Source organism: Culex pipiens, unplaced genomic scaffold (genome assembly GCF_016801865.2).
Source record: "Culex pipiens pallens isolate TS unplaced genomic scaffold, TS_CPP_V2 Cpp_Un0042, whole genome shotgun sequence".
Lineage (NCBI taxonomy): Eukaryota > Metazoa > Arthropoda > Insecta > Diptera > Culicidae > Culex > Culex pipiens.
Window position 1 is genome coordinate 1 of NW_026292859.1, and position 57,567 is coordinate 57,567.

Genomic DNA, 57,567 nt, shown 5'->3' on the forward strand with positions numbered 1-57,567 from the left:
GGGAGTTAATTTGACCAACAATGCCACATCAAGTTGAGTTTATAGTAGCAAACAACTGAAATCTTCCAAAAATCATATCAAGTTCATAAAGTAGATTTTGATCCCAAAAATAATTTTATTGGTTTTTAATGCACCCCGCCACTATTCCAACCCCCCCCCCCCCCCCCTTCTTTCTCTTCACAAATATGAGTAATATTGCAGGAATATACGCACTTACATCAAAACAAGATTTTTCAAAGTTGAAAAATTATTTTACTTTAAAAACTCATTAAAATATTGTGGAGAAAGCGTTGAATTGCCAAAATGTCACAATAATTTTCCAAATCACGAAAAATCCAAAGTCTCTATATATCATTTTTAAATTAAAAATAAAAGTCTATGAAAATATTCCTAAAATTGAGCAAAAATTTCGCAAAGTCCTGAAAATCTAATAAATTCTACCAACAATCTTGTCGTGATACTGATCCCGTAAATTTTCTAAGTGCCGGAACGATTTTTGTAGGGGGTATACCCAAGCAACACACTTTGTCAGATAAACGTATTTCCTAACTGGTTGTATAACCAATCCGCCTCGTTACCACAACTTGTTCTACAACTCCTATGAACTGGAAAAAGCGCACTTTTTTCTGTTGTATAACTTGCAAGAAAAAGATGCAAGTTATCACAGTAAGTTGTACAATTGTATTTGACAACACTGTGCTAGCTAACAAGAGATTCAACGAAAAAAAAGGGCGTGGTTAACGGCTGTGCTGTCAAATCAAAGCGCACACTGAAAAGGAAAGATAGATTGAAAACAGTTGTCTAACCGATTTTTGTAGGGGGTATATCAATAATTATTAAAAACCAACTTTCGAATTTCAAAATTTCAATGAAGACGTTTTGTTAGGGACATTATTTTAGGAAGAAACTGATGTTTTTGTAAAAATCGGACGAAAATTTCCTGTAATTTCGACGATTTTTCCGAAATTTTGGTTCAAAGCAAAAATAAACATCAACATAATTTATCATGTTTCTAAACTCCCAAAAATTTTCTAAGTCCCATTTTTTTTTCAGTTTCCTGTTCTCGAAAAATTTTAAGTGTTGAAAATATTTTACTGGTCGAAAGCCAATATTTTGCTAAGTCCAAAAAATCAAATAAATTCTACCAAAAATTTTGTCGTGATACGGATCCCGTAAATTTTCTAAGTGCCGGAACGATTTTTCTAGGGGGTATATCAATAATTATTATAAACCGACTTTCGAATTTCAAAATTTCAATGAAGACGTTTTGTTAGGGACATTATTTTAGGAACAAACTGATGTTTTTGTAAAAATCGGACAAAAATTTCCTGTAATTTCGTCGATTTTTCCGAAATTTTGGTTCAAAGCAAAAATAAACATCAAAATAATTTATCATGTTTCCAAACTCCCAAAAATTTTCTAAGTCCCAAAAAAATGCTTTTTCTGTAAAAGTAAAGAATTGAAAAATATACGCAAAAATTTCAAAGTCCAGCATAAATAAAATCAAACTTTAAAATATCAGCTCATGAAAATTATTCTAAGTGTCGGAAATTGAAAATTATGTCAGTGACTGCAATTTTTTCTAAGTCCAGCATAAATTTGAAATAAAGTCAAAATAATCATTTCATGATGTTCGGGTAAAATTTTGGAAAAAATAAAATTTTCGAAATTTTTGCTAAGTCCAAAAAAACCACCACTAGCACCTCAATATCAACTGTAGATAATGCAGTATGATCATGGAATATACTTTCCATGATACGCAGTCGGTTTCAAAAGTCGTCATAACTCGAGGAGTTTACAGCAAGATGCGAATAAACAAGCCAAGATAGTTCGAAGTTATATCCACCAACTCACTTTCCGCCCGGGGTGTAAGTGTATTACTCATATTTGTGAAGAGGAAGAGGGGGGGGGGGGGTCTGAATAGTGGCGGGGTGCATTAAAAACCAATAAAATTATTTTTGGGATCAAAATCTGCTTTATGAACTTGATATGATTTTTGGAAGATTTCAGTTGTTTGCTACTATAAACTCAACTTGATGTGGCATTGTTGGTCAAATAAACTTAACAAGATTTTTCGCAGATACGCCTCGAACAATTTATGTTCGTGGCCATGTTCGGTTATCTCTTAACCATACCCTGGGGTGAACTTGACTTGTTCGTGTTTTTACGAACATGGGTAGATTTTTCCAAGATGCAACTTTCTGCCCGGGGGGTAGATTTTTCCAAGATGCAACTTTCTGCCCGGGATATTTCCAAAAAATATCAAACCAATAACAGTTTCTGTTATTATACAATTATGTGGAAAAACATAACTGAAACTGTTATTATCATCTTATTTCATATTTCTAATGGAATATCAAACCAATAACAGTTCCTGTTATTATGGAATTAAATGGAAAAACATAACTTAAACTGTTATTATTACCTTATTCCACATTTCCAATTGAATATCATCCCAATAACATTGTTTGTTAAAATAACAGAAACTGTTATTATTTTTTCTTCCAAAATTTATTTACAAGAATATTCAATAACAGTTTCTGTTATTTTAACAAAATCTGTTATTGAAATGACATGAATTTTGTTATTACCGTCTGCCCGGGTGGCCACCAGCGGAGGTTACGTGAAAAACATCAAGCTTCTGCTGAGTCATGGCGCTGAAATCAACTCTCAAACGGGCAGCAAGCTGGGAATTTCACCTCTCAAGCTCGCGGCGGCCGTTGAGGTCAAGAACAAAAAGGGCAAATCTCCACTTTGGCTCGCTGCCAACGGAGGCCACCTGGCGGTCGTGGAGGTTCTGTGCAACGCAGGAGCCCACATCGATTCCCAGGACAATCGTAAAGTGTCCAGCCTTATGGCAACGTTCCGTAAGGGCCACACCAAGGTCGTCAAGTGGATGGTGAACTACAAACGGAAGAAGCGCAGAAAGGCTGAAAAGCGCGAACAGCAGCGCAAACTAGTCGAAGGCGAAGCCGAAGTAAGTTGAGGAAGAACAACCATTAAATGAAATAATCTCAATCTTTTCCCCCGTTTAGATCCAGTGCAAAAAAAGTACCAGAGCGTGCTTAATCGCCAGCCTGCGCGTATACGCTTTCACCTGAGCAAAGTCCCCGAAGAATCGTTCGACAAACAAGGCCCTGCCAACGAAACTCCGGCCATTCGGTCCGCGTGGTTCGAGGTCGTGTTGGCGTTACTTCAGCACACGCCGTTCCTGGTGGCCGGGCGCTCGTGAGCAGTGTGTGGCAATTTTTCCGAAGTTGTGAAAGGTGCTTAAAATCAGAGCGAGAGGGACATGTTCCACACGCTGAGAGCATCAACGAAGTTTGTAGGACTCGAGCCGGACGACCTTCCACGTGGAGCTGATCCGGAACGCAACTCGCACAAACGTCAAGTTCAACAGCGGCTCGGCCGAGCGACGCGACGAACCCGACGCCAACTCGCACCCCGCTTCGAAGATCAACTCCACACGCTTATCCACAAAATCGTACGTCGATCGCATCACCTTCACCCGTGACCAGGAACGTGTTACCGTTCTAGCACTTCGCCCTATAAGCCTAAGCAGAACTAGCTTTGCGTTTGATTTGTCCGTTAGTGAATTTAGTCTTTATTTGTTATATTTGTATAAATTGTTAGGTTAGGCATGCGCTTTGTTTCTTATTAAGATTTGTCATATTATGTTTCTTGTTTTATATAATTATTTAGTAACTCAAATTAGTTAACTAAACCCCACTACCGAGTGACAAAACGGACACTTTAAACTACACAATACACTTTACACAATATGCTGCAAGGGCACAGGCGAAATTGAGGTTCCATCTTACCGCCTGGTGGGTTGAGAACTTTGAGGCAACCAACGTTCAGTGGATCAAGATCCAGCGAGAGAAGGTCGAGAGAACGCTGAGAGGATCGGGGCTGAGTCAAGGTCTAGGTTAAAACGATCTTTCCCAATTGGACCGCGGACGCACACAGAAGCCAACAAAAGTGAGATCGCGAGTTGTCGTTTAAGTACGAGAATTGTGTTAAACTCCGTGTCGATGCAACACGGAAAGGGGATCGATCGCCAAACCAGCGACCGAATTTTGCTGGGTTGGTTTTGCTGATATCAGCGAAATTTTTCTCTAAACCAGCGAAATTTTTCGCTGAAAAAGGTGGCTGCGCGAAATCAAATCCAGCAACTTGGTTTCGCTGGTTTGTTATTTCCGAAACGGTTTCTTTTCCAGCGAAAGTTTTCGCTGGTTTGATACACATCCTTCCGACAGCCGTCATAAATGTTTGTTATTGTTCACGTTTGGAAGCGATTTGTGGCAATCGAATTGCTTTAGGGGTTTTTTCAAAACAAAAAAGCATGAAAAAGTTCTGCATCAAGTGTTCAGCATTAAAATACATACTCAACAGGTGATGGTTCTTTTCAATGAAAAGAAGCACGTTTCCATAAAGTTCTCGCAGCAGAAAAATACGGTGCAGTGAAGCTGGAGATGTATTTGTACTGCTGCATAGATGAGTGCACAAATTGTCGCAGGTGGCAGCAAGAATCGTAGGCGAGGAACTTGACCATGGCCGCGGAACAGTTTTTGCTGTGGCAAGTAAGTACAACGAGGAACTTGACCAATTAATCTCTGGTTCTCAAATTCTCTGGTTTATTTTGGCATAGGCTTCTGCCGCCAAAACAAAAAAACATACGTCGGTGATAAAAAACGCTGATCCAGTGCAAAAAAACACTGGTCCAGTGGAAACATTCGCTGAACCAGCGGATTTTTCGCCGAAACCAGTAGAATAATCTACTGCTTGATTTTGGTACGAGCTGCTGCCGCCGGAAAAAACCCGGACGTCAGCGATAGAAAACGCTGATCCAGCGTAAAAGAACACTGGTCCAGTGAAGAAATCCGCTGGACCAGCGAATTGTTTCCCAAATCCAGTACAATAATCTCCTGGTTGATTTTGGTGCCCTGCCGCTTTTCCAAACCAGCTAGAAAATTTTCTGATTCTAGCAAAACTGATCCCCCAAACAGCGACATTTTTCACCAAACCAGTGTTTTTTTTCACTGGTTTGGTAGAATTTCATCGGTTTCCAAACCAGCGAAAAAAATTAGCGATTCTAGGTAATTTTTTTGCAGACTGAGAAATTAGCGACATTTTTCGCTAATTTTAGCGAACTTTATCGCGATTTGGCGATGGATCCCCTTTCCGTGCGGCTGTCGGAAGGATGTGTATCAAACCAGCGAAAACTTTCGCTGGAAAAGAAACCGTTTCGGAAATAACAAACCAGCGAAACCAAGTTGCTGGATTTGATTTCGCGCAGCCACCTTTTTCAGCGAAAAATTTCGCTGGTTTAGAGAAAAATTTCGCTGATATCAGCAAAACCAACCCAGCAAAATTCGGTCGCTGGTTTGGCGATCGATCCCCTTTCCGTGCACGGAAAGGGGATCCATCGCCAAATCGCGATAAAGTTCGCTAAAACTAGCGAAAAATGTCGCTAATTTCTGAGCCTGCACAAAAATTACCTACAATCGCTAATTTTTTTCGCTGGTGTGGAAACCGATGAAATTCTACCAAACCAGTGAAAAAAACACTGGTTTGGTGAAAAATGTCGCTGTTTGGGGGATCAGTTTTGCTAGAATCAGAAAATTTTCTCGCTGGTTTGGAAAAAGCGGCGGGGCACCAAAATCAACCAGGAGATTATTGTACTGGTTTTGGGAAACAATTCGCTGGTCCAGCGGATTTCTTCACTGGACCAGTGTTCTTTTACGCTGGATCAGCGTTTTCTATCGCTGACGTCCGGGTTTTTTTTCCGGCGGCAGCAGGTCGTACCAAAATCAACCAGGAGATTATTCTACTGGTTTCGGCGAAAAATCCGCTGGTTCAGCGAATGTTTCCACTGGACCAGTGTTTTTTTGCACTGGATCAGCGTTTTTTATCACCGACGTTTGTTTTTTTGTTTTGGCGGCAGAAGCCTATGCCAAAATAAACCAGAGGATTTGAGAACCAGAGATTAATTGGGAATCGTGTAAAAGCATGTGGCAAAGTGGTTGTTTAAAACCGTCTTGCGGCCATGGTCAAGTTCCTCGTTGTACTTACTTGCCACAGCACAAACTGTTCCGCGGCCATGGTCAAGTTCCTCGCCTACGATTCTTGCTGCCACCTGCGACAATTTGTGCACTCATCTATGCAGCAGTACAAATACATCTCCAGCTTCACTGCACCGTATTTTTCTGCTGCGAGAACTTTATGGAAACGTGCTTCTTTTCATTGAAAAGAACCATCACCTGTTGAGTATGTATTTTAATGCTGAACACTTGATGCAGAACTTTTTCATGCTTTTTTGTTTTGAAAAAACCCCTAAAGCAATTCGATTGCCACAAATCGCTTCCAAACGTGAACAATAACAAACATTTATGACGGCTGTCGGAAGGATGTGTATCAAACCAGCGAAAACTTTCGCTGGAAAAGAAACCGTTTTGGAAATAACAAACCATCGAAACCAAGTTGCTGGATTTAATTTCGCGCAGCCACCTATTTCAGCGAAAAATGTCGCTGGTTTAGAGAAAAATTTCGCTGATATCAGCAAAACCAACCCAGCAAAATTCGGTCGCTGGTTTGCGATCGATCCCCTTTCCGTGTGTAAACACGTCAGCGATCTGCAGTTCTCACCAACACATAGAATGCTGGCGCGTCCCCGAGCAACAATCTAGACAATCTAGAACATTATGTTCGCGCTCTGTCCCTCACCATTCATCAAGCGTCCATGGCGCGGTGGTAGCGTGTCGGATCAGCAACCTAGAAGTTGATGGTTCAATCCTCGTTCTGTTAAGGTTTTTTTTCTGCAATACAATCAATCTGCCGTCGGTAATGTCGATAATTGTCGGTAACGGGCAAAAATGTCATACCCCTATATCGCAAAAAATGCATGAGGACAGTTTTCATGCAGATTCTGATATACTTTCATGCTGCCATGCATCAAAATCATGCGACCGCCGATTGGGTGTGGAGATTCGGATTGCACCAGTACAAGACCAGAGCAAGTTTTCTCTAAGACATGTACAGTTTTCGATTATACACAATAGAAACCGAGCAAAACAAGCGAGTTGGGGATCAAGTTTCGATTTCGAGATTGTCCAGGGAAAAGCAGTAGATGTATTGTTAACAGTCCCATAAAATCGTATCATTTTCGTGTGAGTGTAATGTTGTTCCTTATCTTGATTGTATACAAAACGCTATTTCGTAGTAAATGTTAGAATAATTTGTAGAATTGATTTCACAAACACAAAGTTATTAAAAACCCAAAGTTACACGACCACCATCGTAGTAAATTAAACCAAAACGACGCAAGTCGATCACATCCATCTTACCACCTGGTGGGTTGAGAACTTTGAGGCAACCAACGAAAAAGGTGATTGTTTTGTCGCAGCGGATTTCAAATTGTTCAAATTTTGAGATTCGATAATCTGTGCCAATTGGGTCCTAAAATGAAGCTTAGATTGCTGATATTATTGTTTACAGCGATAAAGCTTATTTTTCTGAGTACAATGACCCTTTGTACGACCACAAAGAGTTTAAGATGGATTTTTAAATCAATTTCGAAAAATTAAACTCGCGGTCCGTCTTGACAGAAAAGCTCCTACTTGACAGCTCGTTCCTGTTGGCCGTACGGTGCGAAGCCCACTGGGCAGACGCGCTGTCAAGCGTTGGCAGCAGTTGCTGTCACCTGCAGCTAGAGGGTGACGAGCGGGAATTCCCGGGAAAAAATTCCCGGGAAATCGATCATTTTTGGACCTCTCGATTCCCGGGAAATTTGGTCGAGACTCCCGGGAAATTTTATTGATATAAATATGAAAGCCAAATTATATAAACTAATCAGAAAAAAAATTGAAAAAATCGACATTGAGTGTTCAATTATCGATATTCAAGTTCGAATAAACCAATGCTTCTATAATCTTCTTATCCAGAGAGTGTAAATTTTAAATCGTCAAAACTTCCAATTACTATAATTGAGTGTAGTCAAAAGTTACTTTAAAGCTTATTTCGCAGGTACACCCCAGAAATAAAAAAATTCAAGTTTTTTTTAAACATTATTTCTATTGATTATTTCTAAGAGGGAAAAGCCTTTTCAAGATAAGTTCAATTTCCATATCATCTCTCGAGCATAGAAAACCTTATAATTTTGTTTTGTTTTTAATTCTAAGTATGTTAATTTCGCTGTATCAAGGTAATTTCCTTTTTGATGTCACTAAGTAGTTTTGGGTTTGGATCAACCTCAATATTAAATAACATTTTGGAAAAATAACTCTGCAACTCTTTGTAAAGTATAGGTCCGCCAATTGCTAAAATTCTGGTTTTCCGGATAACTGTTAATATTTCTTCATTTAATATTTTCCAGGTAAATATTTCTTAATTCAATATTTACAGTTGACCAAAAAAAGAAAAACAATTTTAAATTGTTGTTTTGAGTCGTTATTTATCATATTGCAAAAATAAAGATACTGGGAAATTACATATTAGCTAATTTGAAATTTTTAAAAATCTAATAGCAAGTTCATGCAAAAAGCTTCAGAATTCAGAAAAAATACCGTCATCAGGGGTGACATTGGGTCTGGGGGTGAGATTGGGTCATTCTTTGAACTATAAAACGAGGCTACCTAAATTAACGTTTCATTGAATAAGTTTTAATCAATTGTAACTGAATTGGGTGAAAAGAAACAAATTTATTACATTTCTGTTAAATTATTGGCACTATTGCATAGTTTAAAAAAAACTCCCGGGTCCCGGGAATTCCCGAGAAATAGCAAAATACAACTCTCGATTCCCGGGAAATTGAAAATCTCGAGAATCGTCACCCTCTACCTGCAGCGTTGCCACATGTACAGATTTATCTGTCATGGTACAGATTTTCAGCAAAGATCTGAGTACAGAATCTGTACGTACAGATGACAGATATTTGGGTCACCGTACTGATTTGTACAGATTTTCAGATAAAACAGATTCTTATTAAAAATGATATTATTGAATAGTTAAGTTATTGCAATTATCTCAATATTTTAGAACTTTTCATTGATTAAATCTAGTTTAACTTTTGAAACATTTAGAAATGGATCATGCTTATATTTTTTAACGATCTTAGATCCATTTATGCTAGAATATTTTGAACTAGGAGTCTCTCTTAATACTAACCCCCAGTACGCCGTGGGTAATTGTTTCCCTCCCACTAACATTTACACACAAGATCCTCTGTAGTTTTAGGTTTTTCTTAGGTTTAAGAAAACTGCATTTACAAAAGCAGACTCATTGCTAACCAGGTTTCAGTACCGACAAGGACCTAATAAAAATAATTAATAGCATTTCGTTCTAATAAAGTTATAACATAATTTCCAATATTTCCCATTCTTCTCAAAAATGATTTTGAAACGAAGGAGAACACAGGTAAAATAAAATCTAAAATACTTCAAAAATTTGATAAAAGTTGTACTGAATCATACAGAAAATAATGAGTCATAAAGTTTATTGTATTTTTTTTATTAATTTGAATATATTTCTTAATTATATGAAAACAACATGATATTTTTTATATCCATAATCTTGCTTATTGCGTTTAACGCATTTTTGCAAAAAAAAAAGTTTGATAATAAAAATTTCCTCTTTAGCATTCCATACTTTACATGCACTAAATTTGAAACATATTTACAACCGCCTTGTAGTTGCCTGAATATTTAAAAATTCAATCCTCGTTTTTCAAAACATTATTATTTGTTTCTTGAAAGGTAACGCCATTATGTCACATTGAACTATTTAATAAATGGAATCTGGTCAAAGTAATTTTTTTTAATTCCTTAATTCTTAAATTCTTAAATTATTAAATTCTTAAATTCTTAAATTCTTAGGAGATGAGTGTAATAAGTCTTGGAAATTTTGTTTGGTTAATTGGACGACGGTGTATACAAAACGGGTTGAAAAGCGTGAAAAATAGTGAAATTAGCGTGATCGAAGGGTGTAGCTGTTGCGCTGATTTTCCGGTGACGCAAGATAGCACTGCAAACGTCGCTTCATCTCATATTTGAGTCCAGAGAGGAACGACTCAAATAGGAAAAGCAGCAACATCAAGGAACTTGGTGAGGACTTTCCAATTACATTATATTCTATTTTATATTATATTTGTATTATATATTATTGTATAACCGCACACTAGACACACCATACACAACATGCAATCATAAATCGGAGCGTTTGGTACGGTATGTCCACGCATCCTTCCTCCCCTGTAGATTCTCTGAAATGTGATCCGTTCTCAGAATCCTCTCTGCGGTAAACACAACGTAGTAGGGCTGGCCGCTTTAATTTTTGTAATACATTTTCGGGTGTTCTCGGATGTACTGCAATTATTAATATTGACAAGAAAAGTGCTTGCGGCGTAATCTAATCACAAGACTTTCCAGCATGCTTTCATCGGACTGGCTACGTTTGTGTTAGATTAGATTAGATTAGATAAATTCTTAAATTCTTAAATTCTTAAGTTCTTAAATTCTTAAATTCTTAAATTCTTAAATTCTTAAATTCTTAAATTCTTAAATTCTTAAATTCTTAAATTCTTAAATTCTTAAATTCTTAAATTCTTAAATTCTTAAATTCTTAAATTCTTAAATTCTTAAATTCTTAAATTCTTAAATTCTTAAATTCTTAAATTCTTAAATTCTTAAATTCTTAAATTCTTAAATTCTTAAATTCTTAAATTCTTAAATTCTTAAATTCTTAAATTCTTAAATTCTTAAATTCTTAAATTCTTAAATTCTTAAATTCTTAAATTCTTAAATTCTTAAATTCTTAAATTCTTAAATTCTTAAATTCTTAAATTCTTAAATTCTTAAATTCTTAAATTCTTAAATTCTTAAATTCTTAAATTCTTAAATTCTTAAATTCTTAAATTCTTAAATTCTTAAATTCTTAAATTCTTAAATTCTTAAATTCTTAAATTCTTAAATTCTTAAATTCTTAAATTCTTAAATTCTTAAATTCTTAAATTCTTAAATTCTTAAATTCTTAAATTCTTAAATTCTTAAATTCTTAAATTCTTAAATTCTTAAATTCTTAAATTCTTAAATTCTTAAATTCTTAAATTCTTAAATTCTTAAATTCTTTGATATTTTTTTAAATTTTAAATCTGGGTATGATTTTAAATTCTAGCTTTTTATTTAGAATTTTAATTTTTTTGGATTATAATTGTTAATTTGAAGGATTTTGGATAGATGAATTATTTTAATTATATTATTTAAATTTTATTAATTTTTAATTATTAGAATTTTAAAGCTTTGAATTTGTTATTTTTAAATTTTGTTTTGTATACATATTTCTTTTTATTTTTTTAATCTTATATTTTTTTATTTTTAATATTTGTATTTTTGAATCTGTGTGTTTATGGATTTTCTCTTTGGTTTACTTCTTTTCAAGCAAAATACAAAATCCTTCCTTTTAATTTCAAGATTCTGCTTTTTGAGAGTCGGCATCATAAGGCAATTCGGAATTTTCAATATTATAATATCGATTACAAAATTATTGAAACATTTATAACTTTTAGTTACAATAAAATAAACAAATTCTGAATATTTAAGTTTTTTCACTAGAACATTTTGCAAACAAACATCGCGCGAAGGAACGTCACGCGAAGAAACGTCTTTCCTTGGCCGTTTCTTGGGTGTTTTTTATATGGAGTTTTGCATTTCTTCCGAGCTGCAGATCAGCATTTAGTGTTGTCATAAGATTGTTCAAAATGCATGTTAAAAAAAAGTTTTTTACAAAAAATATACCGTACAGATAATGGTACAGATATTCGCCATGCTTGGTGCAGATAAGACAGATTTTTGGACCCTCTGATACAGACGAGCATGTGGTAACACTGGCACCTGCGAGTGACGTTAATTGACATTACACATTTCCGTTTTTACACTCGATCATTCGCACATTAGACTTTGTAAAACCTAGACGCTAAATACATAAAGGTAAAACTGTGATTCCCCGATTATTCTTTTACTCACGCGACTATTCCACTGCTGAACCGCTGCCAACAGGTTATTGGCCCGGATAGTTTAAGTATCGTCGGGAAGTTTTGTGCGCTGCGGAGTTCGCTCCCGAGGAATCTTCATCTCCCGTGACCGCGTGGTCACTGCCTGTTCCTGCGATGGCGGAGGCTGTGAAGTTCAACGTTGCCAAGCTCGGCAACGGCAATTACCCGTCCTGGAAGTTCAGGATGGAGATGCTGCTGCGATCCGCGGGACGATCCCGTCACGGAAGCGTGGACAAAGGACGACCGGAAGGCCCGCGCAACTCTTGGCCTGTGCGTGGAGGAGAGCCAATTCGGGCTCATCAAGGGCAAGGCCACCGCGAAGGAGATGTGGGAAAGTCTTCAAGAGTACCACGAGAAGCACTCCGTTTCGTCGCGCGTGTTGCTGCTGAAGAAGCTGTGCAGCAAGAATTTGCAAGAAAATGGCGACATGGAAGCACACCTGCAGGACATTGAGGTTATGTTCGACCGCCTGCAAGGTGCCGATCTCAAGCTGGACAAGGAGTTGAAGGTCGCGCTGCTGCTGCGAACACTGCCGGACTCCTACAACGGTCTTGTCGTGGCCCTGGAGAGCCGCCCAGATGCCGATCTGACCCTGGACTTTGTCAAATCCCGGCTGCTCGATGAGCACCAGAAGCGGCTGGAGCGGGGGAACATTGCCGGCGGCAGTAAGCTGCTGAAGACGGTGGCATCCAAGCCCGGAGAGAAGACCTGTTTCTTTTGCAAGAAACCTGGCCACTTCCGTAAAAACTGCCGGAAGTACCAGGCGAGCCTGAAGGGCGACTCCGGCGAGACCAGACACCAGTACGCACCAAGGGCGAAGAAGGCGGCGGAAGCATCTCCGTTGCTGTTTTGGACGAAGGTGGGAACCGCATCGGCGAGGATGGTGGATGCTGAGCAGGCGGTACGCTGCTCGGTGAGCGGCGCTTCTTCGCTATGGTACGTGGACAGTGGTGCATCCCAGCACATGACCTGCAACAAAAATTTCTTCACTGAGCTGACGGAGGACGTGCAGATCGGAATCACCTTGGCGAACGGCAACACAACTCATTCGCAAGGTATGGGACGTGGCCTGCTACGCTGCGTTGACGACGAAGGACGAGAAAGGCAGATCCAAGTACAAAACGTTTTGTATGTACCCGAACTCGAGGGTAGTCTGCTCTCTGTAAGCACGATCGTAAACAATCATTTTGTTGTGTCCTTCACCGCGCGCGGCTGCAAAGTGCTCGACGAAAGTGGCGCTGTGGCTGCTGTCGCTGACCTGGTCGGCGGAATGTACGTGCTCAAGACGAACGAGAAATCGATGGTGTCGGCCACCGCCCGGCACACGGAGTTCTGTCCCCACACCTGGCATCGTCGGTTTGGTCACCGCGACATCGACGTCATCGAACAGATCAGGAGGAACGACCTGGCAACACACATGAAAGTGATCGACTGTGGGCTGCAAAGTGTGTGTGAGTGCTGCCTCGAGTGCAAGTTGTCCCGCAAATCGTTCCCCAAAGTGGCTGAAAACCGTGCAAAAAGTGTGCTGGACCTGGTGCACACGGACGTTTGTGGACCGTTTCAAAACGTCACGCCGGGAGCGAAAAAATCGGAAGTTGTCAACAAAATCATCGAGTTCGTCCGCCTCGTGGAGAACCAGATGGGGAAGAAGCCACGGGTGATACGGTCGGACAACGGCGGCGAGTACGCGACCAAGGCGCTGGAGGAGTTCTACGCGGCAGAGGGGATCAAAGCCGAGTACACCTGTCCCTACTCCCCGCAGCAGAACGGTGTCGCTGAGCGCAAGAACCGTTACCTCCAGGAGATGGCGCTTTGTATGCTGCACGACGCAGGCCTGCCGAAGCTGTACTGGGGCGAGGCCGTGATGACCGCAACGTTCCTGCAGAACCGACTCCCTTCTCGATCGATTGGCTGTTCACCGTACGAAAAGCTCTTCAACAAGAAGCCCGCGGTGAAGGACCTGAAAGTGTTCGGCTCGGAAGCGTTTGTTTACATTCCGGCCGAAAGGAGGAGAAAGTTCGAGAACAGGGCGCGGAAGCTGATCTTCATCGGTTACTGCACGCAGAACAAGGCCTACCGTTTCCTCGACCGCAAGACCGGTCGGATCATCGTCAGCCGGGACGCGCAGTTCCTGGAGTTGGGCGCTGAAATCGGAGAAGAAAGTGCAAGTGACAAAACGTCAACAAATGACGTGGAAGTTGTGATCGGAGAAAAAGTTGAAAAAGTGCGCGAAGAGCTTCAAGCTCCGGAAGACCAAGACGACTCGGATGATAGTTTCTACGACCCGGAGGAAGACGCAAGTGAAGAAGCTGCTGAGGAATCGGCGGCATCTGGCGGTTCTGCGGAACCCGCTGGACCAAGTGCTGCTGGAGAGCCGGCGGCGTCGGCGCAGAACGGTGCTGATGGTAATCGGCATTCGCAACGAAGCAATTTTGGTGTCCCGCCGCAGCATCTCAACGATTTCGTGGTCGGACTGGCCGCGCAGTGCAGCGATGAACCCGGAACCTACCGTGAAGCAATCGCTGGCCCCGAGAAGAAACAGTGGTTGGCCGCCATGAAGGAAGAACTCCGATCGCTCGAAGAGAACAACACCTGGTCGCTCGTGACGCCCCCCGCCGGTTGCGAACCGATCGGCTCTCGATGGGTGTTCAAGAAGAAAGAAGACGCGGAAGGGAAAGTGGTGCGCTTCAAAGCGAGATTAGTGGCACAAGGGTTTTCCCAAAAGTTCGGTCGCGACTTCGATCAAGTGTTTGCGCCAGTGGCGATGCAATCCACATTTCGTGTTTTGCTCTCGATCGCCAGCCAGAAGAAGATGAACGTGTACCATGTTGATGTGAAAACGGCGTATTTGTATGGTACCCTCGAAGAAGAAATCTTTATGCGACAACCCCCTGGTTTTGTTGTCCCTGGCCAAGAAAAGTGTGTGTGCAAGCTCAATCGAAGTATTTACGGCTTGAAACAGGCCGCGCGAGTGTGGAACAGCACCATCAAGGACTTTCTGATTGCTATCGATTTTGTGCAATCGTCGTCCGATGCTTGCTTGTACATGAAGAAGTTGAGCGATCGTGAGTGGATGTACCTTTTGATCTATGTCGATGACATGGTGATTGTATGCCGCGAGAAGAACCAGATGCTACGCGTCGAGGAGGAGCTCAAGAAACGGTTCCGGATCACATCCCTGGGGCCGGTGCATCTCTTTCTCGGAATTGCTGTGAACCAGGACCCCGACGGCGTGTACTCGATCAACCAATCGTCTTTCATCCGTAAAATTGCCAAACAGTACGGGCTTGACGAGTCGAAGAAGTCGAAAATTCCGATGGACACCGGCTACTACAAGTTCGCCGAGAAGTCGGAAGTGCTGCCGAACAACACCGAGTACCACAGCCTGGTCGGATCGCTGCTGTACGTGTCCACAAACACCAGACCGGACATCGCAGCGAGCGTGAGCATCCTGAGCCGGAAGATCCAGAGTCCGTCACAGGCGGATTGGACTGAGCTGAAAAGGGTAGTGCGCTACCTCGTCGGAACAGCAGACCATCGTCTGCAACTCGGAACATCAGAAGCAGACCGGATGTCGGCGCTGGAAGGTTTTTGCGACGCAGATTGGGCCAGTGACACGTCCGATCGAAAGTCGAACAGCGGATTTGTGTTTCGATTCGGAGAAGCGACGATCAGCTGGGCCAGCCGAAAGCAAACTTGCGTATCAACGTCGACGATGGAGGCGGAATACATGGCCCTGGCGGAAGCAGTCCGAGAGGTCGTGTGGCTACGGCGTCTGCTGGCAGAGCTCGGCGAGAAGCAGCAAACACCAACAACAATCTTCGAAGACAACAAGAGCTGCCTGGACTTTGTCGCGCTGGAGCGGCAGAATCGCAGATCGAAGCATATCGACACAAAGTTCCACTACATCAAGGACGCTGCTACTTCTGTTCAAATTATCCTGCGCTACTGCGCCACCACCGACATGCTGGCGGACATCATGACCAAACCGCTTGGAGCTGTTCAAGTTTCGAAGTTCGTCGGGATGCTGGGACTCAAGGCTGGAGGATCTGGCCACCGCTAGACATCGAGGAGGAGTGTTGGCCGTACGGTGCGAAGCCCACTGGGCAGACGCGCTGTCAAGCGTTGGCAGCAGTTGCTGTCACCTGCGAGTGACGTTTATTGACATTACACATTTCCGTTTTTACACTCGATCATTCGCACATTAGACTTTGTAAAACCTAGACGCTAAATACATAAAGGTAAAACTGTGATTCATCGGGCTACCTACGTTGGAGTCAGCCAAAACACAGTTTCAGTGCTCCGTCGAATTTTCGAATTTTTCACGCCGCGGGTGAAGCGTTTCATCGCGAACTTGCCGCCCGGAGATGCCCAAGCGTGGCGCTAGGCATGGCAACTCGAGTGCTGCACCGGGGACCTCGCGGAACCCGTCTCCTGGCCGGATTACTAAAAACAATCCGGCCAATAGTCAAATCAATCCTTCCACCGCGGCGACAGCGTTGGAAGGCATTGACAAAACAAAGTTGCATCCACACTATCGCAGCCCGTACCAGCTACGTGTGAAGACAGCTAAGGCAGGCCGGCAGGCCTCCGGCGTCCCCTCCGTCACCCCCGTCCCCACACGCAACGAGTTCGAGCCGCTGAGTGGTGATGATGAGGACAATGAAGACGACTGCATCACCAGCAGTAGTGACGACGACGACGACGATCCAGCACGCGGGTCGAAGAAAACTGCCAACAGCAAAACTGCGGCGAAGGGAAGAAGACCTCCGCCGATATTTATCGTCGACACAATAGCAGATCATGTGGACGAGCTATTGGAGGGTCAAACCTACTGTTTAAAGATCGGGAAGAGGAATGTGCAGGTGATCACGTTGGAAAGGGCTAATTATGATAAAGTGTTGATGGTCCTCAAAACACACAACGTGAAATTTTTCACATTTGACCCGGCTGAAACAGTTCCGACCAAAATAGTCTTGCAAGGCTATATGGATCGGCCAGTAGAACAACTGGCTGAACACCTTGCCGATGCTAAAGTTCACCCCCGGGACATCAAGGTGCTCTCAAGAACGACCACGGTCACGGGTACCCACGTGCTGTACCTACTCTACTTCGACCGTGGTACCGTTAAGCTTCAGGACCTCCGACGGACAAAGACGCTGGATGGATTCTGGGTAACTTGGCGGTACTTTTCCAAGAACTCGACGGACGCAGCACAATGTCACCGTTGCCAAAAATTCGGCCACGGCTCAAGAAACTGCAACCTCCCGCCGCGCTGCGTTAAGTGCGGTGAAATGCATTTCACGGAGAAGTGCAAACTTCCCCAGAAAGCAAAGCTGAGTGAAAGCGACGCTCAGCAGCAACGGTCTCGTGTCAAGTGCGCGAACTGCGATGGTAACCATACTGCAAACCTCCGTGGCTGTGCCGCGAGAAAGGCCTACCTCGAGGAGCAGGCCAAGAAGAAGAAGAAGCTTCCAGCGACCCGGCCACCTCCGAGATCAAGACCAACCGTCCCCAGAAAGCAAAGCTGAGTGAAAGCGACGCTCAGCAGCAACGGTCTCGTGTCAAGTGCGCGAACTGCGATGGTAACCATACTGCAAACCTCCGTGGCTGTGCCGCGAGAAAGGCCTACCTCGAGGAGCAGGCCAAGAAGAAGAAGAAGCTTCCAGCGACCCGGCCACCTCCGAGATTAAGACCAACCGTTCCTGCAGCTGGACAAGGCGCGGCTGACCGGAATACTCCAGCGTTTCCTCCCGGCTGGGGAGGTTCTTACGCAAGCGTGACCGCGGCGAGCGGTACGGTTCCGGAACAAGCAGCGGTGTCCGGAGATGATCTCTTTACCCTGCCTGAGTTTTTCGCTCTTGCTGGGGAGATGTTAACCCGTTTCAGGGCAGAACAGTTCATGGCTCTGGGAGAGCTAATGATTAAATTCGTGTACAATGGATAAGCTGCCGTGTGCAGCGCTGCTCTCGACGTCGAAAGACAATATCATTCTGTGATCTAGTTTTAAGTTTTCCTCCAACTATCCCCTTTCTTTAGCAATTCTGTAGGTTTTTTTGCTAGAAATTTTTCCTACTTTTGATTAGCCCTTTAGATTAACAAATTGTGTCCATGGACAAACATTATCAAAATATAGCTGAAAGGACCTCCAAATCTTTATCAGGTTTAATTGTAACAAATTGTGAACTGATTATTTACTGAATAAAAACTAAATTGAATTGAATAAAACTGTGATTCCCCGATTATTCTTTTACTCACGCGACTATTCCACTGCTGATCCGCTGCCAACAGTTCCAAGGGGACCATAGTTGATCCATCGAAAAAATGTTGTCTTGTCAAAAAAAAATTTGCATTAAAATGAAAAAAAGTGATCACAAATGGTTTTTAATCGTGTTTTTAACCGTTGTACATAAAAATAAACATAGGGCTTTAGTACCCAATTTATGAGCGATTTGATACACTGAAAACCCAACCATGGTAGTTGCTACCATATTGTAGGGTTAAATTGAGAACACGCACCGACGTATTTTTGCTAAAAACAATCCGTGCTTGGATTGACTGATTAACGCAGTCAGTTTTACTATGTCGAGAGCGGTATGGTAATTTTATTGTCGCTCTGGCACTAAATCGAACCAAGCGATTTCCACTCTCGCCGCACCTTTTCTCTCCGCCTTTTTTCTGTCAAACTCAATTTGGTATTTCTCGATCAGTGTGTAAGCCAAGTTTGTTGTGATTCTTTCATCTTGTTCTGATTGTCAAACTTTTTTTTTTGTTTATTCAATGAAAAATTGAACAAATTACTATTATTACTTGCAGAAATGGTTAAAAAAGATTTGCAGCGCCACCATCGGCAGAACGAACCGATTTTTCATGAAATTCTCGATGCAATCAATCGATTTCGAACTTATTTGTGCCTCAAACTGTTCGAGCACTGCGGGTACTTTGCTGGAGGTTCATTTTTGCCAGAAAAAGGATTGGGACAAGACTCGAAGAAATTTGGGCTAGATTTATATCGTAAGCAGTGGAGGAATAAAAGTACTGATTAAATATTGACTTTCTACGAAATTGTTTATTTCATGAATGTAAGAAAACATAAATGTGATAAAATCACTTCAAAATGGTTAAATGTGGTCGATATCGATGCTATCTGTAACCTCGGAAGCCAACTGTTGGCTTAACTCGCTCTCCTCGGGTTGCACAGCCGATTCCATCGCAGAAAGTATATCAATGCTTGCGTTCGATTCCGCTTCCATGATCTCCACCTTCCTGATTGCTCCTTGAATGATGTTAAATGCTGTGTGAAGCTCCTCCTTGACCTCCCGGATTTGCTTCGACCATCGATAATTGTCCGTATTCCCCACGACCATTCCTCGATGGACTGAATCTAGGCGAGCTGCCTCGGACACTCCTACCCACCGGAAGTACTTCGATATGTTGATGGGGGGATGTTGCGCCTCCTTCAAAGCTTCTTGCTCGTGGGCAGAGGCAGCGTAAATAGTGGTCGCCCACAGCAGCCAGGAGCTGGAATGACCTTCGAGGTGCGGATTTTGCTCTCTCAACTCTTTTGCCAAAGCAGCTTCCTCCCTCATAGAGTTGGCTCCAGCCCGATCAGGATTCTTGGGATTGATTAAGTATTTGAGAACATCCCCATACTGACCCTTGGTCTCAACTTCCTTGGAGTAAGCGTACACAAACACCTTAACAATCTGATTACACCACTTTTGCAACTTTTTTGGGGTTAGATTCGTCGTGGCATACGATTTATGGGCGGTTACGTCATACACGATGAGGAACTTTTCTGCGGATTCTTTTCCGGGGATTTCATCAGGAGCCCATTTCGGGATTCCGTTTTCAAACATGACTTCCCGTTTGATGAGGCTTTTTCCTGACTCCCACATATTTGCTACCACCTCCTGCACAGAATCGCCACTGATCTGCGCCGAGAAGTTTTCCTTTGGCCTCAATTGACTTCGGTACAATCTCAGACAAAAACTGCATTCCAGTGAAAACAACTTTTCGCACTTTCCGTCGCTTTCCCGGGGGGATGGAGAAGGTCCAGCCTCGTCGTCCGTAAACGGATCGTAATCAATCCCGCCAGCTTCCGGATCAGATTCTTCAAGTCCTTCGGGATTGGCTTCTTCCGGCTGATCCTCTTTCAGATACTCTTCTTCGGTGTAGCTTTCCTCGGACCTTTCATCTTCCTCCACTTGTCTGCCGTGGTCATTTTCACTGTAAAGTTTGATGAATGTCAAAAATATGTATTACTCATCTATTTTTTTTATGAAAAAAGTGAAAACTTACAATTTTTCTTGAGAAAACATGACGCGAATCACTTTGTTTTTTTTTTCTGACGTTTCTCGTGGCGGCTCGCGTTCAACACAACATGCACTCAGAATTAGGGTTAGATAAGTTTGCGAAGTCATGACTTCGGAAGTGTCAGATAAGTCGCCGCGATAATTCGGTTTATTTCCGAAATCACAATATTTCCGAAATCACAATAACCCTCCAATACCGAGATAATGATAATGATTTCGTAATTGCTACCATGCAATTTTGTGGAAGTATGGTACATTTTACCATATTTGCGTTTACTTTTACCAAAAAGCCACAGTTAATTTAATAAGCAGCATTTTTAGCAAATGTTCTTAAAATTACCATGGTCGGGCTTTCAGTGTAGCAGTTGTGTTTTGGAAACACGTAATTCGAGATGATCTTGAGATTGGAGTACATTACCCAGAAATTGTGATGATTCTAATGTATTTTTGTTTGTATTTTGAAAAGAGTTTTGTTTAGCATGAGATATGTAGTTGCAACGGTGAGCGATACATGATATGTTGAGCTTGACCTAGCAGAAATTCACTGTATGACTGAAAATGAGCACAAGAGAAAGCATAGAAAGGAGTATATGAAGACGAGCATAAAATGGGGTCACATTCTATCAGGGTGATAGAATCCCAACTAAGAATTCCGGAATTACAAGAGTTTTTTTGTCTTATTGTTTGTTAGTCTAGATGTCTAGTTGTGTTTGAATATAATTTGTTTTGATTCATCACCATGTTGTATTGTCATTCTGATCAAATGCAGTACGCTAGGAGAGAGAAATAAACGGATTTGATGAAGGAACGAGGGTTTGATCGTTCGTGCTAAATTTCAAATAATTTTTGATATTCAGTTTTACAAAATATAAATTATCGTTGATTGTCAGTGTAATTCTGCACAGACGGATTAGCACTGATCAAGGAAACAAGAATGGAATTTCCGCTGATGAGTAGAGAATAATCACGTGAGTTTTCGTTATGCTGACAATTTATGATTTGAATAAAAGAATATTATCCAACAGAAACACAGAATAATAGAAATTTTCACATAAAACTGAATTTCTGCACAAAAGTACGAGAACACACAAGAACCATGTTTACTTTAGCAGCGATCGATCGAGTCTGATTTCATTTTTGTCAGCTACAGTCCGTAACACAGAACGAGAGAGAAATGAGTTAAATTCTTCCACTCAATTTGCATGTTGAGATCACTGGATGAGAAGAGAGTCATTAGTTGATGAAGAGAGTAAAGACGTTTAATAAATATCAAATTCTTGTGCAAGGTTGACAAGGTTATATTTTTGGTTATTTTAATGTCGTTATAATTACTCTTTTAAGAGCAACCTTACCAGCGTGAGTATTAGGCAGGTTTTAAGGTTTTGTAACGCGTGTTAGTAACTTTGCTCCCACACCGGTCGTTGCCAAATGCGTTGCTAAACTAAAACGTAACGCCCCGGTTGGGAGCGAGTTACCAAATCTAGCAACGCAGCTAAAACTTTGAACTGTCAAAGTTCGTACCAAGCAGACGTAGCTTCTGTGTTTGTTTATGTTTTTTCGTTTTTCGTCGGTGGTTCCGGGTTGCAAATTCCGTCGCGAAATAGTGTTGTGGATTTAACAAAAGTTTTGGCTAGTGTAATTTGGAACGAAGATTTTTTCCCGGGGGCAGTTTTGTACGGGAAGCCTGAGATTAACCCCGGTCCGGATTTGATCCGACATTGCTCGCGCTACTGCTGCAGTTGTTCCGGAACCGGTCGCAGTGGATTCAACAGCGTGTTCCCATCCTGCAGGACACCTCCGTGATTTGCGCCTGGACGGAACGCCGGAATAGGGCACGTAGGCCGACGAGAACATCTGGTGGCATCGCAAACAGCGAGGTACAGGCCGCAAAGTTAGAGTTTGCTCCGACTGAAGCAGATTCGCGATGGATTCGAATGCCATCTTGGACACGAAACGTAAGTTTGTTTACTTTTTCCTCCATGTTTGGGAGCCAGTAGGAGAACCGGTAAAAAACGAGTGTAATTGAGTCGGATGAAAAGGCGACCCTTCCGAAAGAGGAAGGAAGAAATTTGGACCAGAAATTTAGGTTATTTAAACGGAACAAAATTTTGTTTGCGTATCCGAAAAATCGTCAAAGAAGAATCGTTTCTCTGTACCAAACCTGTGCATCGTGCTGAAAAATGAAATCATTTCCGGATGGTCGTCTCAATCAGAAGAAATCCCCGACGAAGGAACTGACCGTGCATATGTTCCAGCTGGAATCGCAAGCGTTTGACGAATGGGAGAATTGCGGGATGAGGAACGGTGAGCGAATTTGCGAAAGGTAAGTCCAAAACCCGGGTGCACTTTAATTACAAAGTTGTTTTCAAAAATAAACCATTCACTAATTGTTAATGGTTCATTTTTCAGAGGAGGTGTAGGGTAGTGTTACCGTTCTAGCACTTCGCCCTATAAGCCTAAGCAGAACTAGCTTTGCGTTTGATTTGTCCGTTAGTGAATTTAGTCTTTATTTGTTATATTTGTATAAATTGTTAGGTTAGGCATGCGCTTTGTTTCTTGTTAAGATTTGTCATATTATGTTTCTTGTTTTATATAATTATTTAGTAACTCAAATTAGTTAACTAAACCCCACTACCGAGTGACAAAACGGACACTTTAAACTACACAATCGAGGAATAAAAAGTGAGAGTGTGTGCGTACAACATGGTGTTAAAATTTTCAAATTGCCATGATAATCTTCACAGAAAGTTTAACTCCATGTTGCACACACTCTCACTTTTAATTTCTCGATACACTTTACACAATATGCTGCAAGGGCACAGGCGAAATTGAGGTTCAGTGGATCAAGATCGAGCTAGAGAAGGTCGAGAGAACGCTGAGAGGATCGGGGCTGAGTCAAGGTCTAGGTTAAAACGATCTTTCCCAATTGGACCGCGGACGCACACAGAAGCCAACAAAAGTGAGATCGCGAGTTGTCGTTTAAGTACGAGAATTGTGTTCGACTCCGTGTCGATGCAAGTGATATTGTCCAAATAACCGAGTGGGAAAGAGAACGAACCAAACCCCTATTTGTTCAACTATGGAGTCAGGTATGGAGTTGGTTGACCCAAAATCCTTAAACCACGTGCGAACAAGATTACTCCCTCGAGTACCCGGTTATGACTCTCCCCATGCCTTACCTGATCCTCTACAGGACCCGTTGGTTTCACCTTGAAACACCTGCGAAGATACCCGCCCAGCATTCGAGGTCGTAGTGTCTCCATTTGGAAGCTACCATGGGCTGAAGAGAGACCACCAGCAAGGATACCACGTGCACACGTGGCCGCCAGTACAAGCATCCAGCAGATGTCGATCGCCCCACGATCGTGGCATAATCTACGAGGTCGAGGTCGTACGCACTATGGTACATTGGGTGGCCAAGTTTCAAAAAAGTGACCTTCTCCAAATATTGTTTGGTATTTTTTTCTCGAAAGTAAACATTCTAACTAAGAAAAATCCAAATTTTCAAAGCTCTAAGTTTGTTCATTACGGAGATACGCAAGCTGAAAGTCAAAAAATGGAGTAAAAATCTAGTGTTTTTTTTTGTAAAAAAGGCTGATTGTTTAATTTTAACATAGCTCAGCCATTTTAAATATTTTATTAGGACAATTATACATCGTTGGAAAGGTAATAAGAAAAGCTTTGAAACTATTAATAGATAAAATGTTGTTTCCAAACCAAAAACTGAAGTTTTCATCGAATAACTGGAGCGTTTTTTTGACAAAACTTATTTTTTTGTGTTTGTTAATCGAGTACTTTTTTTGCTAACCGATGCTAAACATGAAACTAAGATCACTTGAAAGATTGGATCATAATCTAACATTGCTGAAATTTCCAGCCTGCGATTTTTTGCGTTTTCGGAGATATGCCATTTTGAACATTTACGTTTTATCAAAATTTGCTGCAATCTACATATGCGCCCGTTTATTTCACTTGCTTTGCTACCTACTTCGTGGGCATCGTCGATTCAAAAATCGATTTTCTGTTGCCTACATTTAAAATTGAGTACCTTAGAAAAAAAAGGGAGGGGTTGTGTCCTTAAAGTGGGGATGTATTAGCTTATCCATAATTTAATAATATAAACTTGCAATACAATATATAGGTACGCAATTTTGTTGCACTTGCAAATGTATGAAAATACTATTTATTATAAACAATCAACTATTGAAAAACATGAAAACTCATAAAAATCTACGTATATCATTTCAATACCATACAATTACCCAAATTTGTATGAAAAAACATTTAAAAAGCAAAAAAAAAATTTGGCCGCCTGTTTGTATGGAGTTGGCCCATAGTGGTACGCACCGTTCCATTCTACGACAAACGGTGGCCTTCCAAGCACGGATCAGCAACAGCCAGCAGGATTCCACGTGCCGCGTGGACCCCTGTGATAGTACCACAGGTACCCCCCCCCCCCCCTTCTTACGTCCTCGTGTAGCTCTGAGCGAGCACCAGGAGCCCAGCAGTAGCAGCAGCCGGCCGGCCAACACACATCAACACTAACACCACACAGCGTAAGTGAAATAAATATTAGGGAAACAAGATTAAAAGAGTTTTTATTAAGCGTAGTGAACACGTTGGTCCCGAAGTAGATCCCGTTGCCGACCCTGAGTGCAAAAAGAGGCCCTGAAGAGCCCACCCTTAAGGCCGTGGCTATTTGACCAGCCGAGAGGAAGACTTTCTGGTAACCCTCAGTTGCCAGCCAGTAACAAACGTACGCCTAGAAAATATCATCCAGCAGTTCCAGTGCGTCGAACTGTTCCATTTCCTGGCCGAACCAGGCCAACCCATCGGCGCTCTGCCGCAACATCTACACTCGAATCGTGCCAGACTCGATCCGTGACCTGATTTCGCAGCGGCGGTTATTTGAGGAATTGGAGCCGGAAGAGAGATTTAAAAGTCTACGTTTGGGATTACTCGTCACATTTCTAACAATCTGTTTTTATTTTAAGCTCGAGGAAACCGTCATGCCGAGCCTGTCTGGCGTTTCGTTAATCCGGATAGCTGTCCGTGGCGACACTTCCCAACACCTTCGTGCCAATCCGCCTTACTTGCTGTAGCGCGGTTCTTCCGACCGATGGAGGTCGATCTGGTGCTGGTCGACCAAGCGGAAACTCGGATGGAAACCCCCGGTCGACTGTTCCGTCAGGAAATATTTGATGCACTGGAATTGAACGGCCGGAGGACACAAGGCAGCAGCATTTTTTCCCGACTCTGCTAATAGAAAGTGGTTTTCCGATGACTGGAGTAACGAAGATTCATTGTTAAACGGTTGTAGTTAAATTGAATTAAACATAATTTAACGTCTTACTGATTATTTCCTTTAGAAAGGGAATATTAATCAAAACAGATGTTTTTATTGCTTTAACATGAAAATCAAACTAAATAAATGTAATGTTTTCAATGTAAACAGTTTGATATAGTTTAATTTTCATGTTAAAGCAATAAAAGCATCTGTTTTGATTAATATTTTCTCAAAAAAAATGATTACGTAAAATGCTCATTGAACAGAGCCATCTAGCGGCAAAAACATTGAACAGAGTCATCTAGTGGCGAAACGCGGTACTGCTCAATAGTAGAGACCCTAAATAGGGAGACTGGTCTAAGCTGGCTAAAACGATCTGGCAACGTATGTTTTGAGCTTGGCAACACTGATAAGTTTTGCTGGTCGTAAAGGCAAATGCTCGTTTGGATACGTCAAACTCGTGTCTGTTTGGGTACGTCAAATTCACTTCGACCAGTCTCCCTATTAAGGATCTCTACTCAATAGCGGCCATGTACGGTGGCGCCGCCAGTGTTGAATAGAGAAAACAGCTAAAAGCTGTGCGTTGCCACACGCACACAATCAAAACGAACTGTCAAATTCCATTCAAAGCGAAATGAACATCGGATGGTCAAAGCGCTTTGAGCATCGAATGTGCATGATCGTTTATGACCATTCGATGTTCAAAATTTCGATACCAATGGTCAAAGAATTCGCATTGGTTGTTTTGCGTGTACCTGAGAAATTTCAAGTGTTTGCTTTTGAAAATTTCTCGAAATGTCCATGCCCAAGGAATGGTTGATTTCTTTCATGTCCTTCATTTGGAATAGCCTTCCAAGTTGATTTTTAATCCAATTGATGTTGGACTCCTTCTCTCCGATGATGAGTATGTCATCCACATACAGTACCATTCCAAGTTGTTTTGTGCTTGATCGGTACACACAGTAATCACTTTTCAGTTGGGTGAACCCAAGTTTCTTCACTTCGTCGTCGAATTTCTTGTTCCATGCTCTGCTGGCTTGTTTTAATCCGTACAAACTCTTCTGCAGGCGCACAATCTGTGATCTGCTCAATTCATCATTTGGAAGCTTTATAAAAATGGTTTCATTGAGGTCACCATTTAGAAAGGCTGTTTTCACTTGGTTTTCACATCCATTTGATGAATGAGCCAGCCAAATTTGTTCGCTAGGGCAAAAATTGTGCGAACACTTTCCATCCTTACAACTGGTGCAAACGTTTCTAATGGTACGTTCGTTTGATGGCTAGTTCCACACTGAGTGCCGCACTCAGAGCTGTCAAAGTGTTAGTTTGAAGAAACTTGCGCTAGTTCCGCACTAGTTTTGCCGCCATCTTGGAACTGAAACTCTAGTGCCGCACTCGATATTTTTTCAATTTCATGCGAGTTCCACGCACACTCAGTGCCACACCGGCTCTTCAAACAAACGTACCATAAGTAGTCGAATCCAGGGCGTTGTGAGCATCCCTTGGCTACCAGCCTGGCTTTATACCTTCCGTCGTCCTTCACGGTGAAAACCCATTTCGAGTTGATCGATTTTCTTCCCTCTGGAACCGAGTTAACCGCTACCCAGGTATTGTTTGCTTTCATCGATCCGAGCTCATCATTGATGGCTTCTTTCCAACTATCCCAATCATCTCGCAACTTCAGTTCTGAAATTGTTTGGGGAATTTCTTCAAAATTTGATGGAGCAAGTACTGTTAAATTTCTCGTCGTCTTTTTAGTTCTCTTTGATCGACGTAAAGTCGGTTGACCCCAACCTCCCCTTCTTTTGTGATTTTATCATCCATTGATTCCAAAGATTCTACTTGCGCTTCTTCATTAAAATCCTCCTCTGGTGCTGTCTCGATGTCATCAAGATTATCATCAGCGTCGTCGTATTCGCTGACGTCATTACCGTCGTCGTCGTCGTCGGTGAGGCTCGGGTCGGCTTTTGGCGTTGTTTCATCACGCACAGAAATTATGTAAGTTTGAATCAACAAACAAGTTACTTAACACCAGCAATCATGTTTTATTAAGGCAACAAACCATATTTACTAATTTGATAAACATATTTTACCGACGCTACCATGATTTTTATTGGTTTAACAAACTGGTTTGCCATTTGAGCGTTTCTTTTTTCAAGCGTGTAGTAAAATTTTACAGTGTACTTGTGAAAACTTTTCGCTGCTCAGATCAATATGGCGGGCGAAAGCGACTTCAAAGAAGTTGTGGATTAATTCGTGTTTGAAACGCTGAGTCAACCGGTTTAATCGGTTGAGCCGTGCCCGACCGGTTTGTGTCATATTCGCCAGAAATCATGGCAGAATTCTGGGGCAAATCTGGGGGAAATTCTGCTAGATGGCTGGCGCAAGCCCCCAGACGAACGCCAGAAATGCGTCCGCCATTTCCGAACGGGAAGCGGATATGCGCCCCAATGATTAACTTAACAAAAACTACTTAATTACTATACATTAAAATAAAAACTACATATTTCTAAAAAAAGACAAAAACCTAACCTTGAGGGCGTCACGGGACAAACCAAAGTCAAAGATAGACGAGACACGATTAAAAACTCGGAGGATACCGGAGAAGGCGCCATAAATACATTAGTTAGTACGATGGAAGGGAAGCTGAATCAAGTTAGTGTCGCGTAGGGGTCGCATGGGGGCGTGAAGGTTGATACGTTGCAGGATAGCGGGACAATCTAATCTTGAAGCTAATGAATCAGCAACCACAAGGGCTCTCGCGACATTCCTGCAAACTTCGAGGGTGTCCAGATGATCTAATCTAATCTAATCTAACACAAACGTAGCCAGTCCGATGAAAGCATGCTGGAAAGTCTTGTGATTAGATTACGCCGCAAGCACTTTTCTTGTCAATATTAATAATTGCAGTACATCCGAGAACACCCGAAAATGTATTACAAAAATTAAAGCGGCCAGCCCTACTACGTTGTGTTTACCGCAGAGAGGATTCTGAGAACGGATCACATTTCAGAGAATCTACAGGGGAGGAAGGATGCGTGGACATACCGTACCAAACGCTCCGATTTATGATTGCATGTTGTGTATGGTGTGTCTAGTGTGCGGTTATACAATAATATATGATACAAATATAATATAAAATAGAATATAATGTAATTGGAAAGTCCTCACCAAGTTCCTTGATGATGCTGCTTTTCCTATTTGAGTCGTTCCTCTCTAGACTCAAAGATGAGATGAAGCGATGTTTGCAGTGCTATCTTGCGTCACCGGAAAATCAGCGCAACAGCTACACCCTTCGATCACGCTAATTTCGCTATTTTTCACGCTTTTCAACCCGTTTTGTATACACCGTCGTACAATCAACCAATCCAAATTTCCTAGACTTATTACACTCATCTCCCAAACTTCGAGGGTGTCCAGATGAATCAACAAACACCGACTCACGTAACTGGGGAGACGGAAGGGATCGTTCCAGGGTAGGCGACGCAGGGCAAACCGGATGAACCTGCGTTGAACGTCCTCGATTCTCTTTACACCGTTCAGGTAATATGGGCTCCAGACGGAAGAGCAGTATTCCAAAGTCGAGCGGACAAGCGAGCAATACAGGGATTTCAAGCAGTAGATGTCAGTAAACCGCTTAGTCGTTCGGAAAATGAAGCCTAATTGTCTGGAAACTTTGTCAACAATATAAGAAATATGATGTTTAAACGTCATTTCCGAGTCTAGGAGGACGCCAAGGTCCTTCACGCAACGTTCCCTCGGGACGACTTCGCCGTGTACCAGGGAACCAGAACGAGAGTAGATCACCAATTTTAACACAAAGTGATCGGCCAATGAGATACGAGCGAAGCCACCTCAACAGACTTCCGCTGAATCCCATCCTTTCGAGTTTGGCGACGGCAATATCGTGGTCCAGCTTATCGAAGGCTGCTGTACATCGGTGTAGATGGCGTCGGTTTGAACACATTTCGACATACCCGAGCATGGGTAAATAACAAGGGAAACGCAAAATAATACCATTCAATGGTATCAATACCAAATTTTGGTTTTCGCGAGCCCTTGAAAAAATGTCTAAAGTGTAAGTTAATGACAACCTGTGGTATTATACCAAATTTTGGTATTGTTTTGTTATTGGGCAAATTTTAAGAAAGTGTCGAATTTTGTCTTACTGTTACTTACTTACATTCTTTAAAACGCAAATCTACTCCAAATCAAAGCCAACTATTTTATTTTGGTCTAAAAAAGTCATTTAAAGATCTTTATAAATTAGGGAATACCATACATTGGTATTGTAAAGGTATTTTAAACAAAACTATTATAAAATAAAGGTGATTCATAAAAATCATGCCATGGGTGAGTGCCAGACACAAAACCGACGCGGCGAACCGAGAGTGTCGTGGTGCGCTGGTACGATGAACCAAAATACCCTCGGTTCGTGTGAGTCGGGTACGGGTGTAAACCGAACAAAGCAGGCGCAAAGCAAACCCGAGGTACAAGCGAACCGCGTGTACCGCACGGTGCAGGGAAGCTTGCTCCTCAAGAAAATAAAACGACTTAGCTTTTACCTGAATATACCTGGAAAAAAATCCACCAGCATATTTATATGGAACGAACAATTACTGTAAAAGGAAAATATTGAGCAATTCTCTACCAAAACCGGAAATGGATTTTATTTGTATTTTTTTATTTGGCTCAAACTTTGTGGGGGCCTTCCCAATGACCAAAGAAGCCATTTTGCATCATTAGTTTGTCCATATAAATTTCCATACAAATTTGGCAGCTGTTCATACAAAAATGGTACGTAAATATTCGAAAATCTGTAACTTTTGAAGGAATTTTTTGATCAATTTGGTATCTTCGGCAAAGTTGTAGGTATTGTTAAGGACTATTTAGAAAAAAATAGGTACACGGAAAAAAAAAATTCCCGATTTTTTATTAACTTTTTTTTCACAAAAACTCAAATTCCCAAAATACGTATTTTTTGATTTTCGAGATTTTTTGATATGTTTTAGGGGACAAAAATCCGCAACTTTTGAGCTATAGAGAAACATGGTCAAAAAATCTGCCGCCGAGTTATGATTTTTTGAAAAACTGGTGATTTTTGGAAAAAATCGAAATTTCATACATAAAATTTTTTTGACCTCATTTTTTTATGCAAAATTGAATTTGCAATCGAAAATTACTTTACAGATTTTTTGATAATGGGCCCCGTTTTCAAGATATAGCCACCGAAAGTTTGATTTCAGCGAAATATTTGCAGTTTTTCGATTTTTAAAAATAGTGACCATGAGTGACCATCTCTAAAAATATTTTTTTTGAAAAGTTCAGAAAATTTGCTATAAAATTGTCTAAGGGACATCGAAGATTGGACCTCTGGTTGTTGAGATACAGCGGCTTAAAGAAAAAGAAACACGAAAATTGAAGTTTTCTAAGTCTCACCCAAACAGCCCACGATTTTCTAATGACGATATCTCAGCAATTAATGGTTCAATTTTCAATATTAATACATGAAACATTCGTGAAATTTTCCGATCTTTTCGAAAAAAATATTTTGAAAATTTTTATATCAAGACTAACATTTCAAATGGGCATAATATTCAATGTTTGGCCCTTTTAAAATGTTAGTCTTGATTTAATTTTTTTCAAAATATTTTTTTCGAAAAGATCGGAAAATTTCACGAATGTTTCATGTATTAACATTGAAAATTGAACCATTAATTGCTGAGATATCGTCATTAGAAAATCGTGGGCTGTTTGGGTGAGACTTAGAAAACTTCAATTTTCGTGTTTCTTTTTCTTTAAGCCGCTGTATCTCAACAACCAGAGGTCCAATCTTCGATGTCCCTTAGACAATTTTATAGCAAATTTTCTGAACTTTTCAAAAAAAATATTTTTAGAGATGGTCACTCATGGTCACTATTTTTAAAAATCGAAAAACTGCAAATATTTCGCTGAAATCAAACTTTCGGTGGCTTTATCTTGAAAACGGGGCCCTTTATCAAAAAATCTGTAAAGTAATTTTCGATTGCAAATTCAATTTTGCATAAAAAAATGAGGTCAAATAAATTTTATGTATGAAATTTCGATTTTTTCCAAAAATCACCAGTTTTTCAAAAAATCATAACTCGGCGGCAGATTTTTTGACCATGTTTCTCTATAGCTCAAAAGTTGCGAATTTTTGTCCCCTAAAACATATCAAAAAATCTCGAAAATCAAAAAATACGTATTTTGGGAATTTGAGTTTTTGTGAAAAAAAAGTTAATAAAAAAAATCGGGAATTTTTTTTTTCGTGTACCTATTTTTTTCTAAATAGTCCTTTACAATACCTACAACTTTGCCGAAGACACCAAATTGATCAAAAAATTCCTTCAAAAGTTACAGATTTTCGAATATTTACGTACCATTTTTGTATGAACAGCTGCCAAATTTGTATGGAAATTTATATGGACAAACTAATGATGCAAAATGGCTTCTTTGGTCAAAGGGAAGGCCCCCACAAAGTTTGAGCCAAATCAAAAAATACAAAAAATAAAAATGGTCGAAATCGGCCGGTTTTGTAGAGAATTGCTCTATTAGGTTTGATTCTAAATCGAATAACTAATTAACTAGATACTTACCTATTCTGTAAAAATCCTTAGAATTCCACCTTTTTCACTTCGGCCCAGCCCTCTGTCACTGCCGCCATGTTTATGAAACCAAAATATTCGATGACGAATATCAAGAAAACTAAGAAGAAACCGAGGAAGAAACCCAAGGTGTCTACTGTCAGATTTCGAAAAATAAACAAAGTGCAGAGACGTTTTTGAAATTATGTTCTTTTTCACACGTTACACTTGCTGCATGTCCAGGACTCTTTAAAGAATGATACTTCCGAGTGAATTCCAAGAAATTTTCGATCCCCGGTCCCAGATTTTCCCGGTTGAATCGGATTTTTGCTTTAAGGGTGCACAGCAACCAAGGAAGTTGTTGTCTTCTTATTCCAAATTTGTCAAACTTACGGACCCAATCCTGCAAGAATCTGATTGTAAAAATAGTCAAACTTTGTTGTAAATAACTACGAAGACAGTAATTTAGGGGATGAATAAAAAATTATATTGATAGTTCCCGTAGTATTGAAGATACTAAAATGTCTGTAACAGAAATCTGGGTGCAAAAGCTATGGTTGATGTGTACCGTTAAATTGGTTAAAACTACTCCTACTTCTCCGGCTGCTCATCCCGCCGTCCGATTCAATAGCTCCTTCGACTCCTTCAGCATCGTAGACACACATTATATGTCCGGAAATCTGCCCGAGATAAACAGGACCACTCGCGTGACCACTTAAATCGAATTTTGTATTAAATTTACACCAAAATATTATTTTCGCCATTTACCTATTTTGATGTAAACAATCAGAAGACACCAATACAACTTCATGCAAAGCTTTGTTGATGGTGGGCTCTTAACAAATACTAATGCACATTCTCTATCCAAAGCATTGTTTATGGTGGGCTCTTCACACATACTAATGCGTGGGCTCTTCGGGGTTTTGGTGACTGTCAAACGTTCTAGACATTTACAGTGGTGCCAGAGGGCTGCTTCGGCCATCTTGATGTTGAGGTTGGAGTAAAAACATACACTGTTAATTTTCCTTACACGTTTAAACGAATTTAGTTTCAAACAACAAACTTGTTTGTCAAACCGGCAAAATGTTAGTAGAACCGAGAAACGGTGATTATTAAAATATTAAATTGTGTTTGTGGTGCTTATAAACCGTGATAGTTGTTTGTAATAAACTGTTTTGTTAATTCAAACTGACACAATTTTTGTGCGTGAATGTATGGTATTCCCTAATTTATAAAGATCATCAAATGACTTTTTTAGACCAAAATAAAATAGTTGGCTTTAATTTGGAGTAGATTTGCGTTTTTAAGTATGTAAGTAAGTAACAGTATGTCAAAATTCGATATTTTTCTAACATTTGCTCAATAACAAAACAATACCAAAATTTGGTATAATACCAGAGATTGGTATTAACTTACACTTTAGACATTTTTTCAAGGGCTCGCGAAAACCAACATTTGGTATTGATACCATTGAATGGTATTACTTTGCATTTCCCTTGTTATTTACCCATGCTCGGGTAGCCTTTCTCGTTCTGCTTTAGTTTGTTTCTCTTTCTTTGAATTTCCTGATATTTTTGCCTGCAGCTAAAACATGTTGATGCAGCAGCAGCTCGTTTTCAACAAGCCTTGATAGCTCAGTTGGTAAACGGGTAGCTAAAATGGTGTCTGCACATTACCTGCCATGAGTTCGATTCCAGTATTCCTCTAGTTTTCTTTACCAGGTATTTTTTTTGCTTTCCAAGCAAGACTTCGTTTTCCTGCCTGTTCGAAGGATTTAAATATAGCATCAAAATTCTACCCATTTCTCATTGCAATCCCATTAGCCAAATTGAATTCCCGCTGTAATCCTATAGAGAATTCTCATTATTTTTTGTCCAATGAGATTTTTATTTACCCGAGAGCGAGTTGTGGCGCTATAACCATGGCAAATAGTGTCCAGGGCATTCGTGGAAATACAATGTCCCATCCCAGAGGGTCCCGGAGCACCAACCTTCTTAGCATGGTGCTCCCAACGAATACAACCAAACATCTCGGAGCGTATGGTGGTGTGTCCCCACGCTTCTTCCTCCCCTGTCGATTCAGAATTGTGTTGTTGTTCGAACACTCAGTGCTCAAACTCAACCCAATTACGAATCATCTCTGCGATACGGCTTTACGCAGTAGGCCTGGCCGGTTTAACGCTTGTGATGTTTCAATGCATTCTAATGCAATGGCGCACTACAAATGTTAATAAATGACAAGAAGAGTGCTAGGCGTCATCTAACCTAAGGCACTCTGCAGGATCCCTTCGAAAGATTGGCTGCGCTAGGGTCTGATTAGATTAGATTAGATTAGACAATGAGATTTTTATTTACCCGGAAAATTTTTATTTGTCTGGTATTCATTTGCCCTTGGAATGGCACGTTTGCTTTGGTCTTCCCCATACAGTTTTTTGGTATGATTTCATGGTATTATACCATCTATTACTGGGCAACCAAGGGCACATTTTGGTATTTGTTATTATGTCAAGTAATACCAAAATATGGTATTCCCGTGTTATTTACCCCTGCTCGGGTACCGTCGAGGATGTAGGACGTGAAATCCAGCAGGTTCGTGGTCGTTGAACGTCCAGGCAGGAATCCATGTTGAGTGTCGACGATCAAACTTCTACAGTGGGAAGATATCGGGTCCAAGACAACTAGCTCAAACAGTTTTGACGTAGAACAAAGTGCGGAAATGCCACGGTAGTTGTCGACGTTCCGCTTGTCGCCTTTTTTGTGAACCGGAAACATATAGGCGATTTTCCAAAGCGCCGGGAATGTTCCACTGGACAGGGACAGGTTGAAAAGATGTTGAAGGGGGCGGACTAAGCCAGCGATGCACTTTTTGAATATGATAGATGGGATGCCATCAGGACCTGAAGAGCACGACGACTTTAGCTTGGAAATGGCTCTGGCAATACTGGATGCGTTCACGTTGATAGAGCTAATTGACTGTCCGTTCAGCGGGACATTACTGGCTGCTGAAGACACCTGCTCGGGAGTTATAGCCTCGTTAACAAACGTGCGGGAGAATTTACGGGCAAACAAGCGGCAAATGTCTTCCTGTGACGAAGCAAGGGAGGAAGGGAGACCACTTTCTTTTCGCTGTTCGTTTATGTACCTCCAGAAGCCCTTGGGATTCGTTTTCAGCTTACGTTTGGTTTGGCGAAGATGGTTTGAGTAACAGTGTCGGCTCAATGATTTGTAGGAGCGATTCAGCCGCCGATAATAATCTTTTAGTGGTAGGGAATTATTTCGGGAAAACAGTTTAAGTGCCTGTATGCACGGTTTCGGTTTCGGACACTGCACTTAAAACACGCGAATACGGCACAGTATAATACGGTTTATTAAACTTAAAACGCTAACAGTTCGGACGGTGTAAAAGTTAGTTTTATTACGCGACGGTTGTGTTCTCGACGGTGTCTAATTGCGACTGATACTGGAGCAGTTTATTGTGATCGGTTTTGTGCAGGGAATTTGGAGAGGGAATGAGAAGGGATTTCGGCTACGGGAGAAGAGAGAATTTTGAGGAACAGGAATAGGACGATCATTCGTGGGAATCAAAGGGAGATCAGTAGATCTCCGACTTGTGGATCACATTTCAGGGGTGTCCAATCTTCTTGCGCAAACATGCCGGCCGCCTTGAAAACCTAAGGTTTTAAACAGAATACGACCCTGACCATGCTCTCTTCTCCTCTTCTCTGATATCTGTTATCTCTCCACTTATCACTGCTTCTGTTTTGCTACTGATTTTCTCCAGCCTACTTCGATCTTACTGCTACTTACTCTAACACTTATTCTTCTTCGTCAACCAAACAAAAATACAAAATAGAAATTACAAAAGAACGACACTGTTTTCTTCTTGCTGTTGCTTTCTGCTGATGTGGTCTTCTGCTTCGGCTGCTTTTTTGTCTTCACTGCGACGACTGCATCAGCAAATCAGCTGTGTTGAGTTGAGTCTGTTTCTGCTGCCCGCGCTGGTTTGTTCATGTTGTTCAGCTGCATTTTGGACTGCATTTCTGTTGCTTGGAGTACAGTTGTGGCTCGGGGGATCCAGCGATGACCGCAGACGGTAAGTACCTGCCGGAAAGAGTGATTCAAAGTCTAAAACGACAACATACATTTGCAGGATACTTAACGTTGGGCTTCTTAGGGGCGGCAGTCCAACCCGTCCGATTGCGACAGCGCCACCCCGAGTGCTTTAGTGCTGGATCCTCGAACGATGGCCACTCGGATGAACAGCTTGTACCGGCGCAGCAGAAACAGACGGGTGCAGCTTGTACTGCAACAGACAGCGACAGCTTGTCTTGATGAAACGGTTACGGCCACCAGCCGTGTTTGATGTTTCAGGAACTGACTGCTTCTCGACAACGGTGTTGTGTTGACTGTCTGGGGCTTTGACGGATGTCCCTGGGGAGACCAACTAACCTCGAGCGCTCTTGCGCTGGGACGACCTTCGGCGGTCGTGTTCGGCAGAGTAGGAGGAGGGTTTACCGAGTACAGGTGTTCTTGTAGCGTCCTCACTCGTTGCCCCCTTGCTACTCTCTCTTGCTCGGAAGAGTGGGGGAGCTACTTTCATCTCTTCTACCCCCAAACCGACTACATTTGTGCACTGCAGGACCACGTTGTGCTGCTGGTTCTCAGGGCTGCTTCGACCTCCGAAACGAGTTGATCAGACTCGCAGATGATCACGCTTACTGAGCTGGGGAGACGAGGGTCTAGAATTCGTCTCGCTGTGCACACAGGTGCACACGTGTCCTCTTGGCTTCTACGGCGACAAAATGTAGATTTTAGTTGTTTGTGTTGCATGCAAATGAGCGCTTTTGCGCGACGGGACAGAACGGTAAAGTACGGTACTGGATTGCATTACGAAGACGGACAGATGTTTACAGATAACGAACTTCATGCACAGGTTGATTGTTGACGGACGGAAGGCTCGAATTTTGCTCACTGGAGCCCAGACAGTAAAACGGCTCGACTCAGGGGAGTCGTACAGACTAAATGTTGTTTTTAAGTATGAACGGTCAAGTGCAAGATCAGATCTTCACTAACGACGGTTACGCACAGTTGTGCACATAGCTTGAGATCGACAGTTTGTTCTCAGCAGTTCCACGGATTCGGTTGCAATGCTTTGACGTGCAGCCGAACGTTGAGCAGGCATCAAGTTCTTGAGGGTGTCCCGATCGGCACGCCGGCCGCCAAGGGACGGAGTCGCTACGGTTGGTAGGTGCGGAGTTCAGCTGCGCGACTGCAACGTGTGCGCTTGTTGATCTGCTTGGTACACGTCCTGAAACGACCCAACCGAAAACAGTATTCTGCAGCACAGGGCCATTCTCGGCGATGCGTGATCGACCATCTCGTAACAGATCGAAATAATGTTCAGCACCGATGATCAGCTCCACTTCTCCAGGTTCGTTGAAGTGTGGGTCAGCTAGGATGATGTTGTTCGGAAACTCCCACGCAGCAATGTTGATGTTCTGGTTCGGCAAAGCGGATGTCAACTCCGGAAGCACGTAGAAATCCATCTCGCGGTTAAACTGCGGCAGAGCGGACGAACGAGGTTGTACGGCTCAGGAAATGTCCACATAGTGGAAGAAACTCACATGCAGATCTGTTTAATTTCGTTTTATTTTTCCGAACACACTCAGCAACACAGAATTGTCCACATGCAAGCCCACAACCAACCGTATCATGCATTTACTTCCCAACATAAACAGCAAATCTCGAACAGCAGGTCCAGGATCAGGAACAGCTTCCAGCGCGCAGCACGACGGTGTTCAGGAACGGCCACTTCGCGATGACCGATCTTCAGCTGCTCCGATTGTACTCGAACCACCTGCAGTAATCCACCATCGCGCCGAATCAGCAGCGCGCCAAGTCCCGATCCGCGATGGCGATGATGTTGTACGGTTCCAACCGCACAAAGGAACAACACAGCGATGGCCGGGGTCACTGAACCGTCCGTTCAGGTCACCGACCTCTCGTACAGCAGCTCACAGGTCACAGCACAGAGTTTTTGGCACTTTTCAGCACGCACAGTAAAAGTTCTTTCGCACAGCATGCGCGTAAGTGCACTTCACGAAACCGTTTTCTTCTCCACAGGTCACAGGTCGCGAACGAGTGGATGGTCCAAAAAACGTTCGCAATCCGGATGCCGAAGGACCAACATGTATGCACGGTTTCGGTTTCGGACACTGCACTTAAAACGCGCGATTACGGCACAGAAACGGTTTATTAAACTTAAAACGCGAACAGTTCGGACGGTGTAAAGGTTAGTTTTATTACGCGACGGTTGTGTTCTCGACGGTGTCTAATTGCGACTGATACTGGAGCAGTTTATTGTGATCGGTTTTGTGCAGGGAATTTGGAGAGGGAATGATAAGGGATTTGGGCTATGGGAGAAGAGAGAATTTTGAGGAACAGGAATAGGACGATCATTCGTGGGAATCAAAGGGAGATCAGTAGATCTCCGACTTGTGGATCACATTTCAGGGGTGTCCAATCTTCTTGCGCAAACAGTGCCGATTTTTTCGCTGTCTTCAACCGGCGGAGGTCGGGAGTCATCCATGGAATTCGAGTGTTATGGGAGATATTCTTCTTGGGAACATGGCGATCAATGATGTATGCGAGAACATTGGAAAAGGTCTGAACTGCTGCATCCACGTCTGAACCGTCTAGGATGCTGTCCCAGTCGATGCTGGAAAGCTGTTCAACTGCACTGCTGATGTCAGCATTGCGATAGTCATAGCGGACCGAGAGTGAGGTGGGAGTGAAAACTGTGTCCCGTTTCGCGGTGAGCGTGAGGACCAGAGGGTGATGATGGGCGGCATCCTTTACGAGTGGGGCCGGAGCAACCGTGAATGGTGGAGCCGTGTCATGTCCAGCAATAAAACAGAGATCAAGTACATTCCCACTTTCATTCCTAATACCGTTCAGCTGTCGCATCTGGGCAGTGCTGTACGTGTCGAGTAAACTTGTAGCAGTTGTCGAGAATGAAGAATAGTCGCAATCGGGTACCAAAAAACCGTCTCTGAGATGGCGCCACTTCAAATCCGGAAGATTAAAATCGCCTAAAATAACCACCTCGTCCGAAGGAGCAGCAAGTGAAAGGATATGTAACACCGAGAGTTGGTGATGTTCGAACAGCGTAAGATCCCGGGTCCGATCGGGGGGGATGTAAATATTGCAGAGGTACAGATGGCGGTCTCTCAACTTGATGACTACCCAAACCTGTTCGATGTTGTTCCACGCAGTATTTTCGATAATCCGAGCATTCCAGTCTTTACGTACCGCAATAGCAACGCCACCGCCATGAGATTTAGTGCTATTCTGCGGTCCGCGGTGACACCAGAAGACTTCGAAGTCAGGTCCAAAAACTTGAGAAGCGAGGGTGTTGTTGTTCAGCCATGTCTCGGTGATGGCGATAATGTCATATGGAGCGCCACAGCAGGCCGTGTAGTACTCATCGACGATGAAGTTTAAACCGCCGACGTTCTGGTAGTAGATGGTGAAATCAGACTCAGCAACGCTCGGCTGCTTAGTGATGACGCGGGGCAGGGATGTCTGACCTCCTGGCTCCGGATGGCTTGAAGCAACCGGCAACGAGGCGGTGACAGCTGATGGCGTAGAGTTCACGAAGGCGGCTTCGGCGGCAGATGACGAGGGGTACACCAAACGGTAGGCGGCGGCTGACGCAGGGTACACGAAGGCAGGCCACGTGTAAGTGATGGCCGGCGGCGCGATATTGCGGACAATGGACGTTGAGGTGATGGCGCTGGAAGGTGGAAAGACCTCAGCGGCGGACAATGCTGAACGACGGAGGTACTTGCCTGAACAGGGTTCTTGGAAGACCCCATCTCCTTCCCCGTTCACAGGACCGGAACGGCTTTGGCGAGAAGCGGACAGGCTGGCGCATCCGGGCGACGGCTCGACTGTGACGGGGGGATAAGGGGCTTCCACAATGCTTCGGCTCAGGCGTTCCGGTTCCGGTTGGCTTGAAGCAGCATGCAGCGTGGCAGCGGCAGCTGATGGCGTAGAGTTCACGAAGGCGGCTTCGGCGGCAGATGACGAGGGGTACACCAAACGGTTGGCGGCGGCTGACGCAGGGTACACGAAGGCAGGCCACGTGTAAGCGATGGCCGGCGGCGCGATATTGCGGACGATGGACGTTGAGGTGATGGCGCTGGAAGGTGGAAAGACCTCAGCGGCGGACAATGCTGAACGACGGAGGTACTTGCCTGAACAGGGTTCTTGGAAGACCCCATCTCCATCCCCGTTCACAGGACCGGAACGGCTTTGGCAGGAAGCGGACAGGCTGGCGCATCCGGGCGACGGCTCGACTGTGACGGGGGGATAAGGGGCTTCCACAATGCTTCCGCTCAGGCGTTCCGGTTCCGTTTGGCTTGAGGTCGAAGGAGGCGAGGAAACGGCGATGGTAAGCGATGTGAAGACGGCGGATGAAGTTCGCGAGAAGGGAGTTAGGTGAGGCGGGATCCGTTGGACTCGTGGCTCATAGGAGCTACTGGATCCGTGCTCATCGGCGTCGAGTTCGGTGGCGGTGTGATCAGTGGAGTCGGAGTCTTGCTTGGCGGCGACGTCGGGGACACAAACTGTTGACCCGGCGCTAAAGCGGGGGCTGGAGGTTGAGATCGGTTGAATGCGTCTGACGGTTCCCAAAAATTTTCGCTAGTGCGATCCTCAAACTCTCGTACGACCAGACCCTCGGGCCACGACGACGGGGTGAGAGCTTTAGTTTTGAGATTCGCGTGCATCCCCACTTTGAAGGAAATAAATTTCATTTTGCTAACATCGCGACCTTTGGCGACGAGACGATTCGCGATGATGTCGGTTGTGCCAAGGCGGTCGGCAGCGAGTTTGGCGATTTGGGCCTCTGTTACTCTCTGAGAGACGCGAGAAAGGTACAGCCAGAAGCGAGGGCCGTCATTGTCATTGGTCGGGGATGGCTCGTTTCCGGTTTCTGCTAGCGGTACTTCGGGATTCTTTTCCGGGATTGGCTTCAGATTATTCCCGAAGTTTATGCGGCCTCGGCCGGGGATGAGTGGGCCTCCAGAGCCGCCGCGACCTGTAGGCTTCAGCGTCAACGAGTTCGACGAGATGAGCTTAGCGAAATTGGAATTGATTTCCGCTTTCAACTCGGACAATATTTCGGTCTTGAGCTGTTCAACGATACGGTTGTGGTGGCTCAGCGATAGTTCCTGCCCGGCCTCGAAGGCGCACTGAACCGAGCGACGGTGGCGCAAGTCCGACATAAGATTGGAGCATGACTTACAGAGCCAAAACATTTGACGATGCGATACGACCTCTTTCAACAGCTCCAGTGAAATACCGCAGCATGTTGGATGGAAAACTGCGTTGCAGAAGCCTTGGTAGGAAACATATTCGCCGACCAAATCATTGGCGCAGCTATGGCAGATGATCACGTTCTTCGACGTGTCAGCAGAACGCGATTCAACTCCGGGTCCAGACATGTTGGCGGCTTATTTATATTTGCAACAAGAGCACTGCCGAGTTCGCAGAGAATCAGACCGATCGCGAACGAATGCGCTGCGGTGGTATTACTGCTATGCAGTGGTGCGCGTGTGGTCTTTAATCACGGCTGAGGCAGTGGTAGTGCCACAAAAAGATGAACGTCCCAAACAGCACAATGTTATCCGATTACGTGGCGCGGAATGTAATATTAATAACGCGGAAAATCGATCGTGAGCTCTTCCTTGTAGAAACTTTCGATATCATTCACTGCACTACGGTCTTGGCCAACGACAGGACGCGATCGAGTTGTGAAAACAAAATGTTTGCAGGTGAAAAACGGACGAAATAAAAAACTGTAAACAAAGCGTGAGTTCACTGTGCAATCGCTAGAACTGACAAAATTTCTGAACTTTCGACTGGTTTGCTTTCCAGCCAAACAACCCTCGCAGATGGCATCCCTGTCGGAAGAGCTGGCAGCACAGTTGAATCCGTCTGCCATCTTTTTGTTAAGTAACGTCCAAATGGCCCCGTAGCTGAGATGCCCCAATAGGGTGTAATATCATGATCGATTTTCCAGCACAGCAATTTTTCAGTTCCTTTTGGGGTCCTAAACAACTCCCCAAAGTTTGGGAACGATTGGTTTAGTCCTCACTTTGCGCAAAGCGATTCAATTTTCCATTTAAATTAGTATGGGAAAAACCATTTTTTAAGTTTTGATATTTATAAAATCCACGTTTAACGCTGTACGGATTCATATTCGGATGCTCTGGAATGAGCTCTACAACTTTCCCGAAGAGAGTATGGTGCTAGCTTGTCCCTGAAAGAAGATACAGCGTTCTCAAAACTCGTCTAAAACGTGATTTTCGAGCAAAAAACACGTTTTAGACGAATTTTGAACATGCTGTATCTTTTTAAAGGAGCAAGTTAGCACCATACTCTCTTCGGGAAAGTTGTAGAGCACATTCCAGAGCATCCGAATATGAATCCGGTTTTGGTACAGCGTGAAACGTGGATTTTATAAATATCAAAATCCAAAAAAATGGTTTTTCCCATACAAATTTATATGGAAAATTGAATCGCTTTGCGCAAAGTGAGGACCAAGCCAATCGTTCCCAAACTTTGGGGAGTTGTTTAGGACCCCAAAAGGAACTGAAAAATGGTTGTGCTCGCTAAATTTGGACAACTTTATTTTTTTTCCATACAACCATATTACACCAATATCCAGTTCCTTTTCACCAAGCAAAGCAGAATCGGAAAACTCCCGCAAAAATTCAACGCTATACAGACCGTCGACCAATTTCCCTTTAGCAATAACCTCGCCTTTATCATCGAAGATGACTTCCCCACCATGAAAAGTGACCCTTTTCCCAGCAGTGGTGGCCTGTCTAACCGAAAGTAGGTTTGTTTCCAAACCCGGAATAAAAAGAACATTGTAAAGATTAACCATCTTTATTACGTTTCCAACAACACTTCTCAACACGGAAAGGGGATCCATCGCCAAATCGCGATAAAGTTCGCTAAAACTAGCGAAAAATGTCGCTAATTTCTCAGCCTGCACAAAAATTACCTAGAATCGCTAATTTTTTTCGCTGGTTTGAAAACCGATGAAATTCTACCAAACCAGTGAAAAAAAACACTGGTTTGGTGAAAAATGTCGCTGTTTGGGGATCAGTTTTGCTAGAATCAGAAAATTTTCTCGCTGGTTTGGAAAAAGCAGCAGGGCACCAAAATCAACCAGGAGATTATTGTACTTATTTTGGGAAACAATTCGCTGGTCCAGCGGATTTCTTCACTGGACCAGTGTTCTTTTACGCTGGGTCAGCGTTTTCTATCGCTGACGTCCGGGTTTTTTTTCCGGCGGCAGCAGCTCGTACCAAAATCAACCAGGAGATTATTCTACTGGTTTCGGCGAAAAATCCGCTGGTTCAGCGAATGTTTCCACTGGACCAGTGTTTTTTTTTCACTGGATCAGCGTTTTTTATCACCGACGTTTTTTTTTGACAAAGAACTTTGTCCTAAGGTTTCTATACGGGGTGTCAATCCAAAATTTTCGCGAAGCGAAAACGTTACGTGACGAATTCCCCTCTCGGCAAATTTCCCCTCTTTTTGGTGCACGCTGGTTGGTTGAACAAACGTTTCCCAATCAGTCAATATAGAGACGTGAGATTGATGTATCTAAAATCACCCCCACTCTACCTCATAATTTTCGGATCGTCGACGCGGCAAAAAGCGAATAAGGAGATGTAGGAGAATGGGTGCAAAAAGGCGGGGCATACGTCCCCGATCTAAATTAACAAAACTCGGCTCGGTCGGTCCCGAAAATTCAGTCTGTTGCTGGCCGTCGACGAAAACACATCAGGAGCAGATGACCTGGTGGCCCGTTTGCAGACGGCCTGGAGGCCCGGGAGCAGATAGCCTGGAGGCATGGACACGCCAAGACATGCCAGCCGACATGAGCGGGAATTGGAATTGGCCGCCACTTGGAGTTGCCGGAGTCCCCGGCGGGTGTTCCGATGGGGGGACATTTGCCGAACCATAAGAGTTGGGGCAATATGGGTACCAAACTTTAGGGTTTTTGATACTGGACATGAAATTTGACATTTTGGCAGTAGTGGCCACCACCTGGAGTGGCCGGAGGCCCCGGGGATGTTCCGATAGGGGGACAATTGCCGAACCATTAGAGTTGAGGCAATATGGGTACCAAACTTTAGGGTTTTTGATACTGCACATGAAATTTGACATTTCGGCAGTAGTGGCCACAATCCGGAGTGGCCGGAGGCCTCGGGGATGTTTCGATGGGGGGACATTTGCCGAACCATAAGAGTTGGGGCAATATGGGTATCAAACTTTAGGGTTTTTGATACTGCACATGAAATTTGACATTTTGGCAGTAGTGGCCACCACCTGGAGTGGCCGGAGGCCCCGGGGATGTTCCGATAGGGGGACATTTGCCGAACCATTAGAGTTGAGGCAATATGGGTATCAAACTTTAGGGTTTTTGATACTGGACACGAAATTTGACATTTCGGCAGTAGTGGCCACAATCCGGAGTGGCCGGAGGCCCCGGGGATGTTCCGATGGGGGGACATTTGCCGAACCATAAGAGTTGGGACAATATGGGTATCAAACTTTAGGGTTTTTGATACTGCACATGAAATTTGACATTTTGGCAGTAGTGGCCACCACCTGGAGTGGCCGGAGGCCCCGGGGATGTTCCGATAGGGGGACATTTGCCGAACCATTAGAGTTGAGGCAATATGGGTATCAAACTTTAGGGTTTTTGATACTGCACATGAAATTTGACATTTCGGCAGTAGAGCAGTTCTCTACGGAATCGGTCTTTTTTCTTTAATTTTAATTTTTGTATTTTTTAATCCGGCTGAAACTTTTTTGGTGCCTTCGGTATGCCCAAAGAAGCCATTTTGCATCATTAGTTTGTCCATATAATTTTCCATACAAATTTGGCAGCTGTCCATACAAAAATGATATGTGAAAATTCAAAAATCTGTATCTTTTGAAGGAATTTTTTGATCGATTTGGTGTCTTCGGCAAAGTTGTAGGTATGGATATGGACTACACTGAAAAAAAATGATACACGGTAAAAAAAAATTTGGTGATTTTTAATTTAACTTTTTGTCACTAAAACTTGATTTGCAAAAAAACACTATTTTAAATTTTTTTTATTTTTTGATATGTTTTAGAGGACATAAAATGCCAACTTTTCAGAAATTTCCAGAATGGGCAAAAAATCTTTGACCGAGTTATGATTTTTTGAATCAATACAGATTTTTTCAAAAAATCGAAATATTGGTCGCAAAAATTTTTCAACTTCATTTTTCGATGTAAAATCGAATTTGCAATCAAAAAGTACTTTAGTGAATTTTTGTTAAAGTGCACCGTTTTCAAGTTATAACCAATTTTAGGTAACTTTTTTGAAAATAGTCGCAGTTTTTCATTTTTTTAAATTAGTGCCCATGTTTGCCTATCTTTGAAAAAAATATTTTTGAAAAGCTGAGAAAATTCTCTATATTTTGCTTTATTGAACTTTGTCGATACGACCCATAGTTGCTGAGATATTGCCATGCAAAGGTTAAAAAACAGGAAAATTTATGTTTTCTAAGTCTCACCCAAACAACCCACCATTTTCTAACGTCGATATCTCAGCAACTATAGGTCCGATTCACAATGTTAAAACATGAAACATTCGTGAAATTTTCCGATCTTTTCGAAAAAAATATTTTCAAAAATTTAAAATCAAGACTAACATTTAAAACGGGCCAAACATTCAATATTACGCCCATTTGAAATGTTAGTCTTGATTTTAAATTTTTGAAAATATTTTTTTCGAAAAGATCGGAAAATTTCACGAATGTTTCATGTTTTAACATTGTGAATCGGACCTATAGTTGCTGAGATATCGACGTTAGAAAATGGTGGGCTGTTTGGGTGAGACTTAGAAAACATCAATTTTCCTGTTTTTAAACCTTTGCATGGCAATATCTCAGCAACTATGGGTCGTATCAACAAAGTTCAATAAAGCAAAATATTGAAAATTTTCTCAGCTTTCCAAAAATATTTTTTTCAAAGGTGGGCAAACATGGGCACTATTTTAAAAAAATGAAAAACTGTGACTATTTTCAAAAAAGTTACCTAAAATTGGTTATAACTTGAAAACGGTGCACTTTATCAAAAATTCACTAAAGTACTTTTTGATTGCAAATTCGATTTTACATCGAAAAATGAAGTTGAAAAATTTTTGCGACCAATATTTCGATTTTTTGAAAAAATCTGTATTGATTCAAAAAATCATAACTCGGTCAAAGATTTTTTGCCCATTCTGGAAATTTCTGAAAAGTTGGCATTTTATGTCCTCTAAAACATATCAAAAAATGAAAAAAAATAAAAATAGTGTTTTTTTGCAAATCAAGTTTTAGTGACAAAAAGTTAAATTAAAAATCACCAAATTTTTTTTTACCGTGTATCATTTTTTTTCAGTGTAGTCCATATCCATACCTACAACTTTGCCGAAGACACCAAATCGATCAAAAAATTCCTTCAAAAGATACAGATTTTTGAATTTTCACATATCATTTTTGTATGGACAGCTGCCAAATTTGTATGGAAAATTTTATGGACAAACTAATGATGCAAAATGGCTTCTTTGGGCATACCGAAGGCACCAAAAAAGTTTCAGCCGGATTAAAAAATACAAAAAAAATCGAATGACCGAAATCTCAGAGAATTGCTCAGTAGTGGCCACAATCCGGAGTGGCCGGAGGCCCCGGGGATGTTCCGATGGGGGGACATTTGCCGAACCATTAGAGTTGAGGCAATATGGGTATCAAACTTTAGGGTTTTTGATACACTCAACCCCCGGTGGTTGGTCACTTTTTCGTTTGACACTTTTTTAGTTTGTATCCCGTTGGTTGGTCAAAGTCAAACTAAAAAGTGACGAACTGTCACTTTTTACACAGCACTCACGCATACTATCAAAACAACTGTTTGGTAGTGTGGGTAAACTTCGTGTAAAAGGGGTGTCAAACTAAAAAGTGACCCCGTTCGTTTGACAACAGTTGGTGTCAAACCATCGGGGTTTGAGTGTACTGCACATGAAATTTGACATTTCGGCAGTAGTGGCCACAATCCGGAGTGGCCGGAGGCCCCGGAGATGTTCCGATGGGGGACATTTGCCGAACCATAAGAGTTGGGCAATATGGGTATCAAACTTTAGGGTTTTTGATACTGCACATGAAATTTGACATTTCGGCAGTAGTGGCCACAATCCGGAGTAGCCGGAGGCCCCGGGGATGTTCCGATGGGGGGACATTTGCGGAACCATAAGAGTTGGGGCAATATGGGTATCAAACTTAAGGGTTTTTGATACTGCACATGAAATTTGACATTTTGGCAGTAGCGGCCACCACCTGGAGCGGCCGGAGGCCCCGGGGATGTTCCGATGGGGGGACATTTCCGGATCCATAAGTGTTGGGGCAATATGGGTATCAAACTTTAAGGTGTTTGATACTGCACATGAAATTTGACATTTCGGCAGTAGTGGCCACAATCCGGAGTGGCCGGAGGCCTCGGGGATGTTCTGATGGGGGGACATTTGCCGAACCATAAGAGTTGGGGCAATATGGGTATCAAACTTTATGGATTTCGATACTGGACATGAAATTTGAAATTTCGGCAGTAGTGACCACACTCCGAAGTGGCCGGAGGCCCCGCGGATGTTCCGATGGGGGGACATTTGCCGAACCATAAGAGTTGGGGAAAAATTGCTATTAAACTTCTGAAATCTGTTTCTGGAAATTTAGAATAACTATTTCGTAATCAATTAGAGCCCTGAAAAGGGCAGTTCAGCTCCACTTGCAATTTTCATCCCCTTAGTCCGATAGGACGTTGATATTATGTCTTAAAATTTTACAAATCAAACAGCCTGTTTCAGAACCACGAAATAGACCACAAAAGAGTTGTCTTGTGTAATTATACGGGAATCTTGGGGAAATTTGGACCGGACGTTCTAATCGAAAATTTCAACAATCATCTAGCAAAGTTCTTTGTCATACTGGTCATGTGTAACATAACCACCTGCAACTTTTTTGTTTTGGCGGCAGAAGCCTATGCCAAAATAAACCAGAGGATTTGAGAACCAAAGATTAATTGGGAATCGTGTAAAGATTTCGCAGTAACGGAAGCAGAATTAAAAGAAAGTCCAGCCAGGTTGTACTTACTTGCCACAGCACAAACTGTTCCGCGGCCATGGTCAAGTTCCTCGTTGTACTTACTTGCCACAGCACAAACTGTTCCGCGGCCATGGTCAAGTTCCTCGCCTACGATTCTTGCTGCCGCCTGCGACAATTTGTGCACTCATCTATGCAGCAGTACAAATACATCTCCAGCTTCACTGCACCGTATTTTTCTGCTGCGAGAACTTTATGGAAACGTGCTTCTTTTCATTGAAAAGAACCATCACCTGTTGATTTTAATGCTGAACACTTGATGCAGAACTTTTTCATGCTTTTTTGTTTTGAAAAAACCCCTAAAGCAATTCGATTGCCACAAATCGCTTCCAAACGTGAACAATAACAAACATTTATGACGGCTGTCGGAAGGATGTGTATCAAACCAGCGAAAACTTTCGCTGGAAAAGAAACCGTTTCGGAAACAACAAACCAGCGAAACCAAGTTGCTGGATTTGATTTCGCGCAGCCACCTTTTTCAGCGAAAAAATTCGCTGGTTTAGAGAAAAATTTCGCTGATATCAGCAAAACCAACCCAGCAAAATTCGGTCGCTAGTTTGGCGATCGATCCCCTTTCCGTGAAAGTGACTTTACCCATTTTAACCGCCCTCAGGGACTCACCTGATTTGGCGGTGGAAATAATTAACGGTTGCTTCATTTCCTCCACTTTTTCCAATAGGTTCTCCTCGCGAACCATATGGTTTGTAGCGCCCGAGTCGATGACAAAACGCACCTTTCTTTGCACCGGCCGCTCTCCCATCCAGATCGCTCTCCTTAAGGCCGCTCGACGATTTTCACGTGGTTGTTCACGAGCTACACAGAAAAAAAGTGTAAATTTACCCGACACTGAAACCATGTTTTACTTGTGTTGCGACGAGAATCAAAGATCTGCTTGTCTGTGTTGCCTGAGTGGGGACAGAACTTTAGCTAACATTTTGAATAACTCTGTTCATTGCCAACTGCTTAGATGAAGAAAGATTAACACCAAAAAGTACTCAAAAAGAAGAGAATCAGGATTGGGCATCCCTAGTTGGATTGCTGTGTACAAGCCTTTGAGTGCTCCGTGATTTTTTTTCGATTTTTCGTTGCATTTCGCGTCTAACGTCGCGTTCCGAAACCGTCGGTGTTATCGAAAGCCCTGGCGAACCAGGAGAAGTGGTGGAAGCACGGTTTGAAGCCGAACGTGCGGCTCAAAGGTGGTTCCGCGAAAACACCAACCTAACCTCTCAGCGTGTAGCAAACGCAGCAACCAAGGCCCGCCTTCAGAGGCAAACCATGTTCGAGAGTGGCCGGCGTGCACGTTCGCTGGACAGGATCACGCCAGGCAGCGGCTACCAGACCAGGAGCAAAACGAAGAATACCTCCCCGTTCCTGTCGGAGAATCGTTTCGATGCGCTTGGCGACGACGACGTCGGTGATGGAGTGGAACAATAAAAGAAAGAACCCCGTGTAAGGATTCCGCCGATCTTCATCGTGGGAAAATCAGTGGCTGATGTGGTTAAGCTGCTCAACATTAACGGCGTTCCTCAAGGTGACGACTATATGCTGAAGTTCACCAAAGCCACGGTTCAGTTCCTCACCAAATCCAAGGAATTGTTTACAACCACGGTGGCACTGCTGAAAAGTAGTGGTGTTCAGTTTTACACACACGATACATCTGAAAATGTTTTATCGAAGTTTGTGCTTTCTGGGCTGCCGGCAGTGCACATCGCAGACCTGAAAGAGGAGTTAGAGGCGCTAAGCTTGGAGCCGCTGGACGTCAAGGTACTGTCGACATCCAAGTCGGGGGCGGACGAGCACACACTGTACCTGGTGTATTTCAAGCGCGGTTCGGTGAAAATCCAGGACCTGCGGAAAACGAAGGCGATTTTCAACGTCGTGGTCTCTTGGCGACATTTCTCCAAGCACCCCAACGATGTTGCGCAGTGCCACCGGTGTCAGAAATTTGGCCACGGGTCATCCAATTGCAACCTGCCACCCAAATGCGTGAAGTGCGGCGGTAAACACCTGACGGACGTCTGTGGACTTCCGAGGAAGGCGGAGTTAAACAACACCAACAACAGTAAGTCGCAGCTGAAGTGTGTGAACTGTGGCGGAAGCCACTGCGCCAATTTTCGAGGGTGCCCAACAAGGATAGCATACCTTGAGGAACTCGAGAAACGAAAGAAGAAACCTTCTCGTCAAGTGCCCCAAAAAAGTTCACCTCCGAACCGCAACGAAGGACCCCCTATTCGTCCCCAGCCAACCCCCCCTGGACTTAAAACCTACGCGCAAGTTGCGTCTAGGAGCGAAACCACAGTTCCCTGCACTGACCTCGGTGGAGACGGGTTGTTTACTGCCTCGGAGTTCCTGTGCCTCGCCAGAGAAATGTTTACGCGTCTCGTCGGATGCCGCACCAAGCAGCAACAATTCGACGCTCTAGCTGAGCTGATGGCCAAGTATCTCTACAATGGATAACTTGAGCCATCTTAAAATTGTTAATTGGAACAGCAGATCAGTTCTGCTGAAAAAAATCGAATTTTTCGATTTCCTCTCGCGGCACCAAATCGACGTCGCCACCGTCTCCGAAACATGGCTAAAAACCAAAAACTCGTTCTACCATCCCGACTACCACATCTTTCGGGCTGACCGGAGGAACTCTGAGGAAGAACGTGGTGGTGGTGTCCTCATCGCCTTGCGGAAAGGCATCGACTACACTGTGCTGGACCTCAACACAAGAGCGATTGAAACCGTCGGTCTGGAAATTCGTCTTTCGTCGCAGTCTGTCCACATCGTCGCAGCATACTTTCCTGGAATACACCGAGGGACGTCCTGGAGCGCTTTTCGGAGGGATATCAACACGCTGGTACGTAGAACAGAGCCGTTTTTCGTTGCAGGGGACTTCAACGCTCGTCATCGGCAGTGGAACTGTCTGAAGGCGAACAGAGCCGGAAGCATCCTGGTTTCTCGAGCAGCCTCGTCGGACTTCTTTATCCATGCTCCACCGGCGTTCACATACCAACCCCCGGGTGGCCGTCGGCCGTCGACGCTAGACATTGTCCTCTCCAACAACCTGGTGAACATGTCGTCGTTGACCGTGGTTAACGATCTGTCCTCCGACCACCTACCGGTACGCTTCGACGTGAATGTATCGGTGCCGTTCCGACACGCGCTGCCTACAACAAAATGCTACAACCGAGCGAACTGGCAAACCTTCCAGCGGATCGTAAACGAAAAGATCGACCTGACCTCTCCTCTAACTACCAACCTGGCCAGTCCCGAAGCTATCGATCGCTGCGTCGAATTCTTCACATGCACGCTTTTAGAAGCCGAAGCCGCTGCCGTTCCTACCGTACCGGTACGAACCTACGAAGACTCCAAGTTTCCGGAGATAGCGCGCCAGCTGGTCACCTTGAGGAATACGCGCCGTCGCCAGTGGTATCGCACACGCGATCCTCTTCTCGGCGCGATAGTCGAGTCCCTGAACAACCGAATTCGCTTCGAGTGTTCGATCGCCAGAAACCAGCATTTTTCCAACAACATCCGCAACCTGGAGAACGGCGCCAAGGATGTCTGGAAGATCAGCAAAGCGCTCCGAAACCAGGTGAAGTACAGTCCGCCTCTCCAGGCAGGCGACACGCTGAAGGCATCTCCGGATGAGAAGGCGAACCTGCTGGCTGACAGTTTTGCTCGTGCGCATCGCAATGGCAGGACGCGATCCTGCACAAGATGAAGCTAGCCGGGTTCCCGCCGTACATACTGAAGCTGCTCAACTCCTTCCTGAAGCAGCGCAGCTTTCAAGTTGCCGTCGATGGTGCGCTCTCGCGCCGTCAGGAAATCCCGTTCGGCGTCCCACAAGGAGCTGTCTTGAGCCCGGCGCTGTACAACATCTTCACCTCGGACCTCGTCATGGTGAACGGGGTCGAATACTACCTCTTCGCCGACGACACTGGATTTGTCGCTGCAGACAAAAGTGCGGAAGTTATAATCGAGAAGCTGCAGTCGGCACAAGACTCGCTCGAATGTTATCAGCAAAAGTGGAAAATCAAGATAAATCCAGCGAAGACGCAGGCAATCTTTTTCACCCGGCGGCGCGCTGAAAGGTTCCTCCCCCAGTCACGTGTGCTGGCTCTGGGCCACGAAGTCCCCTGGTCGGACGAGGTCAAGTACCTCGGTCTTGCGCTCGACCCGAAGCTGAAGTACGACAAGCTCATTGACGCCGCGTTGCAGAAGTGCGACAAGTTGACGAGGATGCTCTACCCGCTGGTGAGCCGAAGGTCAAGGTTGAGCAATGCCAACAAACTGTTGCTCTACAAACTCGTCTTCCGTCCGACGCTCATGTACGGATTCCCAGCCTGGCACAGCTGTGCTTTAACTCGCCGCAAAAAGCTGCAGACGCGACAAAACAAGATCCTTAAAATGATGCTGGACTTGCCGTTTATCTTCCCGACGGACGAGCTCGAGGAGGCGGCTAACACGGAATCGCTGGACACCTGGACCAGCAAGCTGCTACAACGATTTTGGACTAGTTGCACGATGTCGGAGAACGCTCTGATATCGAGTTTGGTGCCGTGACACTTTGATAAAGTTTTTAAGAAACCTTTCCTCTTCCTATCCCCCTACTATCCCAGCAATAGCAACAGGTTTTTTGCGAGTGTTTTCCTGTTTTCCGTTTCGTTTTTCAACAAACTTTATTTCCATCCATTGAGATAAATGTATTAGTCACAGCTGTAAGGATCCCCCAAAACTCTGTACTGCACCTATAAAAACTATTGTTAAACGATAACTAAAGAAATAAACAGAATTGAATTGAAATTGAATTGAAGAAGAGAATCAGTTGCACCAATTTATGAATAAACATCCGGAAAACCGAAGCCAAATGAGATTGCAAGAAGGGTGTTTAATTACTGAAGTTGTTAAAAGAAGTTAAATTGAATTGGATTAATAAAAATGGATTCTAGTTTTAGCTGATCAACCACAACAATCGGGACTTTCGATCTGCTCAAAGAAATTCAGCCCAATTAGGCCTTCGCAAATCTCAACACTAAAAAATTATTCAATTACCATAATTTCGCTGAAATGTCCCAACCGAAGACTAACCTGTGCAAAAGATGTAAAGCAGGCGTAGATCCGGGAGGCACGGACAATTTCACCTGCAAGGATTGCAGTGCCCATTTCCACGATAGCTGCTTGACGGTGCACAACTTCACTCCGAACATAGATTGGAGATGCGATCTGTGCTCTAACCTCAATTCGAGAATTCCGGCTATGATTGTATTGAACCTTCAGAGATTGCAAGAGGAAATTGCACTAGAAAGGAGAATTCTGGAGCAGAAGTATGCAATCTTGGGAAATCACCTGAGTGCGCTGCACAACAAAACCAACGGACTGGTGGATTCATGTCGGGCTGGATCAACGTTAGATGCCGTACACACTTCCTATGCTGAGTTGAAGGACGAGTTCTACTCATTCCTACAAGACCACACAGCAAAAAATAATGTAAAAATGGAAGGTTGAAAATAGAATGTTGAAAAAAAGAATGATGAATTTTACCTCTATAATTGTTGAATAACGAATTTTTTGTTTGTCAAACAGGTTTTACACAAAAAATGTGTAATATTACATAATTTTTGATGAATATTCAACATTATTTTTGCTACTCGTATACTTGAGTAATATTCATCAAATTTAGGTACATTATTCAACCATCTTTTGACCCAGGGACTTTGACAACTGTCAAACGCAACGTTTTGAAAAGTGGTTGGCAGAAGCCTGTCGGATCGTGATTCAATCGTCGCGTATCCGGGAGTTTTGGTCGCTCGTGCGTCAAACAATCGTCGCTGATTCCGCGCCGCCGTCGTCATTTATTTTGGTGAGTTTGTGTTGGTGCTTCTTCCGGATAGGTCTGGAGGAAGGTGCCAGTGTGTCCGGGTGTTTACGTCCAGGAATCGCCGCAGATTCCGTGCCGCCGTCGTCGTTTGTTTTGGTGAGTTTGTGTTGGTGCTTCTACCGGTTCGGTTTGGGAGAAATTGCCAGTGTGTCCGAGTGTTTACATCCAGGAATTGTCGCGGATTCCGTGCCGCCGTCGTCGTTTGTTTTGGTGAGTTTGTGTTGGTGCTTCTTCCGGTTCGGTTTGAGAGAAGTTGCCAGTGTTTCCGAGTGTTTACGTCCAGGAATCGTAGCAGATTCCGCGAAGCCGTTGTCATTTATTTTGGTGAGTTTGTGTTGGTGCTTCTTCCGGATAGGTCTGGAGGAAGGTGCCAGTGTGTCCGGGTGTTTACGTCCAGGAATCGCCGCAGATTCCGTGCCGCCGTCGTCGTTTGTTTTGGTGAGTTTGTGTTGGTGCTTCTACCGGTTCGGTTTGGGAGAAATTGCCAGTGTGTCCGAGTGTTTACATCCAGGAATTGTCGCGGATTCCGTGCCGCCGTCGTCGTTTGTTTTGGTGAGTTTGTGTTGGTGCTTCTTCCGGTTCGGTTTGAGAGAAGTTGCCAGTGTTTCCGAGTGTTTACGTCCAGGAATCGTAGCAGATTCCGCGAAGCCGTTGTCATTTATTTTGGTGAGTTTGTGTTGGTGCTTCTTCCGGATAGGTCTGGAGGAAGGTGCCAGTGTGTCCGGGTGTTTACGTCCAGGAATCGCCGCAGATTCCGTGCCGCCGTCGTCATTTATTTTGGTGAGTTTGTGTTGGTGCTTCTTCCGGATAGGTCTGGTGTGTCCGGGTGTTTACGTCCAGGAATCGCCGCAGATTCCGTGCCGCCGTCGTCATTTATTTTGGTGAGTTTGTGTTGGTGCTTCTTCCGGATAGGTCTGGAGGAAGGTGCCAGTGTGTCCGGGTGTTTACGTCCAGGAATCGCCGCAGATTCCGTGCCGCCGTCGTCGTTTGTTTTGGTGAGTTTGTGTTGGTGCTTCTACCGGTTCGGTTTGGGAGAAATTGCCAGTGTGTCCGAGTGTTTACATCCAGGAATTGTCGCGGATTCCGTGCCGCCGTCGTCGTTTGTTTTGGTGAGTTTGTGTTGGTGCTTCTTCCGGTTCGGTTTGAGAGAAGTTGCCAGTGTGTCCGAGTGTTTACGTCCAGGAATCGTAGCAGATTCCGCGAAGCCGTTGTCATTTATTTTGGTGAGTTTGTGTTGGTGCTTCTTCCGGATAGGTCTGGAGGAAGGTGCCAGTGTGTCCGGGTGTTTACGTCCAGGAATCGTCGCAGATTCCGTGCCGCCGTCGTCGTTTGTTTTGGTGAGTTTTTGTTAGTGCTTCTTCCGGACTGGTTTGGAAGAAGATTCCGGGTGTTTTGGCCACTTGCGCATCCAAGAATCCTTAAAAAGTGGTGCTTTTTCGGTTAAGTTTGGAGGAAGTTGCCTATCGAGTTTTGAAGTTTGAACAGTTCACGAAGAATCTGATGTACGATCCATTTATTTCAGGATTCAATCGTCGTAGTCGGGATGACTTGTTTATCGTACTTATTCATCCAAAATAAACAACAAACGTTAAATTTGAAGTAAATTACCTCATATTCATTTTGTAAGTAAAAACAGGACTAATAAATTCCTAAAATATTGTTTTTAATTATTTTTCTGAGTGTTATCAAATTGGCTTGATGAGAAGCATTCTTTGATGGCCCCTCTCGCGTAATTCGCATCACTTTTCCGTTTCTGGATTGACACCGCAACAGTTAAGAGTTCTTATGACAATTTTAAATATCATTAAACATAATTATCAACTCATCTTTACAGCTTCTCAGGACAAACGACTCTTGGAAAATGCCAAAGCCAACGTGGAAAAAGCAGCCGCCATAAATGTGCAAAATTTGTTTTTCGGATCTAATCACCATTAGTCGACGTCTATTTCCACTTTTAGATAAGTTTTGTTTTCTTAAGAATATGACACTTTGTAAAAAAATCGTTTTTTTGCAGGTGGATATTTCATGTGGGATAATATCTCAAGGATTTCAACTGGTGAAACTTCGTCTGGGAAGGTAGCTACTGCTTGCAGCATTTTTTTGGGTAAGTACACAGCAAAAAATCCGATGGTAAAATTGCATGCACATCACCATTATGGAAAAAAGTAATTTAACATTACACTTTGCATGTACAATTTAATACCGTCAACAGGGGTGACATTGGGTCTGGGGGGTGAAATTGGGTCATACAAAAATGCCGAAATTTGTATGACCCAATCTCACCCCCCAGACCCAATGTCATCCCTGTTGACGGTATTTAATATTTCGGTCCAGACGAATCTAAAATGCACGTATTATGCATTCTTTTTTTCAAAATTTGTCACAATTTTCTATCAAACTTCCTACAATCGCACAAATTTATGTCCAACATTGTTCCCTTCTCTCTGCTTTAACTGTTAAAACAATTCAGTTGGAATGCGTACAATTTTAAAGCCAAGTTGGCTTTAAGCAATCACATAATTTAATATCTAATTATATCAGTGCTTTTACGTTTTGTATATTATAAAAGAAATGGCTCAATCCTAAGTCTCTGGCTTAAATAATTTTCCAATTTCTGCTTCTCCAAATTTGTCGACTGCAAATCGTTAAAAAGGTTTGATTCCGCCTACGAAGGCTCTGACTTAGCAGCTCTGCTGAAATTATTTTTAATCTTGTGCAATGTTTAAAAACAAATAATTAATTGAATAATTATGGATTTTTTTTGAAAAGGTCCTATAAACCAAATTTTCATTTTTTGCTTTTTGGGTTTTTGGGACACAAGGCGGTTCTAAAAACACCCAAAAAGCAAAAATTGCAAATTTTGTTTATAGGACCTTTTCAAAAAAAAAACTCTAGAATTATTGAATTCCAACGATATAACTTAAGGTAAAACGGGAAAGCAGCGCCATATTGATACCACGACTAGCATTTTGGAAGCTCCTTTAAAGAAAACACCGTAACTTAAACATGTTCTGTCTGTTGCAGACGCTAAATAGGTCGATAGCGAGCAACCTGTCGAGTTCAGACATTTATTTAAGTTGAACAAAAGTTGTCCAAGAACTGGCGTTCCGTCTAACCTTAAAGTAATATTTGCTAAAAAACCAACCCGGGTCCTTAGAGCGATCAAGCAGTTGGCCGCTAACTGATTGCCACC

General features: G+C 43.2%; 2 protein-coding genes across 2 annotated transcripts; one reads left to right on the forward strand and one right to left on the reverse strand.

Annotated features, from left to right (window-relative positions):
• Nucleotides 1-2,613: 2,613 nt before the first annotated feature.
• Nucleotides 2,614-3,232, forward strand: LOC120431171 (ankyrin repeat and KH domain-containing protein mask-like; the record flags this gene model as incomplete). Its single annotated transcript, XM_039596306.1, has 3 exons — nucleotides 2,614-2,977; nucleotides 3,036-3,051; nucleotides 3,108-3,232. Coding segments are annotated over 3 exons (505 nt in total), but the record flags the coding sequence as incomplete, so codon positions are not given.
• A 15,856-nt stretch (nucleotides 3,233-19,088) lies between these two features.
• On the reverse strand, nucleotides 19,089-20,421 carry LOC120431173 (uncharacterized). Its single transcript, XM_039596308.2, has 2 exons — nucleotides 20,348-20,421; nucleotides 19,089-20,275 (listed from the first exon to the last, which is right to left on the reverse strand). The coding sequence occupies exons 1-2, from the start codon at nucleotides 20,365-20,367 to the stop codon at nucleotides 19,168-19,170; spliced, it is 1,128 nt and encodes a 375-aa protein (XP_039452242.2). The 5' UTR covers nucleotides 20,368-20,421; the 3' UTR covers nucleotides 19,089-19,167.
• Nucleotides 20,422-57,567: the final 37,146 nt, after the last annotated feature.

Excerpts from the sequence above, each read along its gene's own strand:
- LOC120431173 (XM_039596308.2), bottom strand. The coding sequence starts at position 20,367 with ATGTTTTCTCAAGAAAAATT. Across the intron at positions 20,276-20,347 it reads ATGTTTTCTCAAGAAAAATT|TGAAAATGACCACGGCAGAC; the intron begins GTAAGTTTTCAC and ends CAAACTTTACAG.